The sequence below is a fragment of the Rhinoraja longicauda genome, unplaced genomic scaffold (assembly GCF_053455715.1).
Source record: "Rhinoraja longicauda isolate Sanriku21f unplaced genomic scaffold, sRhiLon1.1 Scf000079, whole genome shotgun sequence".
In the NCBI taxonomy this organism is placed as follows: Eukaryota; Metazoa; Chordata; class Chondrichthyes; order Rajiformes; family Arhynchobatidae; genus Rhinoraja; species Rhinoraja longicauda.
Genome location: NW_027601297.1, coordinates 239613 through 311701, shown reverse-complemented (window position 1 = coordinate 311701; position 72089 = coordinate 239613).

Below are 72089 nucleotides of genomic sequence, written 5' to 3'. Positions count from 1 at the left end.
ATCTACTGTAACACACAAAATAACACTAGAACACACAATAACACGCTATACACTGGTATAGTCCACTAAAGTAAACTATAATACACAAGAATAGACTATAAATGCGACAAGACGAACGGTAATACCGCAGAAAACGACAATACAAACTGTAATTACACTAAATTACACTAAAATACACTATAACGCACCACAAAACATTTTAGCGCATACTGATAGTGTTAAATACTAAATTACGCAATTACACACTATAACATACGATAGCATAATACACGCACTATGGCAACGTGCAACACAACGTAATACACTTTAACACGGATCCTATACACTATTACACACTATAACATACTTTAATCTACTGTAACACACAAAATAACACCAGAACATAATAAAATATAATACACGCTATTAATACACTGGAAGACAGTATAGTCCACTAAAGTAAACTATAATACACTAGAATAGACTATAAATGTGACAAGACGAACTGTAATACCCCAGAATACGATAATACAAACTGCAATACACTATTACACTAAAATACACTATAACGCACCACAAAACATTTTAGCGCATACTGATACAGAGTTAAATACTAAATTACGCAATTACACACTATAACATACGATAGCATAATACACACACTATGGCTACGTGAAACACAACGTAATACACGTTAACACGGATACTATACACTATTACACACTATAACATACTTTAATCTACTGTAACACACAAAATAACACTAGAACACATAATAAAATATAATACACGCTATAATACACTGGAGGACAGTATAGTCCACTAAAGTAAACTATAATACACTAGAATAGACTATCAATGCGACAAGACGAACTGTAATACCCCAGAATACGATAATAGAAATTGTAATACACTATTACACTAAAATACCACACAACGCACCACAAAACATTTTAGCGCATACTGATAGTGTTAAATACTAAATTACGCAATTACACACGATAGCATAGTACACACACTATGGCAACGTGAAACACAACGTAATACATTTAACACGGATACTATACACTATTACACACTGTAACACACTTTAATCTACTGTAGTGTTACTGTAGTATTAGTAAATAACACTAGAACACATAATAAAATATAATACACGCTGTAATACACTGGTATAGTCCACTAAAGTAAACTATAATACACTAGAATAGACTATAAATGCGACAAGGCGAACTGTAATACCCCAGAATACGATAATACAAACTGTAATACACTATTACACTAAAATACACTATAACGCACCACAAAACATTTTAGCGCATTTTAGCATCCGCGTTGTCACACCATAACACTATGTTACATTATAACGCATTAGATAATGCATTATACAACACGATAATACACTATAATACCCTAAAACCGACTAGAGCACTTTCACACACAAGATACACTAGTAAATACTACATTACGCAATTACACACTATAACATACGATAGCATAATACACACACTATGGCAACGTGAAACACAACGTAATACACTTCAACACGGATACTATACACTATAACATACTTTAATCTACTGTAACACACAAAATAACACTAGAACACATAATAACACGCTATACACTGGAAGACAGTATAGTCCACTAAAGTAAACTATAATACACTAGAATAGACTATAAATGCGACAAGATGAACTGTAATACCCCAGAATACGACAATACAAACTGTAATACACTAAAATACACTATAACGCACCACAAAACATTTTAGCGCATACTGATACAGTGTTAAATACTAAATTACGCAATTACACACACTATGGCAACGTGAAACACAACGTAATACACTTTCACACGGATAAAATACACTATTACACACTATAACATACTTTAATCTACTAACACACAAAATAACACTAGAACACATAATAATATATAATACACGCTATAATATACTGGAAGACAGTATATACCACTAAAGTAAACTACAATACACTAGAATAGACTATAAAGGCGATAAGACGAACTGTAATACATCAGAATACGATAATACATACTGTAATACACTATTACACTAAACTACATTATAACGCACCACAAAACATTTTAGCGCATTATAGCATCCGCGTTGTCACACCATAACACTATGTTACATTATAACGCATTAGATAATTCATTATACAACACGATAATACCCTAAAACGGACTCTAGAGCACTTTCACACACAAGATACACTAGTAAATACTAAATTACGCAATTATGCAACGTGAAACACAACGTAATACACGTTATCACGGATACTATACACTATTGCACACTATAACATACTTTAATCTACTGTAACACACAAAATAACACTAGAACACACAATAACACGCTATACACTGGTATAGTCCACTAAAGTAAACTATAATACACAAGAATAGACTATAAATGCGACAAGACGAACGGTAATACCGCAGAAAACGACAATACAAACTGTAATTACACTAAATTACACTAAAATACACTATAACGCACCACAAAACATTTTAGCGCATACTGATAGTGTTAAATACTAAATTACGCAATTACACACTATAACATACGATAGCATAATACACGCACTATGGCAACGTGCAACACAACGTAATACACTTTAACACGGATCCTATACACTATTACACACTATAACATACTTTAATCTACTGTAACACACAAAATAACACTAGAACATAATAAAATATAATACACGCTATTAATACACTGGAAGACAGTATAGTCCACTAAAGTAAACTATAATACACTAGAATAGACTATAAATGTGACAAGACGAACTGTAATACCCCAGAATACGATAATAGAAATTGTAATACACTATTACACTAAAATACCACACAACGCACCACAAAACATTTTAGCGCATACTGATAGTGTTAAATACTAAATTACGCAATTACACACGATAGCATAGTACACACACTATGGCAACGTGAAACACAACGTAATACATTTAACACGGATACTATACACTATTACACACTGTAACACACTTTAATCTACTGTAGTGTTACTGTAGTATTAGTAAATAACACTAGAACACATAATAAAATATAATACACGCTGTAATACACTGGTATAGTCCACTAAAGTAAACTATAATACACTAGAATAGACTATAAATGCGACAAGGCGAACTGTAATACCCCAGAATACGATAATACAAACTGTAATACACTATTACACTAAAATACACTATAACGCACCACAAAACATTTTAGCGCATTTTAGCATCCGCGTTGTCACACCATAACACTATGTTACATTATAACGCATTAGATAATGCATTATACAACACGATAATACACTATAATACCCTAAAACCGACTAGAGCACTTTCACACACAAGATACACTAGTAAATACTACATTACGCAATTACACACTATAACATACGATAGCATAATACACACACTATGGCAACGTGAAACACAACGTAATACACTTCAACACGGATACTATACACTATAACATACTTTAATCTACTGTAACACACAAAATAACACTAGAACACATAATAACACGCTATACACTGGAAGACAGTATAGTCCACTAAAGTAAACTATAATACACTAGAATAGACTATAAATGCGACAAGATGAACTGTAATACCCCAGAATACGACAATACAAACTGTAATACACTAAAATACACTATAACGCACCACAAAACATTTTAGCGCATACTGATACAGTGTTAAATACTAAATTACGCAATTACACACACTATGGCAACGTGAAACACAACGTAATACATTTTCACACGGATAAAATACACTATTACACACTATAACATACTTTAATCTACTAACACACAAAATAACACTAGAACACATAATAATATATAATACACGCTATAATATACTGGAAGACAGTATATTCCACTAAAGTAAACTACAATACACTAGAATAGACTATAAAGGCGATAAGACGAACTGTAATACATCAGAATACGATAATACATACTGTAATACACTATTACACTAAACTACATTATAACGCACCACAAAACATTTTAGCGCATTATAGCATCCGCGTTGTCACACCATAACACTATGTTACATTATAACGCATTAGATAATTCATTATACAACACGATAATACCCTAAAACGGACTCTAGAGCACTTTCACACACAAGATACACTAGTAAATACTAAATTACGCAATTATGCAACGTGAAACACAACGTAATACACGTTATCACGGATACTATACACTATTGCACACTATAACTTACTTTAATCTACTGTAACACACAAAATAACACTAGAACACACAATAACACGCTATACACTGGTATAGTCCACTAAAGTAAACTATAATACACAAGAATAGACTATAAATGCGACAAGACGAACGGTAATACCGCAGAAAACGACAATACAAACTGTAATTACACTAAATTACACTAAAATACACTATAACGCACCACAAAACATTTTAGCGCATACTGATAGTGTTAAATACTAAATTACGCAATTACACACTATAACATACGATAGCATAATACACGCACTATGGCAACGTGCAACACAACGTAATACACTTTAACACGGATCCTATACACTATTACACACTATAACATACTTTAATCTACTGTAACACACAAAATAACACTAGAACATAATAAAATATACTACACGCTATTAATACACTGGAAGACAGTATAGTCCACTAAAGTAAACTATAATACACTAGAATAGACTATAAATGTGACAAGACGAACTGTAATACCCCAGAATACGATAATACAAACTGCAATACACTATTACACTAAAATACACTATAACGCACCACAAAACATTTTAGCGCATACTGATACAGAGTTAAATACTAAATTACGCAATTACACACTATAACATACGATAGCATAATACACACACTATGGCTACATGAAACACAACGTAATACACGTTAACACGGATACTATACACTATTACACACTATAACATACTTTAATCTACTGTAACACACAAAATAACACTAGAACACATAATAAAATATAATACACGCTATAATACACTGGAGGACAGTATAGTCCACTAAAGTAAACTATAATACACTAGAATAGACTATCAATGCGACAAGACGAACTGTAATACCCCAGAATACGAGAATAGAAATTGTAATACACTATTACACTAAAATACCACACAACGCACCACAAAACATTTTAGCGCATACTGATAGTGTTAAATACTAAATTACGCAATTACACACGATAGCATAGTACACACACTATGGCAACGTGAAACACAACGTAATACATTTAACACGGATACTATACACTATTACACACTGTAACACACTTTAATCTACTGTAGTGTTACTGTAGTATTAGTAAATAACACTAGAACACATAATAAAATATAATACACGCTGTAATACACTGGTATAGTCCACTAAAGTAAACTATAATACACTAGAATAGACTATAAATGCGACAAGGCGAACTGTAATACCCCAGAATACGATAATACAAACTGTAATACACTATTACACTAAAATACACTATAACGCACCACAAAACATTTTAGCGCATTTTAGCATCCGCGTTGTCACACCATAACACTATGTTACATTATAACGCATTAGATAATGCATTATACAACACGATAATACACTATAATACCCTAAAACCGACTAGAGCACTTTCACACACAAGATACACTAGTAAATACTACATTACGCAATTACACACTATAACACTATAACAAACGATAATACACACACTATGGCAACGTGAAACACAACGTAATACACTTCAACACGGATACTATACACTATAACATACTTTAATCTACTGTAACACACAAAATAACACTAGAACACATAATAACACGCTATACACTGGAAGACAGTATAGTCCACTAAAGTAAACTATAATACACTAGAATAGACTATAAATGCGACAAGATGAACTGTAATACCCCAGAATACGACAATACAAACTGTAATACACTAAAATACACTATAACGCACCACAAAACATTTTAGCGCATACTGATACAGTGTTAAATACTAAATTACGCAATTACACACACTATGGCAACGTGAAACACAACGTAATACACTTTCACACGGATAAAATACACTATTACACACTATAACATAGTTTAATCTACTAACACACAAAATAACACTACAACACATAATAATATATAATACACGCTATAATATACTGGAAGACAGTATATTCCACTAAAGTAAACTACAATACACTAGAATAGACTATAAAGGCGATAAGACGAACTGTAATACATCAGAATACGATAATACATACTGTAATACACTATTACACTAAACTACATTATAACGCACCACAAAACATTTTAGCGCATTATAGCATCCGCGTTGTCACACCATAACACTATGTTACATTATAACGCATTAGATAATTCATTATACAACACGATAATACCCTAAAACGGACTCTAGAGCACTTTCACACACAAGATACACTAGTAAATACTAAATTACGCAATTATGCAACGTGAAACACAACGTAATACACGTTATCACGGATACTATACACTATTGCACACTATAACATACTTTAATCTACTGTAACACACAAAATAACACTAGAACACACAATAACACGCTATACACTGGTATAGTCCACTAAAGTAAACTATAATACACAAGAATAGACTATAAATGCGACAAGACGAACGGTAATACCGCAGAAAACGACAATACAAACTGTAATTACACTAAATTACACTAAAATACACTATAACGCACCACAAAACATTTTAGCGCATACTGATAGTGTTAAATACTAAATTACGCAATTACACACTATAACATACGATAGCATAATACACGCACTATGGCAACGTGCAACACAACGTAATACACTTTAACACGGATCCTATACACTATTACACACTATAACATACTTTAATCTACTGTAACACACAAAATAACACTAGAACATAATAAAATATAATACACGCTATTAATACACTGGAAGACAGTATAGTCCACTAAAGTAAACTATAATACACTAGAATAGACTATAAATGTGACAAGACGAACTGTAATACCCCAGAATACGATAATACAAACTGCAATACACTATTACACTAAAATACACTATAACGCACCACAAAACATTTTAGCGCATACTGATACAGAGTTAAATACTAAATTACGCAATTACACACTATAACATACGATAGCATAATACACACTATGGCTACGTGAAACACAACGTAATACACGTTAACACGGATACTATACACTATTACACACTATAACATACTTTAATCTACTGTAACACACAAAATAACACTAGAACACATAATAAAATATAATACACGCTATAATACACTGGAGGACAGTATAGTCCACTAAAGTAAACTATAATACACTAGAATAGACTATCAATGCGACAAGACGAACTGTAATACCCCAGAATACGATAATAGAAATTGTAATACACTATTACACTAAAATACCACACAACGCACCACAAAACATTTTAGCGCATACTGATAGTGTTAAATACTAAATTACGCAATTACACACGATAGCATAGTACACACACAATGGCAACGTGAAACACAACGTAATGCATTTAACACGGATACTATACACTATTACACACTGTAACACACTTTAATCTACTGTAGTGTTACTGTAGTATTAGTAAATAACACTAGAACACATAATAAAATATAATACACGCTGTAATACACTGGTATAGTCCACTAAAGTAAACTATAATACACTAGAATAGACTATAAATGCGACAAGGCGAACTGTAATACCCCAGAATACGATAATACAAACTGTAATACACTATTACACTAAAATACACTATAACGCACCACAAAACATTTTAGCGCATTTTAGCATCCGCGTTGTCACACCATAACACTATGTTACATTATAACGCATTAGATAATGCATTATACAACACGATAATACACTATAATACCCTAACACCGACTAGAGCACTTTCACACACAAGATACACTAGTAAATACTACATTACGCAATTACACACTATAACATACGATAGCATAATACACACACTATGGCAACGTGAAACACAACGTAATACACTTCAACACGGATACTATACACTATAACATACTTTAATCTACTGTAACACACAAAATAACACTAGAACACATAATAACACGCTATACACTGGAAGACAGTATAGTCCACTAAAGTAAACTATAATACACTAGAATAGACTATAAATGCGACAAGATGAACTGTAATACCCCAGAATACGACAATACAAACTGTAATACACTAAAATACACTATAACGCACCACAAAACATTTTAGCGCATACTGATACAGTGTTAAATACTAAATTACGCAATTACACACACTATGGCAACGTGAAACACAACGTAATACACTTTCACACGGATAAAATACACACTATAACATACTTTAATCTACTAACACACAAAATAACACTAGAACACATAATAATATATAATACACGCTATAATATACTGGAAGACAGTATATTCCACTAAAGTAAACTACAATACACTAGAATAGACTATAAAGGCGATAAGACGAACTGTAATACATCAGAATACGATAATACATACTGTAATACACTATTACACTAAACTACATTATAACGCACCACAAAACATTTTAGCGCATTATAGCATCCGCGTTGTCACACCATAACACTATGTTACATTATAACGCATTAGATAATTCATTATACAACACGATAATACCCTAAAACGGACTCTAGAGCACTTTCACACACAAGATACACTAGTAAATACTAAATTACGCAATTATGCAACGTGAAACACAACGTAATACACGTTATCACGGATACTATACACTATTGCACACTATAACATACATTAATCTACTGTAACACACAAAATAACACTAGAACACACAATAACACGCTATACACTGGTATAGTCCACTAAAGTAAACTATAATACACAAGAATAGACTATAAATGCGACAAGACGAACGGTAATACCGCAGAAAACGACAATACAAACTGTAATTACACTAAATTACACTAAAATACACTATAACGCACCACAAAACATTTTAGCGCATACTGATAGTGTTAAATACTAAATTACGCAATTACACACTATAACATACGATAGCATAATACACGCACTATGGCAACGTGCAACACAACGTAATACACTTTAACACGGATCCTATACACTATTACACACTATAACATATTTTAATCTACTGTAACACACAAAATAACACTAGAACATAATAAAATATAATACACGCTATTAATACACTGGAAGACAGTATAGTCCACTAAAGTAAACTATAATACACTAGAATAGACTATAAATGTGACAAGACGAACTGTAATACCCCAGAATACGATAATACAAACTGCAATACACTATTACACTAAAATACACTATAACGCACCACAAAACATTTTAGCGCATACTGATACAGAGTTAAATACTAAATTACGCAATTACACACTATAACATACGATAGCATAATACACACTATGGCTACGTGAAACACAACGTAATACACGTTAACACGGATACTATACACTATTACACACTATAACATACTTTAATCTACTGTAACACACAAAATAACACTAGAACACATAATAAAATATAATACACGCTATAATACACTGGAGGACAGTATAGTCCACTAAAGTAAACTATAATACACTAGAATAGACTATCAATGCGACAAGACGAACTGTAATACCCCAGAATACGATAATAGAAATTGTAATACACTATTACACTAAAATACCACACAACGCACCACAAAACATTTTAGCGCATACTGATAGTGTTAAATACTAAATTACGCAATTACACACGATAGCATAGTACACACACTATGGCAACGTGAAACACAACGTAATACATTTAACACGGATACTATACACTATTACACACTGTAACACACTTTAATCTACTGTAGTGTTACTGTAGTATTAGTAAATAACACTAGAACACATAATAAAATATAATACACGCTGTAATACACTGGTATAGTCCACTAAAGTAAACTATAATACACTAGAATAGACTATAAATGCGACAAGGCGAACTGTAATACCCCAGAATACGATAATACAAACTGTAATACACTATTACACTAAAATACACTATAACGCACCACAAAACATTTTAGCGCATTTTAGCATCCGCGTTGTCACACCATAACACTATGTTACATTATAACGCATTAGATAATGCATTATACAACACGATAATACACTATAATACCCTAAAACCGACTAGAGCACTTTCACACACAAGATACACTAGTAAATACTACATTACGCAATTACACACTATAACATACGATAGCATAATACACACACTATGGCAACGTGAAACACAACGTAATACACTTCAACACGGATACTATACACTATAACATACTTTAATCTACTGTAACACACAAAATAACACTAGAACACATAATAACACGCTATACACTGGAAGACAGTATAGTCCACTAAAGTAAACTATAATACACTAGAATAGACTATAAATGCGACAAGATGAACTGTAATACCCCAGAATACGACAATACAAACTGTAATACACTAAAATACACTATAACGCACCACAAAACATTTTAGCGCATACTGATACAGTGTTAAATACTAAATTACGCAATTACACACACTATGGCAACGTGAAACACAACGTAATACACTTTCACACGGATAAAATACACACTATAACATACTTTAATCTACTAACACACAAAATAACACTAGAACACATAATAATATATAATACACGCTATAATATACTGGAAGACAGTATATTCCACTAAAGTAAACTACAATACACTAGAATAGACTATAAAGGCGATAAGACGAACTGTAATACATCAGAATACGATAATACATACTGTAATACACTATTACACTAAACTACATTATAACGCACCACAAAACATTTTAGCGCATTATAGCATCCGCGTTGTCACACCATAACACTATGTTACATTATAACGCATTAGATAATTCATTATACAACACGATAATACCCTAAAACGGACTCTAGAGCACTTTCACACACAAGATACACTAGTAAATACTAAATTACGCAATTATGCAACGTGAAACACAACGTAATACACGTTATCACGGATACTATACACTATTGCACACTATAACATACTTTAATCTACTGTAACACACAAAATAACACTAGAACACACAATAACACGCTATACACTGGTATAGTCCACTAAAGTAAACTATAATACACAAGAATAGACTATAAATGCGACAAGACGAACGGTAATACCGCAGAAAACGACAATACAAACTGTAATTACACTAAATTACACTAAAATACACTATAACGCACCACAAAACATTTTAGCGCATACTGATAGTGTTAAATACTAAATTACGCAATTACACACTATAACATACGATAGCATAATACACGCACTATGGCAACGTGCAACACAACGTAATACACTTTAACACGGATCCTATACACTATTACACACTATAACATACTTTAATCTACTGTAACACACAAAATAACACTAGAACATAATAAAATATAATACACGCTATTAATACACTGGAAGACAGTATAGTCCACTAAAGTAAACTATAATACACTAGAATAGACTATAAATGTGACAAGACGAACTGTAATACCCCAGAATACGATAATACAAACTGCAATACACTATTACACTAAAATACACTATAACGCACCACAAAACATTTTAGCGCATACTGATACAGAGTTAAATACTAAATTACGCAATTACACACTATAACATACGATAGCATAATACACACACTATGGCTACGTGAAACACAACGTAATACACGTTAACACGGATACTATACACTATTACACACTATAACATACTTTAATCTACTGTAACACACAAAATAACACTAGAACACATAATAAAATATAATACACGCTATAATACACTGGAGGACAGTATAGTCCACTAAAGTAAACTATAATACACTAGAATAGACTATCAATGCGACAAGACGAACTGTAATACCCCAGAATACGATAATAGAAATTGTAATACACTATTACACTAAAATACCACACAACGCACCACAAAACATTTTAGCGCATACTGATACAGTGTTAAATACTAAATTACGCAATTACACACGATAGCATAGTACACACACTATGGCAACGTGAAACACAACGTAATACATTTAACACGGATACTATACACTATTACACACTGTAACACACTTTAATCTACTGTAGTGTTACTGTAGTATTAGTAAATAACACTAGAACACATAATAAAATATAATACACGCTGTAATACACTGGTATAGTCCACTAAAGTAAACTATAATACACTAGAATAGACTATAAATGCGACAAGGCGAACTGTAATACCCCAGAATACGATAATACAAACTGTAATACACTATTACACTAAAATACACTATAACGCACCACAAAACATTTTAGCGCATTTTAGCATCCGCGTTGTCACACCATAACACTATGTTACATTATAACGCATTAGATAATGCATTATACAACACGATAATACACTATAATACCCTAAAACCGACTAGAGCACTTTCACACACAAGATACACTAGTAAATACTACATTACGCAATTACACACTATAACACTATAACATACGATAATACACACACTATGGCAACGTGAAACACAACGTAATACACTTCAACACGGATACTATACACTATAACATACTTTAATCTACTGTAACACACAAAATAACACTAGAACACATAATAACACGCTATACACTGGAAGACAGTATAGTCCACTAAAGTAAACTATAATACACTAGAATAGACTATAAATGCGACAAGATGAACTGTAATACCCCAGAATACGACAATACAAACTGTAATACACTAAAATACACTATAACGCACCACAAAACATTTTAGCGCATACTGATACAGTGTTAAATACTAAATTACGCAATTACACACACTATGGCAACGTGAAACACAACGTAATACACTTTCACACGGATAAAATACACTATTACACACTATAACATACCTTAATCTACTAACACACAAAATAACACTAGAACACATAATAATATATAATACACGCTATAATATACTGGAAGACAGTATATTCCACTAAAGTAAACTACAATACACTAGAATAGACTATAAAGGCGATAAGACGAACTGTAATACATCAGAATACGATAATACATACTGTAATACACTATTACACTAAACTACATTATAACGCACCACAAAACATTTTAGCGCATTATAGCATCCGCGTTGTCACACCATAACACTATGTTACATTATAACGCATTAGATAATTCATTATACAACACGATAATACCCTAAAACGGACTCTAGAGCACTTTCACACACAAGATACACTAGTAAATACTAATTCACGCAATTACACACTATAACATACGATAGCATAATACACACACTATGGCAACGTGAAACACAACGTAATACACTTTAACACGGATACTATACACTATTACACACTATTACACAATTTAATCTACTGTAACACACAAAATAACACTAGCACACATAATAAAATATAATACACGCTATTATACACTGGAAGACAGTATAGTCCACTAAAGTAAACTATAATACACTAGAATAGAATACCAATGCGACAAGACGAACTGTAATACCCCAGAATACGATAATACAAAACTGTAATACACTATTACACTAAAATACACTATAACGCACCACCAAACATTTTAGCGCATACTGATAGTGCTAAATACTAAATTACGCAATTACACACTATAACATACGATAGCATAATACACACACTATGGCAACGTGAAACACAACGTAATACACTTTAACACAGATACTATACACTATTACACACTGTAACACACTTCACTCTATAACATACTTTAATCTACAGTAACACACAAAATAACACTAGAACACATAATAAAATATATTACACTGGAAGACAGTATAGTCCACTAAAGTCAACTAGAATAGACTATAAATGCGACAAGACGAACTGTAATACCCCAGAATACGATAATACAAATTGTAATACACTATTACACTACAATACACTATAACGCACCACAAAACATTTTAGCGCATACTGATACAGTGTTAAATATTAAATTACGCAATTACACACGATAGCATAATACACATACTATGGCAACGTGAAACACAACGTAATACAGTTAACACGGATACTATACACTATTACACACTGCAACACACTATAATCTACTGTAACACACAAAATACCACTAGAACACATAATAAAATATAATACACGCTGTAATACACTGGTATAGTCCAGTAAAGTAATCTATAATACACTAGAATTGACTATAAATGCGACAAGGCGAACTGTAATACCCCAGAATACGATAATACAAACTGTAATACACTATTACACTAAAATACACTATAACGCACCACAAAACATTTTAGCGCATTTTAGCATCCGCGTTGTCACACCATAACACTATGTTACATTATAACGCATTAGATAATTCATTATACAACACGATAATAACCTAAAACGGACTCTAGAGCACTTTCACACCCAAGATACACCAGTAAATACTAACTTATGCAATTACACACTATGACATACGATAGCATAATACACACACTGTGGCAACGTGAAACACAACGTAATACACTTTAACACGGATATTATACACTATTAGACACTATAACATACTTTAATCTACTGTAATACACAAAATAACACTAGAACACATAATAAAATATAATACACCCTATAATACACTGGAAGACAGTATAGTCCACTAAAGTAAACTATAATACACTAGAATAGACTATAAATGCGACAAGACGAACTGTAATACACTATTACACTAAAATACACTATAACGTACCACAAAACATTTTAGCGCATTATAGCATCCGCGTTGTCACACCATAACACTATGTTACATTATAACGCTTTAGATAATGCATGATACAACACGATAATACACTATAATACCCTAAAACGGACTCTAGAGCACTTTCACACACAAGATACACTAGTAAATACTAAATTACGCAATTACACACTATAACTTACGATAGCATAAGAAACACACTATGGCAACGTGAAACACAACGTAATACATGTTATCACGGATACTATACACTATTGCACACTATAACATACTTTAATCTACTGTGACACACAAAATAACACTAGAACACACAATAACATGCTATACACTGGTATAGTCCACTAAAGTAAACTATAATACACTAGAATAGACTATAAATGTGACAAGACGAACTGTAATACCCCAGAATACGATAATACAAACTGCAATACACTATTACACTAAAATACACTATAACGCACCACAAAACATTTTAGCGCATACTGATACAGAGCTAAATACTAAATTACGCAATTACACACTATAACATACGATAGCATAATACACACACTATGGCTACGTGAAACACAACGTAATACACGTTAACACGGATACTATACACTATTACACACTATAACATACTTTAATCTACTGTAACACACAAAATAACACTAGAACACATAATAAAATATAATACACGCTATAATACACTGGAGGACAGTATAGTCCACTAAAGTAAACTATAATACACCAGAATAGACTATCAATGCGACAAGACGAACTGTAATACCCCAGAATACGATAATACAAATTGTAATACACTATTACACTAAAATACCACACACCACAACGCACCACAAAACATTTTAGCGCATACTGATACAGTGTTAAATACTAAATTACGCAATTACACACGATAGCATAATACACACACTATGGCAACGTGAAACACAACGTAATACATTTAACACGGATACTATACACTATTACACACTGTAACACACTTTAATCTACTGTAGTGTTACTGTAGTATTAGTAAATAACACTAGAACACATAATAAAATATAATACACGCTGTAATACACTGGTATAGTCCACTAAAGTAAACTATAATACACTAGAATAGACTATAAATGCGACAAGGCGAACTGTAATACCCCAGAATACGATAATACAAACTGTAATACACTATTACACTAAAATACACTATAACGCACCACAAAACATTTTAGCGCATTTTAGCATCCGCGTTGTCACACCATAACACTATGTTACATTATAACGCATTAGATAATGCATTATACAACACGATAATACACTATAATACCCTAAAACGGACTAGAGCACTTTCACACACAAGATACACTAGTAAATACTACATTACGCAATTACACACTATAACATACGATAGCATAATACACACACTATGGCAACGTGAAACACAACGTAATACACTTCAACACGGATACTATACACTATAACATACTTTAATCTACTGTAACACACAAAATAACACTAGAACACATAATAACACGCTATACACTGGAAGACAGTATAGTCCACTAAAGTAAAGTATAATACACTAGAATAGACTATAAATGCGACAAGATGAACTGTAATACCCCAGAATACGACAATACAAACTGTAATACACTAAAATACACTATAACGCACCACAAAACATTTTAGCGCATACTGATACAGTGTTAAATACTAAATTACGCAATTACACACACTATGGCAACGTGAAACACAACGTAATACACTTTCACACGGATAAAATAGTAAGATTAAATGAGAACTTACCAGTTCGAAGTTTGATCTGTATTTTATGAGGAGTTACGATGAGGGACTACGTGAAGACCCCGTCCAGCACGCATGCGCGACATTCTTCAAAGCAGCGGTGTGGATTCACAGAAAAAACACAATGATTGAAATAAACATAGTAAAGAAAGGATAAGAACTTAATTACCAGTTGATCTGTATAAAAGAGGGTGGGAGCGGAGGGCACGTAGTCCCTCATCGTAACTCCTCATAAAATACAGATCAAACTTCGAACTGGTAAGTTCTCATTTAATCTTACTATTTTATTTCGGAGTCACGTGAGTGACTACGTGAAGACTTCAAAGCTCTGTGATTCCGAACCGTGTACCAGCTCATGCTTCACTCACTGTCTGAAGACCTTAGAGGGAGGAAGTATGTTATCGCAATCAAGAACCCTGTTTGTGAACAAAAAAGGTTTATTAATGACAACAAAGAACAGAGAGCTCCCCAGGGCTCAAATTAAATATTATCTGCAGACTCTAAAAATCTGTCTGCAAATGTAGCAGGTTGCGCCAGCGGTTTATTATAAAACCTTTGGAAAGTTCTTTCCGAGGACCATCCTGGTCTGGCCAGAATATGGTCGATAGGCACGTCCATTCGACTAGCCGCCGACGTAGATGCAGCCCTGGTGGAGTGAGATTTGTAAACATTAATATTCACTCCTGCGGACTTAAGCACCTGCTTGAGCCACCTTGAAATGGTTTGGCTCGTCACCTGACCATGAGGCTTCTTGTGGCTTATCCATAAGGCTTTTTCTCTCCCTCTTAAGTTGTATGTTGTGTCTATGTAATTGGCGAGATGGGTCTTGGCACACAGCCGTGGGTCAGATGAATATGCCCAGAACTCCATGACTGGAGGCGTGGTACCTGGTCTAATTTGTTTGACCAGTCCCTGAATATGGAATGTGAAACAGTCCAATGACTCTGTCATGCTGTCCAGCCTCAGAAGGTGGAGGGACTGTACCCTTTGAGCTGACACTGGTGCCATGAGCATGACTGATTTCAGTGTAAGTTGTTCCAGCGTGAGTGCCCTGGGCGGTGGCCATCCCCTAAGGTACGTCAGCACAATGCTGACATCCCAGATCTGAGTGTACCTTGGTCTGGGGGAATTGGTGTTAAAAAATGCACCTCATGATTTTTACCACTAATGGATGGGACCCCAAAGTCAGTTGTCCTGCTGCTGGAACCAAATAAGCTGACAACGCACTCCTGGCTGTATTTATGGCGCTGTAGCTGAGTCCTTCCCGATGTAATCCAACCAGGAACTCCACAACACTGGTGGCTGTCGCTGTAGTGTAGGTAGTTCCTGTTTTGGAGCAATACCGTTCCCATTTCCTTATGTTGGTCAGGTATTGTCTCCTGGTGGACTCCCGGTGGGATGCGGTCATCATGTTGATGGCGTCCTCAGACAGTCCCAGGCCCAGTAGAGGTCTTTTTAGAATCTGCAAGCCAGGAGATTGACTCTGTCATGGCACGGGTGACTAATGCCTGACACTGGGTGGATTAATAATTCCGGACTGCTGGGGAATTCCAACGGTGTTTCGACAGCCATGTCGAGGGCCACTGGGAACCATGGCTGTGTAGGCCAGTCGGGTGTTATCAAGATTCCTGAAGCGGAATCCAATTGAATCTTGCGTGACAGCCGACTGATGAGGCAGAAGGGAGGAAAAGCATAAAAGAACATTTTCCCCCAATGCAGCGTGAATGCATCAACTGCTGCTGCCTCAGGGTCTGGTTCCCAAGCGACATATGTTGGTACCTGGTGATTCAGCCTGGATGCAAATAGGTCGATATCTGGTGTGCCATATTGCTTTGTAATTTCGGCAAATACTTTGGGATTTAACATCCATTCGATGTTATCGTTAAATTTGCGTGACCTGGTGTCTGCCACTGTATTTTGCTTACCTGGTAGGTAAGTTGCTGATAACCAAGTATGTCTTTCGACACACCATTGCCAGATTAGGTTGACCAATTTGTCACACGATATCGACTTTACACCACCCATGTGTTTGATATAAGCCACCACCGTGGTATTATCTAATTGCAACCGGACATGTGCATGATGCGTATTAGATGAATATGCTTTTAAACCATAAAACGCACCCAACATTTCTAAATAGTTGATACCCCGTGTCTGTAGGCAAGATGATTTAGAATTAGTCCATCTGCCCCCTGTGCTGGATTGCATGTTAGTTGCTCCCCAGCCCAAAGCACTGGCATCCGTTTGCATGGCTAATACTGGGTTGGTTATTATTATGGGACTGGAACTGAGCCTAATGTTCCTTGTCCACCATTGTAACTCTGGAATGGATTCAGCAGTTAAATACATGGCTCGGTCAAAGTGACCTGAGTTTTGCTTTAGTGCGTGCACTTTTGCTCTTTGTAAATTTTTGGTAGTGCAAAGGTCCAAATTGTACAGCTGGAAAAGCTGCTACCATTTTACCAAACTCTAGCTACCTGCCGTATGGTTGGCTGACGTTTATTCATTAGTTCGTGGCATGATAGTGCCAATTCTGATGCTTTCCCCTTCGGCAGAGTTACAAACATGCAAACAGTATCAATCGTAAATCCAAGATAGTCCATGGTAGTGGACGGTGTAAAATTGGATTTATCTGGATGTATGACAAACCCCAAAGTTTCAAACAAACGTTTGGTAAGGCTTTAAATTGCCATAGCTGTTTCATCCAGATAAACTTTAAGTATTTACGATGCTCCTTGTGTATGGGTACTGAGTAGTAAGCATCTTTTAAATCAATGCCTGCTAGAAAGTACCCTCTAGAAATCAAAAGTCTGGCGGTTTCAAAAGTTTCCATCTTGAAATGTGTATAGTTAACTGACTCGTTAAACGTAGTTAAGTCAATGATGATGCGACATCCACCATCTTTTTTAGTTTTAGTGAAAATATTAGACACAAATTCCAAAGGTTCATGTTTTTCTTTCAATGACACCTTTTGCTAGTAGCCTCATAAGTTCAGCTTGACCCTCTTGTTTCTCTTTGAGTGAGAGGGTGAATACCCTTTGGGGTATAAGCTGAACTGGCGGAATATTTTTATGAACAAAGTCAATTTTATAGCCATGAATGCAGCTTAGTATGTACTTGTCATTAATGATGGTTTCCCATGCATCCAAAAACCAGTGCAATCTCCCCCCTGATAGTATAGAGCCCGTACTGGTCATATGCTGAGAGGGACCAGACCCACCTACCTCCATGGTTACTGGTGCTACTTCTGCCTCTTCGCTGGACGATGAGGTGTCTGCTGGGCTGTAGAGGCCTGCTGTTGGCGTTGATGTTGTTGGGGGTGGCACATTTTCCATGGGGTCCGCTCTGGGCCCTGGCCTAAAAAAGGCTTACGGGGAATGGTTGCGGGCCCCGAGCTTTCACCAGTCCCATATGGTGGTCGACGACTGGTGGACGCCGTGGGGTACTGCCGCCTGGGTTTGTTGGGTCTGCTCGGTCCTAAACCTGCCCTCACGAGACCAAAGGTCTTGGACTCTTCCTCTAGGTCTTTCACCTTTTTTGGAAGGTCCTTTACAAAAAGCAGAATTGGAGGTTCTGAACCCGGTGTTTTTCAAGCCTGCAAACTTAGGGTTGAGGGCAGGCTTGATGATCTCATATTGAGTGGTGCACAGCAGAGCTAATGTATCTTGCTGATTTGTGGAGATGTCCACACCATCAATGGACCGAGCATATGATTTTCTGGAGCTTCAACTCCAGGTTCCTGATGTTCTGCCCCAGATGTCCCCAAATTTGGCTGTTTACAGCTGGTACATTCAATGATGTACAATTTTCTGGGGCTGAATATAGTTTAAGAGCCTCATTGACCACCCGTTCTTGTAGGGGTTTTGAGGACAGGTGGTCAATGCTGGCTGCAAGTTTTTGGCTCTAAAAGCCGACCCCCTCGTGGAATGACCACGTAGCGGTTGACCACACCCAGCAGCTCTTCCTGATCCTGTACACCCTGCGTACTCCGGAGATCTTCAGCCAAGAACCCATCTTGTTGACCAGCCCAGACCTGGTCGCCAATGCTGCCTTCAAAAGAAGGTGAGGCAATGGCCAGTGCCACAAAGGGCACTGCGGGAGTGCCTGGGCGCTCTGGGCCCTCCCTTGGCGAGTCTGCTGCTGCTCTCTCAGCAGATCTCGCTGGAGCATTTGCTCCATAAGCCGTTTGGCTTTAGGCGGCTGCCAGTGCCGCTGTGTAGCGGTGTGGCATCTTCATCCGAAACGTCGGACACTACCGCCCGGTTCTGGCTGCAGGTACCTCCAGCTCGCTGCTCAGGCTGCGCTAGCGATGCTGGGCTCGGCTCGGTAGTTGCTGCCGCCTCTTGCCCCCCCTCCAAAGAACGTTCCTCAACGGAAGACGAACGGGGGCAAGCTGAAATTTCTTTCCTCTGGTCTTGCTCATCTTGTGTACCTAAAGCAGACCAGAGAAAATACTCACGGCCACGGTAGACTTACCTGTCGGCCCGACTTTTTAGTTTGTAGCGGGAGCACCTTGAACTCCCGTTCGTCGCGGGTGCACTGCGTGAACGCTAATGTCGCGCATGCGTGCTGGACGGGGTCTTCACGTAGTCACTCACGTGACTCCGAAATAAAATACACTATTACACACTATAACATACTTTAATCAACTAACACACAAAATAACACTAGAACACATAATAATATATAATACACGCTATAATATACTGGAAGACAGTATATTCCACTAAAGTAAACTACAATACACTAGAATTGTGTATTGGCGATAAGACGAACTGTAATACATCAGAATACGATAATACATACTGTAATACACTATTACACTAAACTACATTATAACGCACCACAAAACATTTTAGCGCATTATAGCATCCGCGTTGTCACACCATAACACTATGTTACATTATAACGCATTAGATAATTCATTATACAACACGATAATACCCTAAAACGAACTCTAGAGCACTTTCACACACAAGATACACTAGTAAATACTAATTCACGCAATTACACACTATAACATACGATAGCATAATACACACACTATGGCAACGTGAAACACAACGTAATACACTTTAACACGGATACTATACACTATTACACACTATTACACAATTTAATCTACTGTAACACACAAAATAACACTAGAACACATAATAAAATATAATACACGCTATTATACACTGGAAGACAGTATAGTCCACTAAAGTAAACTATAATACACTAGAATAGAATACCAATGCGACAAGACGAACTGTAATACCCCAGAATACGATAATACAAAACTGTAATACACTATTACACTAAAATACACTATAACGCACCACCAAACATTTTAGCGCATACTGATAGTGCTAAATACTAAATTACGCAATTACACACTATAACATACGATAGCATAATACACACACTATGGCAACGTGAAACACAACGTAATACACTTTAACACAGATACTATACACTATTACACACTGTAACACACTTCACTCTATAACATACTTTAATCTACAGTAACACACAAAATAACACTTGAACACATAATAAAATATATTACACTGGAAGACAGTATAGTCCACTAAAGTCAACTAGAATAGACTATAAATGCGACAAGACGAACTGTAATACCCCAGAATACGATAATACAAATTGTAATACACTATTACACTACAATACACTATAACGCACCACAAAACATTTTAGCGCATACTGATACAGTGTTAAATATTAAATTACGCAATTACACACGATAGCATAATACACATACTATGGCAACGTGAAACACAACGTAATACAGTTAACACGGATACTATACACTATTACACACTGCAACACACTATAATCTACTGTAACACACAAAATACCACTAGAACACATAATAAAATAAAATACACGCTGTAATACACTGGTATAGTCCAGTAAAGTAATCTATAATACACTAGAATAGACTATAAATGCGACAAGGCGAACTGTAATACCCCAGAATACGATAATACAAACTGTAATACACTATTACACTAAAATACACTATAACGCACCACAAAACATTTTAGCGCATTTTAGCATCCGCGTTGTCACACTATTACACTAAAATACACTATAACGTACCACAAAACATTTTAGCGCATTATAGCATCCGCGTTGTCACACCATAACACTATGTTACATTATAACGCAGATAATTCATTATACAACACGATAATAACCTAAAACGGACTCTAGAGCACTTTCACACCCAAGATACACCAGTAAATACTAACTTATGCAATTACACACTATAACATACGATAGCATAATACACACACTGTGGCAACGTGAAACACAACGTAATACACTTTAACACGGATATTATAAACTATTAGACACTATAACATACTTTTAATCTACTGCAATACACAAAATAACACTAGAACACATAATAAAATATAATACACCCTATAATACACTGGAAGACAGTATAGTCCACTACAGTAAACTATAATACACTAGAATAGACTATAAATGCGACAAGACGAACTGTAATACACTATTACACTAAAATACACTATAACGTACCACAAAACATTTTAGCGCATTATAGCATCCGCGTTGTCATCCCATAACACTATGTTACATTATAACGCTTTAGATAATGAATGATACAACACGATAATACACTATAATACCCTAAAACGGACTCTAGAGCACTTTCACACACAAGATACACTAGTAAATACTAAATTACGCAATTACACACTATAACATACGATAGCATAAGACACACACTATGGCAACGTGAAACACAACGTAATACACGTTATCACGGATACTGTACACTATTGCACACTATAACATACTTTAATCTACTGTAACACACAAAATAACACGCTATACACTGGTATAGTCCACTAAAGTAAACTATAATACACTAGAATAGACTATAAATGCGACAAGACGAACGGTAATACCGCAGAAAACGACAATACAAACTGTAATTACACTAAATTACACTAAAATACACTATAACGCACCACAAAACATTTTAGCGCATACTGATAGTGTTAAATACTAAATTACGCAATTACACACTATAACATACGATAGCATAATACACGCACTATGGCAACGTGCAACACAACGTAATACACTTTAACACGGATCCTATACACTATTACACACTATAACATACTTTAATCTACTGTAACACACAAAATAACACTAGAACATAATAAAATATAATACACGCTATTAATACACTGGAAGACAGTATAGTCCACTAAAGTAAACTATAATACACTAGAATAGACTATAAATGTGACAAGACGAACTGTAATACCCCAGAATACGATAATACAAACTGCAATACACTATTACACTAAAATACACTATAACGCACCACAAAACATTTTAGCGCATACTGATACAGAGTTAAATACTAAATTACGCAATTACACACTATAACATACGATAGCATAATACACACACTATGGCAACGTGAAACACAACGTAATACACTTTAACACGGATACTATACACTATTACACACTATTACACAATTTAATCTACTGTAACACACAAAATAACACTAGAACACATAATAAAATATAATACACGCTATTATACACTGGAAGACAGTATAGTCCACTAAAGTAAACTATAATACACTAGAATAGAATACCAATGCGACAAGACGAACTGTAATACCCCAGAATACGATAATACAAAACTGTAATACACTATTACACTAAAATACACTATAACGCACCACAAAACATTTTAGCGCATACTGATACAGTGTTAAATACTAAATTACGCAATTACACACGATAGCATAATACACACACTATGGCAACGTGAAACACAACGTAATACATTTAACACGGATACTATACACTATTACACACTGTAACACACTTTAATCTACTGTAGTGTTACTGTAGTATTAGTAAATAACACTAGAACACATAATAAAATATAATACACGCTGTAATACACTGGTATAGTCCACTAAAGTAAACTATTATACACTAGAATAGACTATAAATGCGACAAGGCGAACTGTAATACCCCAGAATACGATAATACAAACTGTAATACACTATTACACTAAAATACACTATAACGCACCACAAAACATTTTAGCGCATTTTAGCATCCGCGTTGTCACACCATAACACTATGTTACATTATAACGCATTAGATAATGCATTATACAACACGATAATACACTATAATACCCTAAAACCGACTAGAGCACTTTCACACACAAGATACACTAGTAAATACTACATTACGCAATTACACACTATAACATACGATAGCGTAATACACACACTATGGCAACGTGAAACACAACGTAATACACTTCAACACGGATAATATACACTATAACATACTTTAATCTACTGTAACACACAAAATAACACCAGAACACATAATAACACGCTATACACTGGAAGACAGAATAGTCCACTAAAGTAAAGTATAATACACTAGAATAGACTATAAATGCGACAAGATGAACTGTAATACCCCAGAATACGACAATACAAACTGTAATACACTAAAATACACTATAACGCACCACAAAACATTTTAGCGCATACTGATACAGTGTTAAATACTAAATTACGCAATTACACACACTATGGCAACGTGAAACACAACTTAATACACTTTCACACGGATAAAATACACTATTACACACTATAACATACTTTAATCTACTAACACACAAAAGAACACTAGAACACATAATAATATATAATACACGCTATAATATACTGGAAGACAGTATATTCCACTAAAGTAAACTACAATACACTAGAATAGACTATAAAGGCGATAAGACGAACTGTAATACATCAGAATACGATAATACATACTGTAATACACTATTACACTAAACTACATTATAACGCACCACAAAACATTTTAGCGCATTATAGCATCCGCGTTGTCACACCATAACACTATGTTACATTATAACGCATTAGATAATTCATTATACAACACGATAATACCCTAAAACGGACTCTAGAGCACTTTCACACACAAGATACACTAGTAAATACTAATTCACGCAATTACACACTATAACATACGATAGCATAATACACACACTATGGCAACGTGAAACACAACGTAATACACTTTAACACGGATACTATACACTATCACACACTATTACACAATTTAATCTACTGTAACACACAAAATAACACTAGAACACATAATAAAATATAATACACGCTATTATACACTGGAAGACAGTATAGTCCACTAAAGTAAACTATAATACACTAGAATAGAATACCAATGCGACAAGACGAACTGTAATACCCCAGAATACGATAATACAAAACTGTAATACACTATTACACTAAAATACACTATAACGCACCACAAAACATTTTAGCGCATACTGATACAGTGTTAAATACTAAATTACGCAATTACACACGATAGCATAATACACACACTAAGGCAACGTGAAACACAACGTAATACATTTAACACGGATACTATACACTATTACACACTGTAACACACTTTAATCTACTGTAGTGTTACTGTAGTATTAGTAAATAACACTAGAACACATAATAAAATATAATACACGCTGTAATACACTGGTATAGTCCACTAAAGTAAACTATAATACACTAGAATAGACTATAAATGCGACAAGGCGAACTGTAATACCCCAGAATACGATAATACAAACTGTAATACACTATTACACTAAAATACACTATAACGCACCACAAAACATTTTAGCGCATACTGATACAGTGTTAAATACTAAATTACGCAATTACACACACTATGGCAACGTGAAACACAACGTAATACACTTTCACACGGATAAAATACACTATTACACACTATAACATACTTTAATCTACTAACACACAAAATAACACTAGAACACATAATAATATATAATACACGCTATAATATACTGGAAGACAGTATATTCCACTAAAGTAAACTACAATACACTAGAATAGACTATAAAGGCGATAAGACGAACTGTAATACATCAGAATACGATAATACATACTGTAATACACTATTACACTAAACTACATTATAACGCACCACAAAACATTTTAGCGCATTATAGCATCCGCGTTGTCACACCATAACACTATGTTACATTATAACGCATTAGATAATTCATTATACAACACGATAATACCCTAAAACGGACTCTAGAGCACTTTCACACACAAGATACACTAGTAAATACTAATTCACGCAATTACACACTATAACATACGATAGCATAATACACACACTATGGCAACGTGAAACACAACGTAATACACTTTAACACGGATACTATACACTATTACACACTATTACACAATTTAATCTACTGTAACACACAAAATAACACTAGAACACATAATAAAATATAATACACGCTATTATACACTGGAAGACAGTATAGTCCACTAAAGTAAACTATAATACACTAGAATAGAATACCAATGCGACAAGACGAACTGTAATACCCCAGAATACGATAATACAAAACTGTAATACACTATTACACTAAAATACACTATAACGCACCACCAAACATTTTAGCGCATACTGATAGTGCTAAATACTAAATTACGCAATTACACACTATAACATACGATAGCATAATACACACACTATGGCAACGTGAAACACAACGTAATACACTTTAACACAGATACTATACACTATTACACACTGTAACACACTTCACTCTATAACATACTTTAATCTACAGTAACACACAAAATAACACTAGAACACATAATAAAATATATTACACTGGAAGACAGTATAGTCCACTAAAGTCAACTAGAATAGACTATAAATGCGACAAGACGAACTGTAATACCCCAGAATACGATAATACAAATTGTAATACACTATTACACTACAATACACTCTAACGCACCACAAAACATTTTAGCGCATACTGATACAGTGTTAAATATTAAATTACGCAATTACACACGATAGCATAATACACATACTATGGCAACGTGAAACACAACGTAATACAGTAAACACGGATACTGTACACTATTACACACTGCAACACACTATAATATACTGTAACACACAAAATACCACTAGAACACATAATAAAATATAATACACGCTGTAATACACTGGTATAGTCCAGTAAAGTAATCTATAATACACTAGAATAGACTATAAATGCGACAAGGCGAACTGTAATACCCCAGAATACGATAATACAAACTGTAATACACTATTACACTAAAATACACTATAACGCACCACAAAACATTTTAGCGCATTTTAGCATCCGCGTTGTCACACCATAACACTATGTTACATTATAACGCATTAGATAATTCATTATACAACACGATAATAACCTAAAACGGACTCTAGAGCACTTTCACACCCAAGATACACCAGTAAATACTAACTTACGCAATTACACACTATAACATACGATAGCATAAGACACACACTATGGCAACGTGAAACACAACGTAATACACGTTATCACGGATACTATACACTATTGCACACTATAACATACTTTAATCTACTGTAACACACAAAATAACACTAGAACACACAATAACACGCTATACACTGGTATAGTCCACTAAAGTAAACTATAATACACTAGAATAGACTATAAATGCGACAAGACGAACGGTAATACCGCAGAAAACGACAATACAAACTGCAATTACACTAAATTACACTAAAATACACTATAACGCACCACAAAACATTTTAGCGCATACTGATAGTGTTAAATACTAAATTACGCAATTACACACTATAACATACGATAGCATAATACACGCACTATGGCAACGTGAAACACAACGTAATACACTTTAACACGGATCCTATACACTATTACACACTATAACATACTTTAATCTACTGTAACACACAAAATAACACTAGAACATAATAAAATATAATACACGCTATTAATACACTGGAAGACAGTATAGTCCACTAAAGTAAACTATAATACACTAGAATAGACTATAAATGTGACAAGACGAACTGTAATACCCCAGAATACGATAATACAAACTGCAATACACTATTACACTAAAATACACTATAACGCACCACAAAACATTTTAGCGCATACTGATACAGAGTTAAATACTAAATTACGCAATTACACACTATAACATACGATAGCATAATACACACACTATGGCAACGTGAAACACAACGTAATACATTTAACACGGATACTATACACTATTACACACTGTAACACACTTTAATCTACTGTAGTGTTATGTAGTATTAGTAAATAACACTAGAACACATAATAAAATATAATACACGCTGTAATACACTGGTATAGTCCACTAAAGTAAACTATAATACACTAGAATAGACTATAAATGCGACAAGGCGAACTGTAATACCCCAGAATACGAGAATACAAACTGTAATACACTATTACACTAAAATACACTATAACGCACCACAAAACATTTTAGCGCATTTTAGCATCCGCGTTGTCACACCATGACGCATGTTACATTATAACGCATTAGATAATGCATTATACAACACGATAATACACTATAATACCCTAAAACGGACTAGAGCACTTTCACACACAAGATACACTAGTAAATACTACATTACGCAATTACACACTATAACATACGATAGCATAATACACACACTATGGCAACGTGAAACACAACGTAATACACTTCAACACGGATACTATACACTATAACATACTTTAATCTACTGTAACACACAAAATAACACTAGAACACATAATAAAATATAATACACCCTATAATACACTGGAAGACAGTATAGTCCACTAAAGTAAACTATAATACACTAGAATAGACTATAAATGCGACAAGACGAACTGTAATACACTATTACACTAAAATACACTATAACGTACCACAAAACATTTTAGCGCATTATAGCATCCGCGTTGTCACACCATAACACTATGTTACATTATAACGCTTTAGATAATGCATGATACAACACGATAATACACTATAATACCCTAAAACGGACTCTAGAGCACTTTCACACACAAGATACACTAGTAAATACAAAATTACGCAATTACACACTATAACATACGATAGCATAAGACACACACTATGGCAACGTGAAACACAACGTAATACACGTTATCACGGATACTATACACTATTGCACACTATAACATACTTTAATCTACTGTAACACACAAAATAACACTAGAACACACAATAACACGCTATACACTGGTATAGTCCACTAAAGTAAACTATAATACACTCGAATAGACTATAAATGCGACAAGATGAACTGTAATACCCCAGAATACGACAATACAAACTGTAATACACTAAAATACACTATAACGCACCACAAAACATTTTAGCGCATACTGATACAGTGTTAAATACTAAATTACGCAGTTACACACACTATGGCAACGTGAAACACAACGTAATACACTTTCACACGGATACTATACACTATTACACACTATAACATACTTTAATCTACTAACACACAAAATAACACTAGAACACATAATAATATATAATACACGCTATAATATACTGGAAGACAGTATATTCCACTAAAGTAAACTACAATACACTAGAATAGACTATAAAGGCGATAAGACGAACTGTAATACATCAGAATACGATAATACATACTGTAATACACTATTACACTAAACTACATTATAACGCACCACAAAACATTTTAGCGCATTATAGCATCCGCGTTGTCACACCATAACACTATGTTACATTATAACGCATTAGATAATTCATTATACAACACGATAATACCCTAAAACGGACTCTAGAGCACTTTCACACACAAGATACACTAGTAAATACTAATTTACGCAATTACACACTATAACATACGATAGCATAATACACACACTATGGCAACGTGAAACACAACGTAATACACTTTAACACAGATACTATACACTATTACACACTATTACACACTTTAATCTACTGTAACACACAAAATAACACTAGAACACATAATAAAATATAATACACGCTATTATACACTGGAAGACAGTATAGTCCACTAAAGTAAACTATAATACACTAGAATAGAATACCAATGCGACAAGACGAACTGTAATACCCCAGAATACGATAATACAAAACTGTAATACACTATTACACTAAAATACACTATGTCGCACCACCAAACATTTTAGCGCATACTGATAGTGCTAAATACTAAATTACGCAATTACACACTATAACATACGATAGCATAATACACACACTATGGCAACGTGAAACACAACGTAATACACGTTAACACGGATACTATACACTATTACACACTATCACATACTTTAATCTACTGTAACACACAAAATAACACTAGAACACATAATAAAATATAATACACGCTATAATACACTGGGACAGTATAGTCCACTAAAGTAAACTATAATACACTAGAATAGACTATAAATGCGACAAGACGAACTGTAATACCCCAGAATACGATAATACAAAACTGTAATACACTATTACAATAAAATACACTATAACGTACCACAAAACATTTTAGCGCATTATAGCATCCGCGTTGTCACTTTTTAATGGGAACAAACTTTTTTGGGGAACACACTACACTTTTGGGAACAAACTTTTTTGGGAACACACTTTTGGGAACACACTTTTGGGAAAATACTTTTTTTGGGAACACACTTTTGGGAACATACTTTGTTGGCAACACACTTTAGGGAACAAACTTTTTTTGGAACACACTTTTGCGAACACAATGTTTGGGAACATATTTTCGCGAACATAATGTTTGGGAACAAACATTTTTTTGGGAACACACTTTTTTTGGGAACACATTTTTTTGGGAACACATTTTTGGGAACAATCTTTTGTGAACACACTTTTTTTGGGAACACACTTTTGGGAACACACTTTTGGGAACACATTTTTGGGAACACACCTTTTTGGGAACACACATTTGGGAACACACTTGTTTTAGGAACACTTTTTTTGGGAACACACTTTTGGGAACACACCTTTGGGAAACAGTTTTTTTGGAAACACACTTTTGGGAACACACTTTTGGGAACACGCTTTTGGGAACACACTTTTTTGGAAACACGTTTGGGAACACACCTTTGCGAACACAATGTTTGGGAACATATTTTCGCGAACACAATGTTTGGGAACAAACATTTTTTTGGGAACACACTTTTTTTGGGAACACATTTTTTTGGGAACACATTTTTGGGAACAATCTTTTGTGAACACACTTTTTTTTGTGAACACACTTTTGGGAACACACTTTTGGGAACATACTTTTGGGAACACTCTTTTTTGGGGACAAACTTTTGGGAAGACACTTTTTTTGGGAACACACTTTTGGGAACACACTATTGGGAACACTTTTTTTGGGAACACACTTTTGGGAACACACTTTTGGGAACACTCTTTTTTGGGGAACACACTTTTGGGTACACACTTTTTTTGGGAACACACTTTTGGGAACACACTTTTGGGAACACACTTTTGGGAACACATTTTTGGGAACACACTTTTTTGGGAACACACATTTGGGAACACACTTTTTTTGGGAACACATTTTTTTGCGGAACACACTTTTGGGAACATACTTTTGGGAACATTCTTTTGGGAACACACCTTTGGGACATACTTTTTTTGGGAAACACTTTTTTGGGGAACATACTTTTGGGAACACACTTTTTTGGGAACACACGTTTGGGAACACACTTTTTTGGGGAACAGAGTTTTGGGAACACAGTTTTGAGAACACACTTTTTTGGGTAACAGACTTTTGGGAACACACTTTTGGTAACACACTTTTGGGAACACTCTTTTTTGGGGAACACACTTTTGGGAACACACTTTTTTTGGGAACACACTTTTGGGGAACACACTTTTTTTGGAACGCCCTTTTGGGAACACACTTTTGGGAACATACTGTTTTTGGGAACACACTTTTGGGAACACACCTTTGGGAACACGCTTTTGGGAACAAACTTTTTTGGGAACACGTTTGGGAACACACCTTTGCGAACACAATGTTTGGGAACATATTTTCGCGAACATAATGTTTGGGAACAAACATTTTTTTGGGAACACACTTTTTTTGGGAACACATTTTTTTGGGAACACATTTTTGGGAACAATCTTTTGTGAACACACTTTTTTTGGGAACACACTTTTGGGAACACACTTTTGGGAACACATTTTTGGGAACACACCTTTTTGGGAACACACATTTGGGAACACACTTGTTTTAGGAACACTTTTTTTGGGAACACACTTTTGGGAACACACCTTTGGGAAACAGTTTTTTTGGAAACACACTTTTGGGAACACACTTTTGGGAACACGCTTTTGGGAACACACTTTTTTGGAAACACGTTTGGGAACACACCTTTGCGAACACAATGTTTGGGAACATATTTTCGCGAACACAATGTTTGGGAACAAACATTTTTTTGGGAACACACTTTTTTTGGGAACACATTTTTTTGGGAACACATTTTTGGGAACAATCTTTTGTGAACACACTTTTTTTTGTGAACACACTTTTGGGAACACACTTTTGGGAACATACTTTTGGGAACACTCTTTTTTGGGGACAAACTTTTGGGAAGACACTTTTTTTGGGAACACACTTTTGGGAACACACTATTGGGAACACTTTTTTTGGGAACACACTTTTGGGAACACACTTTTGGGAACACTCTTTTTTGGGGAACACACTTTTGGGTACACACTTTTTTTGGGAACACACTTTTGGGAACACACTTTTGGGAACACACTTTTGGGAACACATTTTTGGGAACACACTTTTTTGGGAACACACATTTGGGAACACACTTTTTTTGGGAACACATTTTTTTGCGGAACACACTTTTGGGAACATACTTTTGGGAACATTCTTTTGGGAACACACCTTTGGGACATACTTTTTTTGGGAAACACTTTTTTGGGGAACATACTTTTGGGAACACACTTTTTTGGGAACACACGTTTGGGAACACACTTTTTTGGGGAACAGAGTTTTGGGAACACAGTTTTGAGAACACACTTTTTTGGGTAACAGACTTTTGGGAACACACTTTTGGTAACACACTTTTGGGAACACTCTTTTTTGGGGAACACACTTTTGGGAACACACTTTTTTTGGGAACACACTTTTGGGGAACACACTTTTTTTGGAACGCCCTTTTGGGAACACACTTTTGGGAACATACTTTTGGGAACACTCTTTTTTGGGGACAAACTTTTGGGAACACACTTTTTTTGGGAACACACTTTTGGGAACACACTATTGGGAACACTTTTTTTGGAACACACTTTTGGGAACACACTTTTGGGAACACTCTTTTTTGGGGAACACACTTTTGGGAACACACTTTTTTTGGGAACACACTTTTGGGAACACACTTTTGGGAACACATTTTTGGGAACACACTTTTTTGGAACACACTTTTTTTGGGAACACACTTTTTTTGGGAACACACTTTTGGGAACATACTTTTGGGAACACACTTTTGGGAACACACCTTTGGGAACATACTTATTTTGGGAACACACTTTTGGGAACACACCTTTGGGAAACACTTTTTTTGGAAACACACTTTTGGGAACACACTTTTGGGAACACGCTTTTGGGAACACACTTTTTTGGGAACACGTTTGGGAACACACCTTTGCGAACACAATGTTTGGGAACATATTTTCGCGAACACAATGTTTGGGAACAAATATTTTTTTGGGAACACACTTTTTTTGGGAACACATTTTTTTGGGAACACATTTTTGGGAACACGGATACTATACACTATTACACACTATAACATTAATCTACTGTAACACACAAAATAACACTAGAACACATAATAAAATATAATACACGCTATTATACACTGGAAGACAGTATAGTCCACTAAAGTAAACTATAATACACTAGAATAGAATACCAATGCGACAAGACGAACTGTAATACCCCAGAATACGATAATACAAAACTGTAATACACTATTACACTAAAATACACTATGTCGCACCACCAAACATTTTAGCGCATACTGATAGTGCTAAATACTAAATTACGCAATTACACACTATAACATACGATAGCATAATACACACACTATGGCAACGTGAAACACAACGTAATACACGTTAACACGGATACTATACACTATTACACACTATCACATACTTTAATCTACTGTAACACACAAAATAACACTAGAACACATAATAAAATATAATACACGCTATAATACACTGGGACAGTATAGTCCACTAAAGTAAACTATAATACACTAGAATAGACTAGAAATGCGACAAGACGAACTGTAATACCCCAGAATACGATAATACAAAACTGTAATACACTATTACACTAAAATACACTATAACGTACCACAAAACATTTTAGCGCATTATAGCATCCGCGTTGTCACTTTTTAATGGGAACAAACTTTTTTGGGGAACACACTTTTTTGGGGAACACACTTTTGGGAACAATCTTTTTTGGGAACACACTTTTGGGAACACACTTTTGGGAAAATACTTTTTTTGGGAACACACTTTTGGGAACATACTTTGTTGGCAACACACTTTAGGGAACAAACTTTTTTTGGAACACACTTTTGCGAACACACTTTTGCGAACACAATGTTTGGGAACACATTTTTGCGAACACAATGTTTGGGAACAAACATTTTTTTGGGAACACACTTTTTTTGGGAACACACTTTTGGGAACACACTTTTGGGAACACATTTTTGGGAACACACTTTTGGGAACACACTTTTTTTGGGAACACACTTTTTTGCGGAACACACTTTTGGGAACATACTTTTGGGAACATTCTTTTGGGAACACACCTTTGGGACATACTTTTTTTGGGAAACACTTTTTTGGGGAACATACTTTTGGGAACACACTTTTTTGGGAACACACGTTTGGGAACACACTTTTTTGGGGAACACAGTTTTGGGAACACAGTTTTGAGAACACACTTTTTTGGGTAACAGACTTTTGGGAACACACTTTTGGTAACACACTTTTGGGAACACTCTTTTTTGGGGAACACACTTTTGGGAACACACTTTTTTTGGGAACACACTTTTGGGAACACACTTTTGGGAACACATTTTTGGGAACACACTTTTTTGGAACACACATTTGGGAACACACTTTTTTTGGGAAGACACTTTTTTTGGGAACACACTTTTGGGAACATAGTTTTGGGAACACACTTTTGGGAACACACCTTTGGGAACATACTTTTTTTGGGAACACACTTTTGGGAACACACCTTTGGGAACACGCTTTTGGGAACAAACTTTTTTGGGAACACGTTTGGGAACACACCTTTGCGAACACAATGTTTGGGAACATATTTTCGCGAACATAATGTTTGGGAACAAACATTTTTTTGGGAACACACTTTTTTTGGGAACACATTTTTTTGGGAACACATTTTTGGGAACAATCTTTTGTGAACACACTTTTTTTTGTGAACACACTTTTGGGAACACACTTTTGGTAACACATTTTTTGGAAACACTTTTTTTGTGAACATACTTTTGGGAACATACTTTTGGGAACACACTTTTGGGAACACACCTTTGGGAACACTTTTTTTGTGAACATACTTTTGGGAACACACTTTTTTTGGGAACACACTTTTGGTAACACACTTTTGGGAACATACTTTTGGGAACACACTTTTGGGAACACACCTTTGGAAACATACTTTTTTTGGGAACACACTTTTGGGAACACACCTTTGGGAAACACTTTTTTTGGAAACACACTTTTGGGAACACACTTTTGGTAACACGCTTTTGGGAACAAACTTTTTTGGGAACACGTTTGGGAACACACCTTTGCGAACACAATGTTTGGGAACATATTTTCGCGAACATAATGTTTGGGAACAAACATTTTTTTGGGAACACACTTTTTTTGGGAACACATTTTTTTGGGAACACATTTTTGGGAACAATCTTTTGTGAACACACTTTTTTTTGTGAACACACTTTTGGGAACACACTTTTGGTAACACATTTTTTGGAAACACTTTTTTTGTGAACATACTTTTGGGAACATACTTTTGGGAACACACTTTTGGGAACACACCTTTGGGAACACTTTTTTTGTGAACATACTTTTGGGAACACACTTTTTTTGGGAACACACTTTTGGTAACACACTTTTGGGAACATACTTTTGGGAACACACTTTTGGGAACACACCTTTGGAAACATACTTTTTTTGGGAACACACTTTTGGGAACACACCTTTGGGAAACACTTTTTTTGGAAACACACTTTTGGGAACACACTTTTGGTAACACGCTTTTGGGAACAAACTTTTTTGGGAACACGTTTGGGAACACACCTTTGCGAACACAATGTTTGGGAACATATTTTCGCGAACATAATGTTTGGGAACAAACATTTTTTTGGGAACACACTTTTTTTGGGAACACATTTTTTTGGGAACACATTTTTGGGAACAATCTTTTGTGAACACACTTTTTTTTGTGAACACACTTTTGGGAACACACTTTTGGTAAAACATTTTTTGGAAACACTTTTTTTGTGAACATACTTTTGGGAACATACTTTTGGGAACACACTTTTGGGAACACACCTTTGGGAACACTTTTTTTGTGAACACACTTTTGGGAACACACTTTTTTTGGGAACACACTTTTGGTAACACACTTTTGGGAACACGCTTTTGGGAACACAATTTTTGGGTAACACACTTTTGGGAAGACACTTTTTTTGGGAACACACTTTTGGGAACACACTTTTGGGAACACATTTTTGGGAACACACCTTTTTGGTAACACACATTTGGGAACACACTTTTTTTGGGAACACTTTTTTTGGGAACACACTTTTGGGAACACACCTTTGGGAAACAGTTTTTTTGGAAACACACTTTTGGGAACACACTTTTGGGCACACGCTTTTGGGAAGACACTTTTTTGGGAACACGTTTGGGAACACACTTTTTTGGGGGAACACACGTTTGGGAACACACTTTTATTGGGAACAAACTTTTTTGGGGAACACACTTTTTTGGGGAACACACTTTTGGGAACAAACGTTTTTGGGAACACACTTTTGGAAAAGTACTTTTTTTGGGAACACACTTTTGGGAAAATACTTTTTTGGCACCTAGTTTTTTGGGAAAACTCTTTTTTTGGGAACACACCTTTGGGAACACACTTTTGTGAACATACTTTTGGGATCACATTATTTTGGGAGCAAACTTTTGGGAACACACTTTTTTTGGAACGCCCTTTTGGGAACACGCTTTTGGGAACACACTTTTTTGGGAACACGTTTGGGAACACACCTTTGCGAACACAATGTTTGGGAACATATTTTCGCGAACACAATGTTTGGGAAGAAACATTTTTTTGGGAACACACTTTTTTTGGGAACACATTTTTTTGGGAACACATTTTTGGGAACAATCTTTTGTGAACACACTTTTTTTTGTGAACACACTTTTGGGAACACACTTTTGGGAACACTTTTTTTGGGAACACACTTTTGGGAACACACTTTTGGGAAGACAATTTTTGGGGAACACACTTTTGGGAACACACTTTTGGGAACACTCTTTTTTGGGGACAAACTTTTGGGAACACACTTTTTTTGGGAACACACTTTTGGGAACACACTTTTGGGAACATACTTTTGGGATCACATTATTTTGGGAGCAAACTTTTGGGAACACACTTTTTTTGGAACGCCCTTTTGGGAACACGCTTTTGGGAACACACTTTTTTGGGAACACGTTTGGGAACACACCTTTGCGAACACAATGTTTGGGAACATATTTTCGCGAACACAATGTTTGGGAACAAACATTTTTTTGGGAACACACTTTTTTTGGGAACACATTTTTTTGGGAACACATTTTTGGGAACAATCTTTTGTGAACACACTTTTTTTTGTGAACACACTTTTGGGAACACACTTTTGGGAACACTTTTTTTGGGAACACACTTTTGGGAACACACTTTTGGGAAGACAATTTTTGGGGAACACACTTTTGGGAACACACTTTTGGGAACACTCTTTTTTGGGGACAAACTTTTGGGAACACACTTTTTTTGGGAACACACTTTTGGGAACACACTTTTGGGAACACTTTTTTTGGGAACACACTTTTGGGAACACACCTTTGGGAACACAATTTTTGGGGAACACACTTTTGGGAACACACTTTTTTTGGGAACACAATTTTTGTGGAACACTCTTTTGGGAACACACTTTTTTTAGGAACACACTTTTGGGAACATATTTTTTTTGGGAACACAGTTTTGGGAATACAGTTTTGGGAACACATTTTTTGGGTAACACACTTTTGGGAACACACTTTTGGGAACACACTTTTGGGAACACGCTTTTTTGGGGACAAACTTTTGGGAATACACTTTTTTTGGGAACACACTTTTGGGAACACACTTGGGAACACACTTTTTTTGGGAACACACTTTTGGGAACACACTTTTGGGAACACTCTTTTGGGAACAAACCTTTGGGAACATACTTTTTTTGGGAAACACAGTTTTGGGAACACAGTTTTGAGAACACACTTTTTTGGGTAACAGACTTTTGGGAACACACTTTTGGTAACACACTTTTGGGAAGACTCTTTTTTGGGGAACACACTTTTGGGAAGACACTTTTTTTGGGAACACACTTTTGGGAACACACTTTTGAGAACACACTTTTTTGGGTAACACACTTTTGGGAACACACTTTTGGTAAGACACTTTTGGGAACACTCTTTTTTGGGGAACACACTTTTGGGAAGACGCTTTTTTTGGGAACACACTTTTGGGAACACACTTTTGGGAACACATTTTTGGGAACACACTTTTTTGGAACACACATTTGGGAACATACTTTTTTTGGGAACACACTTTTGGGAACACACCTTTGGGAAACAGTTTTTTTGGAAACACACTTTTGGGAACACACTTTTGGGAACACGCTTTTGGGAACACACTTTTTTGGGAACACGTTTGGGAACACACTTTTTTGGGGGAACACACGTTTGGGAACACACTTTTATTGGGAACACACTTTTGGGAACACACTTTTGGGAACACATTTTTGGGAACACACTTTTTTGGAACACACATTTGGGAACACACTTTTTTTGGGAACACACTTTTTTTGGGAACACACTTTTGGGAACATACTTTTGGGAACACACTTTTGGGAACACACCTTTGGGAACATACTTTTTTTGGGAACACACTTTTGGGAACACGCTTTTGGGAACACACTTTTTTTGGAAGCACGTTTGGGAACACACCTTTGCGAACACAATGTTTGGGAACATATTTTCGCGAACACAATGTTTGGGAACAAACATTTGTTTGGGAACACACTTTTTTTGGGAACACATTTTTTTGGGAACACATTTTTGGGAACACGGATACTATACACTATTACACACTATAACATTAATCTACTGTAACACACAAAATAACACCAGAACACATAATAACATATAATACACGCTATAATGTATTACTGGAAGACAGTATAGTCCACTTAAGTAAACTATAATACACTAAAATAGACTATAAATGCGACAAGACGAACTGTAATACCCCAGAAAACGATAATACAAACTGTAATACACTATTACACTAAAATACACTACAACGCACCAGAAAACATTTTAGCGCATACTGATCCAGTGTTAAATACTAAATTACGCAATTACACACTATAACATACGATAAGCATAATAGACACAATATGGCAACGTGAAACACAACGTAATACATTTAACACGGATACTATACACTATTACACACTATAACATACTTTAATCTACTGTAACACTCAAAATAACACTAGAACACATAATAAAATATAATACACGCTATAATACACGGGAGGACAGTATAGTCCACTAAAGTAAACTATAATACACTAGAATAGACTATCAATGCGACAAGACGAACTGTAATACCCCAGAATAAGATAATACAAACTGTAATACACTATTACACTAAAATACACTATAACGCACCACCAAACATTTTAGCGCATACTGATAGTGTTAAATACTAAATTACGCAATTACACACGATAGCATAATACACACACTATGGCAACGTGAAACACAACGTAATACATTTAACACGGATACTATACACTGTTACACACTGTAACACACTTTAATCTACTGTAGTGTTACTGTAGTATTAGTAAATAACACTAGAACACATAATAAAATATAATACACGCTGTAATACACTGGTATAGTCCACTAAAGTAAACTATAATACACTAGAATAGACTATAAATGCGACAAGGCGAACTGTAATACCCCAGAATACGATAATACAAACTGTAATACACTATTACACTAAAATACACTATAACGCACCACAAAACATTTTAGCGCATTTTAGCATCCGCGTTGTCACACCATAACACTATGTTACATTATAACGCATTAGATAATGCATTATACAACAAGATAGTACACTATAATACCCTAAAACGGACTAGAGCACTTTCACACACAAGATACACCAGTAAATACTACATTACGCAATTACACACTATAACATACGATAGCATAATACACACACTATGGCAACGTGAAACACAACATAATACACTTCAACACGGATACTATACACTATAACATACTTTAATCTACTGTAACACACAAAATAACACTAGAACACATAATAACACGCTATACACTGGAAGACAGTATAGTCCACTAAAGTAAACTATAATACACTAGAATAGACTATAAATGCGACAAGATGAACTGTAATACCCCAGAATACGACAATACAAACTGTAATACACTAAAATACACTATAACGCACCACAAAACATTTTAGCGCATACTGATACAGTGTTAAATACTAAATTACGCAATTACACACACTATGGCAACGTGAAACACAACGTAATACACTTTCACACGGATACTATACACTATTACACACTATAACATACTTTAATCTACTAACACACAAAATAACACTAGAACACATAATAATATATAATACACGCTATAATATACTGGAAGACAGTATATTCCACTAAAGTAAACTACAATACACTAGAATAGACTATAAAGGCGATAAGACGAACTGTAATACATCAGAATACGATAATACATACTGTAATACACTATTACACTAAACTACATTATAACGCACCACAAAACATTTTAGCGCATTATAGCATCCGCGTTGTCACACCATAACACTATGTTACATTATAACGCATTAGATAATTCATTATACAACACGATAATACCCTAAAACGGACTCTAGAGCACTTTCACACACAAGATACACTAGTATATACTAATTTACGCAATTACACACTATAACATACGATAGCATAATACACACACTATGGCAACGTGAAACACAACGTAATACACTTTAACACGGATACTATACACTATTACACACTATTACACACTTTAATCTACTGTAACACACAAAATAACACTAGAACACATAATAAAATATAATACACGCTATTATACACTGGAAGACAGTATAGTCCACTAAAGTAAACTATAATACACTAGAATAGAATACCAATGCGACAAGACGAACTGTAATACCCCAGAATACGATAATACAAAACTGTAATACACTATTACACTAAAATACACTATGTCGCACCACCAAACATTTTAGCGCATACTGATAGTGCTAAATACTAAATTACGCTATTACACACTATAACATACGATAGCATAATACACACACTATGGCAACGTGAAACACAACGTAATACACGTTAACACGGATACTATACACTATTACACACTATCACATACTTTAATCTACTGTAACACACAAAATAACACTAGAACACATAATAAAATATAATACACGCTATAATACACTGGGACAGTATAGTCCACTAAAGTAAACTATAATACACTAGAATAGACTATAAATGCGACAAGACGAACTGTAATACCCCAGAATACGATAATACAAAACTGTAATACACTATTACACTAAAATACACTATAACGTACCACAAAACATTTTAGCGCATTATAGCATCCGCGTTGTCACTTTTTAATGGGAACAAACTTTTTTGGGGAACACACTTTTTTGGGGAACACACTTTTGGGAACAAACTTTTTTGGGAACACACTTTTGGGAACACACTTTTCGGAAAATACTTTTTTTGGGAACACACTTTTGGGAACATACTTTGTTGGCAACACACTTTAGGGAACAAACTTTTTTTGGAACACACTTTTGCGAACACACTTTTGCGAACACAATGTTTGGGAACACATTTTTGCGAACACAATGTTTGGGAACAAACATTTTTTTGGGAACACACTTTTTTTGGGAACACACTTTTGGGAACACACTTTTGGGAACACATTTTTGGGAACACAGTTTTTTGGGAACACACATTTGGGAACACACTTTTTTTGGGAACACACTTTTTTGCGGAACACACTTTTGGGAACATACTTTTGGGAACATTCTTTTGGGAACACACCTTTGGGACATACTTTTTTTGGGAAACACTTTTTTGGGGAACATACTTTTGGGAACACACTTTTTTGGGAACACACGTTTGGGAACACACTTTTTTGGGGAACACAGTTTTGGGAACACAGTTTTGAGAACACACTTTTTTGGGTAACAGACTTTTGGGAACACACTTTTGGTAACACACTTTTGGGAACACTCTTTTTTGGGGAACACACTTTTGGGAACACACTTTTTTTGGGAACACACTTTTGGGAACACACTTTTGGGAACACATTTTTGGGAACACACTTTTTTGGAACACACATTTGGGAACACACTTTTTTTGGGAAGACACTTTTTTTGGGAACACACTTTTGGGAACATAGTTTTGGGAACACACTTTTGGGAACACACCTTTGGGAACATACTTTTTTTGGGAACACACTTTTGGGAACACACCTTTGGGAACACGCTTTTGGGAACAAACTTTTTTGGGAACACGTTTGGGAACACACCTTTGCGAACACAATGTTTGGGAACATATTTTCGCGAACATAATGTTTGGGAACAAACATTTTTTTGGGAACACACTTTTTTTGGGAACACATTTTTTTGGGAACACATTTTTGGGAACAATCTTTTGTGAACACACTTTTTTTTGTGAACACACTTTTGGGAACACACTTTTGGTAACACATTTTTTGGAAACACTTTTTTTGTGAACATACTTTTGGGAACATACTTTTGGGAACACACTTTTGGGAACACACCTTTGGGAACACTTTTTTTGTGAACACACTTTTGGGAACACACTTTTTTTGGGAACACACTTTTGGTAACACACTTTTGGGAACACGCTTTTGGGAACACAATTTTTGGGGAACACACTTTTGGGAACACACTTTTTTTGGGAACACTTTTTTTGGGAACACACTTTTGGGAACACACCTTTGGGAAACAGTTTTTTTGGAAACACACTTTTGGGAACACACTTTTGGGAACACGCTTTTGGGAACACACTTTTTTGGGAACACGTTTGGGAACACACCTTTGCGAACACAATGTTTGGGAACATATTTTCGCGAACACAATGTTTGGGAACAAACATTTTTTTGGGAACACACTTTTTTTGGGAACACATTTTTTTGGGAACACATTTTTGGGAACAATCTTTTGTGAACACACTTTTTTTTGTGAACACACTTTTGGGAACACACTTTTGGGAACACTTTTTTTGGGAACACACTTTTGGGAACACACTGTTGGGAACACAATTTTTGGGGAACACACTTTTGGGAAGACACTTTTTTTGGGAACACAATTTTGGGGAACACACTTTTTTTGGAACGCCCTTTTGGGAACACACTTTTGGGAACATACTTTTGGGAACACTCTTTTTTGGGGACAAACTTTTGGGAACACACTATTTTTGGGAACACACTTTTGGGAACACACTATTGGGAACACTTTTTTTGGGAACACACTTTTGGGAACACACTTTTGGGAACACTCTTTTTTGGGGAACACACTTTTGGGAACACACTTTTTTTGGGAACACACTTTTGGGAACACACTTTTGGGAACACATCCTTTGGGAACATACTTTTTTTGGGAACACACTTTTGGGAACACACCTTTGGGAACACGCTTTTGGGAACAAACTTTTTTGGGAACACGTTTGGGAACACACCTTTGCGAACACAATGTTTGGGAACATATTTTCGCGAACATAATGTTTTGGAACAAACATTTTTTTGGGAACACACTTTTTTTGGGAACACATTTTTTTGGGAACACATTTTTGGGAACAATCTTTTGTGAACACACTTTTTTTTGTGAACACACTTTTGGGAACACACTTTTGGTAACACATTTTTTGGAAACACTTTTTTTGTGAACATACTTTTGGGAACATACTTTTGGGAACACACTTTTGGGAACACACCTTTGGGAACACTTTTTTTGTGAACACACTTTTGGGAACACACTTTTTTTGGGAACACACTTTTGGTAACACACTTTTGGGAACACGCTTTTGGGAACACAATTTTTGGGGAACACACTTTTGGGAACACACTTTTTTTGGGAACACTTTTTTTGGGAACACACTTTTGGGAACACACCTTTGGGAAACAGTTTTTTTGGAAACACACTTTTGGGAACACACTTTTGGGAACACGCTTTTGGGAACACACTTTTTTGGGAACACGTTTGGGAACACACCTTTGCGAACACAATGTTTGGGAACATATTTTCGCGAACACAATGTTTGGGAACAAACATTTTTTTGGGAACACACTTTTTTTGGGAACACATTTTTTTGGGAACACATTTTTGGGAACAATCTTTTGTGAACACACTTTTTTTTGTGAACACACTTTTGGGAACACACTTTTGGGAACACTTTTTTTGGGAACACACTTTTGGGAACACACTGTTGGGAACACAATTTTTGGGGAACACACTTTTGGGAAGACACTTTTTTTGGGAACACAATTTTGGGGAACACACTTTTTTTGGAACGCCCTTTTGGGAACACACTTTTGGGAACATACTTTTGGGAACACTCTTTTTTGGGGACAAACTTTTGGGAACACACTATTTTTGGGAACACACTTTTGGGAACACACTATTGGGAACACTTTTTTTGGGAACACACTTTTGGGAACACACTTTTGGGAACACTCTTTTTTGGGGAACACACTTTTGGGAACACACTTTTTTTGGGAACACACTTTTGGGAACACACTTTTGGGAACACATTTTTGGGAAGACACTTTTTTTGAACACACATTTGGGAACACACCTTTTTTGGGAACACGTTTGGGAACACACCTTTGCGAACACAATGTTTGGGAACATATTTTCGCTAACACAATGTTTGGGAACAAACATTTTTTTGGGAACACACTTTTTTTGGGAACACATTTTTTTGGGAACACATTTTTGGGAACACGGATACTATACACTATTACACACTATAACATTAATCTACTGTAACACACAAAATAACACTAGAACACATAATAACATATAATACACGCTATAATACACTGGAAGACAGTATAGTCCACTAAAGTAAACTATAATACACTAAAATAGACTATAAATGCGACAAGACGAACTGTAATACCCCAGAAAACGATAATACAAACTGTAATACACTATTACACTAAAATACACTACAACGCACCAGAAAACATTTTAGCGCATACTGATACAGTGTTAAATACTAAATTACGCAATTACACATTATAACATACGATAAGCATAATAGACACAATATGGCAACGTGAAACACAACGTAATACATTTAACACGGATACTATACACTATAACATACTTTAATCTACTGTAACACACAAAATAACACTAGAACACATAATAAAATATAATACACGCTATAATACACTGGAGGACAGTATAGTCCACTAAAGTAAACTATAATACACTAGAATAGACTATCAATGCGACAAGACGAACTGTAATACCCCAGAATAAGATAATACAAACTGTAATACACTATTACACTAAAATACACTATAACGCACCACCAAACATTTTAGCGCACACTGATAGTGCTAAATACCAAGTTTCGCAATTGCACACTATAACATACGATAGCATAATACACACACTACGGCAACGTGAAACACAACGTAATACATTTAACACGGATACTATACACTATTACACACTATAACATACTTTAATTTACTATAACACACAAATTACACCAGAACACATAATAAAATATAATACACGCTATAATACACTGGAAGACAGTATAGTCCACTAAAGTAAACTATAATACACTAGAATAGACTATCAATGCGACAAGACGAACTGTAATACCCCAGAATACGATAATACAAATTGTAATACACTATTACACTAAAATACACTATAACGCACCACAAAACATTTTAGCGCATACTGATACAGTGTTAAATACTAAATTACGCAATTACACACGATAGCATAATACACACACTATGGCAACGTGAAACACAACGTAATACATTTAACACGGATACTATACAATATTACACACTATAACATACTTTAATTTACTATAACACACAAAATAACACTAGAACACATAATAAAATATAATACACGCTATAATACACTGGAAGACAGTATAGTCCACTAAAGTAAACTATAATACACTAGAATAGACTATCAATGCGACAAGACGAACTGTAATACCCCAGAATACGAAAATACAAATTGTAATACACTATTACACTAAAATACACTATAACGCACCACAAAACATTTTAGCGCATACTGATACAGTGTTAAATACTAAATTACGCAATTACACACGATAGCATAATACACACACTATGGCAACGTGAAACACAACGTAATACATTGAACACGGATACTATACACTATTACACACTGTAACACACTTTAATCTACTGTAGTGTTACTGTAGTATTAGTAAATAACACTAGAACACATAATAAAATATAATACACGCTGTAATACACTGGTATAGTCCACTAAAGTAAACTATAATACACTAGAATAGACTATAAATGCGACAAGGCGAACTGTAATACCCCAGAATACGATAATACAAACTGTAATACACTATTACACTAAAATACACTATAACGCACCACAAAACATTTTAGCGCATTTTAGCATCCGCGTTGTCACACCATAACACTATGTTACATTATAACGCATTAGATAATGCATTATACAACACGATAATACACTATAATACCCTAAAACGGACTAGAGCACTTTCACACACAAGATACACTAGTAAATACTACATTACGCAATTACACACTATAACATACGATAGCATAATACACACACTATGGCAACGTGAAACACAACGTAATACACTTCAACACGGATACTATACACTATAACATACTTTAATCTACTGTAACACACAAAATAACACTAGAACACATAATCACACGCTATACACTGGAAGACAGTATAGTCCACTAAAGTAAACTATAATACACTAGAATAGACTATAAATGCGACAAGATGAACTGTAATACCCCAGAATACGACAATACAAACTGTAATACACTAAAATACACCATAACGCACCACAAAACATTTTAGCGCATACTGATACAGTGTTAAATACTAAATTACGCAATTACACACACTATGGCAACGTGAAACACAACGTAATACACTTTCACACGGATACTATACACTATTACACACTATAACATACTTTAATCTACTAACACACAAAATAACACTAGAACACATAATAATATATAATACACGCTATAATATACTGGAAGACAGTATATTCCACTAAAGTAAACTACAATACACTAGAATAGACTATAAAGGCGATAAGACGAACTGTAATACATCAGAATACGATAATACATACTGTAATACACTATTACACTAAACTACATTATAACGCACCACAAAACATTTTAGCGCATTATAGCATCCGCGTTGTCACACCATAACACTATGTTACATTATAACGCATTAGATAATTCATTATACAACACGATAATACCCTAAAACGGACTCTAGAGCACTTTCACACACAAGATACACTAGTAAATACTAATTTACGCAATTACACACTATAACATACGATAGCATAATACACACACTATCGCAACGTGAAACACAACGTAATACACTTTAACACGGATACTATACACTATTATACACTATTACACACTTTAATCTACTGTAACACACAAAATAACACTAGAACACATAATAAAATATAATACACGCTATTATACACTGGAAGACAGTATAGTCCACTAAAGTAAACTATAATACACTAGAATAGAATACCAATGCGACAAGACGAACTGTAATACCCCAGAATACGATAATACAAAACTGTAATACACTATTACACTAAAATACACTATAACGTACCACAAAACATTTTAGCGCATTATAGCATCCGCGTTGTCACTTTTTAATGGGAACAAACTTTTTTGGGGAACACACTTTTTTGGGGAACACACTTTTGGGAACAAACTTTTTTGGGAACACACTTTTGGGAACACACTTTTCGGAAAATACTTTTTTTGGGAACACACTTTTGGGAACATACTTTGTTGGCAACACACTTTAGGGAACAAACTTTTTTTGGAACACACTTTTGCGAACACACTTTTGCGAACACAATGTTTGGGAACACATTTTTGCGAACACAATGTTTGGGAACAAACATTTTTTTGGGAACACACTTTTTTTGGGAACACACTTTTGGGAACACACTTTTGGGAACACATTTTTGGGAACACACTTTTTTGGGAACACACATTTGGGAACACACTTTTTTTGGGAACACACTTTTTTGCGGAACACACTTTTGGGAACATACTTTTGGGAACATTCTTTTGGGAACGCACGTTTGGGAACACACTTTTTTGGGGAACACAGTTTTGGGAACACAGTTTTGAGAACACACTTTTTTGGGTAACAGACTTTTGGGAACACACTTTTGGTAACACACTTTTGGGAACACTCTTTTTTGGGGAACACACTTTTGGGAAGACACTTTTTTTGGGAACACACTTTTGGGAACACACTTTTGGGAACACATTTTTGGGAACACACTTTTTTGGAACACACATTTGGGAACACACTTTTTTTGGGAACACACTTTTTTTGGGAACACACTTTTGGGAACATACTTTTGGGAACACACTTTTGGGAACACACCTTTGGGAACATACTTTTTTTGGGAACACACTTTTGGGAACACACCTTTGGGAAACACTTTTTTTGGAAACACACTTTTGGGAACACACTTTTGGGAACACGCTTTTGGGAACAAACTTTTTTGGGAACACGTTTGGGAACACACCTTTGCGAACACAATGTTTGGGAACATATTTTCGCGAACATAATGTTTGGGAACAAACATTTGTTTGGGAACACACTTTTTTTGGGAACACATTTTTTTGGGAACACATTTTTGGGAACAATCTTTTGTGAACACACTTTTTTTTGTGAACACACTTTTGGGAACACACTTTTGGTAACACATTTTTTGGAAACACTTTTTTTGTGAACATACTTTTGGGAACATACTTTTGGGAAGACACTTTTGGGAACACACCTTTGGGAACACTTTTTTTGTGAACACACTTTTGGGAAGACAATTTTTGGGGAACACACTTTTTTTGGGAACACACTTTTGGGAACACGCTTTTGGGAAGACAATTTTTGGGGAACACACTTTTTTTGGGAACACACTTTTGGGAACACATTTTTGGGAACACACCTTTTTGGGAACACACATTTGGGAACACACTTTTTTTGGGAACACTTTTTTTGGGAACACACTTTTGGGAACACACCTTTGGGAAACAGTTTTTTTGGAAACACACTTTTGGGAACACACTTTTGGGAACACGTTTGGGAACACACTTTTTTGGGGGAACACACGTTTGGGAACACACTTTTATTCGGAACAAACTATTTTGGGGAACACACTTTTTTGGGGAACACACTTTTGGGAACAAACGTTTTCGGGAACACACTTTTGGAAACGTACTTTTTTTGGGAACACACTTTTGGGAAAATACTTTTTTGGCACCTAGTTTTTTGGGAAAACTCTTTTTTTGGGAACACACCTTTGGGAACACACTTTTGTGAACATACTTTTGGGAACACATTATTTTGGGAGCAAACTTGGGAACACACTTTTTTTGGAACGCCCTTTTGGGAACACGCTTTTGGGAACACACTTTTTTGGGAACACGTTTGGGAACACACCTTTGCGAACACAATGTTTGGGAACTTATTTTCGCGAACACAATGTTTGGGAACAAACATTTTTTTGGGAACACACTTTTTTTGGGAACACATTTTTTTGGGAACACATTTTTGGGAACAATCTTTTGTGAACACACTTTTTTTTGTGAACACACTTTTGGGAACACACTTTTGGGAACACTTTTTTTGGGAACACACTTTTGGGAACACACTTTTGGGAACACAATTTTTGGGGAACACACTTTTGGGAACACACTTTTTTTGGGAACACAATTTTTGGGAACACACTTTTTTTGGAACGCCCTTTTGGGAACACACTTTTGGGAACATACTTTTGGGAACACTCTTTTTTGGGGACAAACTTTAGGGAAAACACTTTTTTTGGGAACACACTTTTGGGAACACACTATTTGGAACACTTTTTTTGGGAACACACTTTTGGGAACACACATTTGGGAACACACTTTTTTTGGGAAGACACTTTTTTTGGGAACACACTTTTGGGAACATACTTTTGGGAACACACTTTTGGGAACACACCTTTGGGAACATACTTTTTTTGGGAACACACTTTTGGGAACACACCTTTGGGAAACACTTTTTTTGGAAACACACTTTTGGGAACACACTTTTGGGAACACGCTTTTGGGAACACACTTTTTTGGGAACACTTTTGGGAACACACCTTTGCGAACACAATGTTTGGGAACATATTTTCGCGAACACAATGTTTGGGAATAAACATTTTTTTGGGAACACACTTTTTTTGGGAACACATTTTTTTGGGAACACATTTTTGGGAACACGGATACTATACACTATTACACACTATAACATTAATCTACTGTAACACACAAAATAACACTAGAACACATAATAACATATAATACACGCTATAATACACTGGAAGACAGTATAGTCCACTAAAGTAAACTATAATACACTAGAATAGACTATCAATGCGACAAGACGAACTGTAATACCCCAGAATACGATAATACAAATTGTAATACACTATTACACTAAAATACACTATAACGCACCACAAAACATTTTAGCGCATACTGATACAGTGTTAAATACTAAATTACGCAATTACACACGATAGCATAATACACACACTATGGCAACGTGAAACACAACGTAATACATTTAACACGGATACTATACACTATTACACACTGTAACACACTTTAATCTACTGTAGTGTTACTGTAGTATTAGTAAATAACACTAGAACACATAATAAAATATAATACACGCTGTAATACACTGGTATAGTCCACTAAAGTAAACTATAATACACTAGAATAGACTATAAATGCGACAAGGCGAACTGTAATACCCCAGCATACGATAATACAAACTGTAATACACTATTACACTAAAATACACTATAACGCACCACAAAACATTTTAGCGCATTTTAGCATCCGCGTTGTCACACCATAACACTATGTTACATTATAACGCATTAGATAATGCATTATACAACACGATAATACACTATAATACCCTAAAACGGACTAGAGCACTTTCACACACAAGATACACTAGTAAATACTACATTACGCAATTACACACTATAACATACGATAGCATAATACACACACTATGGCAACGTGAAACACAACGTAATACACTTCAACACGGATACTATACACTATAACATACTTTAATCTACTGTAACACACAAAATAACACTAGAACACATAATCACACGCTATACACTGGAAGACAGTATAGTCCACTAAAGTAAACTATAATACACTAGAATAGACTATAAATGCGACAAGATGAACTGTAATACCCCAGAATACGACAATACAAACTGTAATACACTAAAATACAATATAACGCACCACAAAACATTTTAGCGCATACTGATACAGTGTTAAATACTAAATTACGCAATTACACACACTATGGCAACGTGAAACACAACGTAATACACTTTCACACGGATACTATACACTATTACACACTATAACATACTTTAATCTACTAACACACAAAATAACACTAGAACACATAATAATATATAATACACGCTATAATATACTGGAAGACAGTATATTCCACTAAAGTAAACTACAATACACTAGAATAGACTATAAAGGCGATAAGACGAACTGTAATACATCAGAATACGATAATACATACTGTAATACACTATTACACTAAACTACATTATAACGCACCACAAAACATTTTAGCGCATTATAGCATCCGCGTTGTCACACCATAATACTATGTTACATTATAACGCATTAGATAATTCATTATACAACACGATAATACCCTAAAACGGACTCTAGAGCACTTTCACACACAAGATACACTAGTAAATACTAATTTACGCAATTACACACTATAACATACGATAGCATAATACACACACTATGGCAACGTGAAACACAACGTAATACACTTTAACACGGATACTATACACTATTACACACTATTACACACTTTAATCTACTGTAACACACAAAATAACACTAGAACACATAATAAAATATAATACACGCTATTATACACTGGAAGACAGTATAGTCCACTAAAGTAAACTATAATACACTAGAATAGAATACCAATGCGACAAGACGAACTGTAATACCCCAGAATACGATAATACAAAACTGTAATACACTATTACACTAAAATACACTATAACGTACCACAAAACATTTTAGCGCATTATAGCATCCGCGTTGTCACTTTTTAATGGGAACAAACGTTTTTGGGGAACACACTTTTTTGGGGAACACACTTTTGGGAACAAACTTTTTTGGGAACACACTTTTGGGAACACACTTTTGGGAAAATACTTTTTTTGGGAACACACTTTTGGGAATATACTTTGTTGGCAACACACTTTAGGGAACAAATTTTTTTTGGAACACACTTTTGCGAACACACTTTTGCGAACACAATGTTTGGGAACACATTTTTGCGAACACAATGTTTGGGAACAAACATTTTTTTGGGAACACACTTTTTTTGGGAACACACTTTTGGGAACACACTTTTGGGAACACATTTTTGGGAACACACTTTTTTGGGAACACACATTTGGGAACACACTTTTTTTGGGAACACACTTTTTTGCGGAACACACTTTTGGGAACATACTTTTGGGAACATTCTTTTGGGAACACACCTTTGGGACATACTTTTTTTGGGAAACACTTTTTTGGGGAACATACTTTTGGGAACACACTTTTTTGGGAACACACGTTTGGGAACACACTTTTTTGGGGAACACAGTTTTGGGAACACAGTTTTGAGAACACACTTTTTTGGGTAACAGACTTTTGGGAACACACTTTTGGTAACACACTTTTGGGAACACTCTTTTTTGGGGAACACACTTTTGGGAACACACTTTTTTTGGGAACACACTTTTGGGAAGACACTTTTGGGAACACATTTTTGGGAACACACTTTTTTGGGAACACACATTTGGGAACACACTTTTTTTGGGAACACACTTTTTTGCGGAACACACTTTTGGGAACATACTTTTGGGAACATTCTTTTGGGAACACACCTTTGGGACATAATTTTTTTTGGGAAACACTTTTTTGGGGAACACACGTTTGGGAACACACTTTTTTGGGGAACACAGTTTTGGGAACACAGTTTTGAGAACACACTTTTTTGGGTAACAGACTTTTGGGAACACACTTTTGGTAACACACTTTTGGGAACACTCTTTTTTGGGGAACACAGTTTTGGGAACACACTTTTTTTGGGAACACACTTTTGGGAACACACTTTTGGGAACACATTTTTGGGAACACACTTTTTTGGAACACACATTTGGGAACACACTTTTTTTGGGAACACAATTTTTTTGGGAACACACTTTTGGGAACATACTTTTGGGAACACACTTTTGGGAACACACCTTTGGGAACATACTTTTTTTGGGAATACACTTTTGGGAACACACCTTTGGGAAACACTTTTTTTGGAAACACACTTTTGGGAACACACTTTTGGGAACACGCTTTTGGGAACAAACTTTTTTGGGAACACGTTTGGGAACACACCTTTGCGAACACAATGTTTGGGAACATATTTTCGCCAACATAATGTTTGGGAACAAACATTTGTTCGGGAACACACTTTTTTTGGGAACACATTTTTTTGGGAACACATTTTTGGGAACAATCTTTTGTGAACACACTTTTTTTTGTGAACACACTTTTGGGAACACACTTTTGGTAACACATTTTTTGGAAACACTTTTTTTGTGAACATACTTTTGGGAACATACTTTTGGGAACACACTTTTGGGAACACACCTTTGGGAACACTTTTTTTGGGAACACACTTTTGGGAACACACTTTTTTTGGGAACACACTTTTGGTAACACACTTTTGGGAACACGCTTTTGGGAAGACAATTTTTGGGGAACACACTTTTGGGAACACATTTTTTTTGGGAACACACTTTTGGGAACACACATTTGGGAACACATTTTTGGGAACACACCTTTTTGGGAACACACATTTGGGAACACACTTTTTTTGGGAACACTTTTTTTGGGAACACACTTTTGGGAACATACCTTTGGGAAACAGTTTTTTTGGAAACACACTTTTGGGAACACACTTTTGGGAACACGTTTGGGAACACACTTTTTTGGGGGAACACACGTTTGGGAACACACTTTTATTGGGAACAAACTTTTTTGGGGAACAAACTTTTTTGGGGAACACACTTTTGGGAACAAACGTTTTTGGGGACACACTTTTGGGAACACACTATTTGGAACACTTTTTTTGGGAACACACTTTTGGGAACACACTTTTGGGAACACTCTTTTTTGGGGAACACACTTTTGGGAACACACTTTTTTTGGGAACACACTTTTGGGAACACACTTTTGGGAACACATTTTTGGGAACACACTTTTTTGGAACACACATTTGGGAACACACTTTTTTTGGGAAGACACTTTTTTTGGGAACACACTTTTGGGAACATACTTTTGGGAACACACTTTTGGGAACACACCTTTGGGAACATACTTTTTTTGGGAACACACTTTTGGGAACACACCTTTGGGAAACACTTTTTTTGGAAACACACTTTTGGGAACACACTTTTGGGAACACGCTTTTGGGAACACACTTTCTTGGGAACACTTTTGGGAACACACCTTTGCGAACACAATGTTTGGGAACATATTTTCGCGAACACAATGTTTGGGAATAAACATTTTTTTGGGAACACACTTTTTTTGGGAACACATTTTTTTGGGAACACATTTTTGGGAACACGGATACTATACACTATTACACACTATAACATTAATCTACTGTAACACACAAAATAACACTAGAACACATAATAACATATAATACACGCTATAATACACTGGAAGACAGTATAGTCCACTAAAGTAAACTATAATACACTAGAATAGACTATCAATGCGACAAGACGAACTGTAATACCCCAGAATACGATAATACAAATTGTAATACACTATTACACTAAAATACACTATAACGCACCACAAAACATTTTAGCGCATACTGATACAGTGTTAAATACTAAATTACGCAATTACACACGATAGCATAATACACACACTATGGCAACGTGAAACACAACGTAATACATTTAACACGGATACTATACACTATTACACACTGTAACACACTTTAATCTACTGTAGTGTTACTGTAGTATTAGTAAATAACACTAGAACACATAATAAAATATAATACACGCTGTAATACACTGGTATAGTCCACTAAAGTAAACTATAATACACTAGAATAGACTATAAATGCGACAAGGCGAACTGTAATACCCCAGCATACGATAATACAAACTGTAATACACTATTACACTAAAATACACTATAACGCACCACAAAACATTTTAGCGCATTTTAGCATCCGCGTTGTCACACCATAACACTATGTTACATTATAACGCATTAGATAATGCATTATACAACACGATAATACACTATAATACCCTAAAACGGACTAGAGCACTTTCACACACAAGATACACTAGTAAATACTACATTACGCAATTACACACTATAACATACGATAGCATAATACACACACTATGGCAACGTGAAACACAACGTAATACACTTCAACACGGATACTATACACTATAACATACTTTAATCTACTGTAACACACAAAATAACACTAGAACACATAATCACACGCTATACACTGGAAGACAGTATAGTCCACTAAAGTAAACTATAATACACTAGAATAGACTATAAATGCGACAAGATGAACTGTAATACCCCAGAATACGACAATACAAACTGTAATACACTAAAATACAATATAACGCACCACAAAACATTTTAGCGCATACTGATACAGTGTTAAATACTAAATTACGCAATTACACACACTATGGCAACGTGAAACACAACGTAATACACTTTCACACGGATACTATACACTATTACACACTATAACATACTTTAATCTACTAACACACAAAATAACACTAGAACACATAATAATATATAATACACGCTATAATATACTGGAAGGCAGTATATTCCACTAAAGTAAACTACAATACACTAGAATAGACTATAAAGGCGATAAGACGAACTGTAATACATCAGAATACGATAATACATACTGTAATACACTATTACACTAAACTACATTATAACGCACCACAAAACATTTTAGCGCATTATAGCATCCGCGTTGTCACACCATAATACTATGTTACATTATAACGCATTAGATAATTCATTATACAACACGATAATACCCTAAAACGGACTCTAGAGCACTTTCACACACAAGATACACTAGTAAATACTAATTTACGCAATTACACACTATAACATACGATAGCATAATACACACACTATGGCAACGTGAAACACAACGTAATACACTTTAACACGGATACTATACACTATTACACACTATTACACACTTTAATCTACTGTAACACACAAAATAACACTAGAACACATAATAAAATATAATACACGCTATTATACACTGGAAGACAGTATAGTCCACTAAAGTAAACTATAATACACTAGAATAGAATACCAATGCGACAAGACGAACTGTAATACCCCAGAATACGATAATACAAAACTGTAATACACTATTACACTAAAATACACTATAACGTACCACAAAACATTTTAGCGCATTATAGCATCCGCGTTGTCACTTTTTAATGGGAACAAACTTTTTTGGGGAACACACTTTTTTGTGGAACACACTTTTGGGAACAAACTTTTTTGGGAACACACTTTTGGGAACACACTTTTGGGAAAATACTTTTTTTGGGAACACACTTTTGGGAATATACTTTGTTGGCAACACACTTTAGGGAACAAATTTTTTTTGGAACACACTTTTGCGAACACACTTTTGCGAACACAATGTTTGGGAACACATTTTTGCGAACACAATGTTTGGGAACAAACATTTTTTTGGGAACACACTTTTTTTGGGAACACACTTTTGGGAACACACTTTTGGGAACACATTTTTGGGAACACACTTTTTTGGGAACACACATTTGGGAACACACTTTTTTTGGGAACACACTTTTTTGCGGAACACACTTTTGGGAACATACTTTTGGGAACATTCTTTTGGGAACACACCTTTGGGACATACTTTTTTTGGGAAACACTTTTTTGGGGAACATACTTTTGGGAACACACTTTTTTGGGAACACACGTTTGGGAACACACTTTTTTGGGGAACACAGTTTTGGGAACACAGTTTTGAGAACACACTTTTTTGGGTAACAGACTTTTGGGAACACACTTTTGGTAACACACTTTTGGGAACACTCTTTTTTGGGGAACACACTTTTGGGAATACACTTTTTTTGGGAACACACTTTTGGGAAGACACTTTTGGGAACACATTTTTGGGAACACACTTTTTTGGGAACACACATTTGGGAACACACTTTTTTTGGGAACACACTTTTTTGCGGAACACACTTTTGGGAACATACTTTTGGGAACATTCTTTTGGGAACACACCTTTGGGACATACTTTTTTTGGGAAACACTTTTTTGGGGAACACACGTTTGGGAACACACTTTTTTGGGGAACACAGTTTTGGGAACACAGTTTTGAGAACACACTTTTTTGGGTAACAGACTTTTGGGAACACACTTTTGGTAACACACTTTTGGGAACACTCTTTTTTGGGGAACACAGTTTTGGGAACACACTTTTTTTGGGAACACACTTTTGGGAACACACTTTTGGGAACACATTTTTGGGAACACACTTTTTTGGAACACACATTTGGGAACACACTTTTTTTGGAACACAATTTTTTTGGGAACACACTTTTGGGAACATACTTTTGGGAACACACTTTTGGGAACACACCTTTGGGAACATACTTTTTTTGGGAATACACTTTTGGGAACACACCTTTGGGAAACACTTTTTTTGGAAACACACTTTTGGGAACACACTTTTGGGAACACGCTTTTGGGAACAAACTTTTTTGGGAACACGTTTGGGAACACACCTTTGCGAACACAATGTTTGGGAACATATTTTCGCGAACATAATGTTTGGGAACAAACATTTGTTCGGGAACACACTTTTTTTGGGAACACTTTTTTTTGTGAACACACTTTTGGGAACACGCTTTTGGTAACACATTTTTTGGAAACACTTTTTTTGTGAACATACTTTTGGGAACATACTTTTGGGAACACACTTTTGGGAACACACCTTTGGGAACACTTTTTTTGGGAACACACTTTTGGGAACACACTTTTTTTGGGAACACACTTTTGGTAACACACTTTTGGGAACACGCTTTTGGGAAGACAATTTTTGGGGAACACACTTTTGGGAACACATTTTTTTTGGGAACACACTTTTGGGAACACACATTTGGGAACACATTTTTGGGAACACACCTTTTTGGGAACACACATTTGGGAACACACTTTTTTTGGGAACACTTTTTTTGGGAACACACTTTTGGGAACATACCTTTGGGAAACAGTTTTTTTGGAAACACACTTTTGGGAACACACTTTTGGGAACACGTTTGGGAACACACTTTTTTGGGGGAACACACGTTTGGGAACACACTTTTATTGGGAACAAACTTTTTTGGGGAACAAACTTTTTTGGGGAACACACTTTTGGGAACAAACGTTTTTGGGGACACACTTTTGGAAACGTACTTTTTTTGGGAACACACCTTTGGGAAAATACTTTTTTGGCACCTAGTTTTTTTGGGAACACACCTTTGGGAACACACTTTTGTGAACATACTTTTGGGAACACATTATTTTGGGAGCAAACTTTTGGGAACACACTTTTTTTGGAACGCCCTTTTGGGAACACGCTTTTGGGAACACACTTTTTTGGGAACACGTTTGGGAACACACCTTTGCGAACACAATGTTTGGGAACTTATTTTCGCGAACACAATGTTTGGGAACAAACATTTTTTTGGGAACACACTTTTTTTGGGAACACATTTTTTTGGGAACACATTTTTGGGAACAATCTTTTGTGAACACACTTTTTTTTGTGAACTCACTTTTGGGAACACACTTTTGGGAACACTTTTTTTGGGAACACACTTTTGGGAACACACTTTTGGGAACACAATTTTTGGGGAACACACTTTTGGGAACACACTTTTTTTGGGAACACAATTTTTGGGAACACACTTTTTTTGGAACGCCCTTTTGGGAACACACTTTTGGGAACATACTTTTGGGAACACTCTTTTTTGGGGACAAACTTTTGGGAACACACTTTTTTTGGGAACACACTTTTGGGAACACACTATTGGGAACACTTTTTTTGGGAACACACTTTTGGGAACACACTTTTGGGAACACTCTTTTTTGGGGAACACACTTTTGGGAACACACTTTTTTTGGGAACACACTTTTGGGAACACATTTTTGGGAACACACTTTTTTGGAACACACATTTGGGAAGACACTTTTTTTGGGAACACACTTTTTTTGGGAACACACTTTTGGGAACATACTTTTGGGAACACACTTTTGGGAACACACCTTTGGGAACATACTTTTTTTGGGAACACACTTTTGGGAACACACCTTTGGGAAACACTTTTTTTGGAAACACACTTTTGGGAACACACTTTTGGGAACACGCTTTTGGGAACACACTTTTTTGGGAACACGTTTGGGAACACACCTTTGCGAACACAATGTTTGGGAACATATTTTCGCGAACACAATGTTTGGGAACAAACATTTTTTTGGGAACACACTTTTTTTGGGAACACATTTTTTTGGGAACACATTTTTGGGAACACGGATACTATACACTATTACACACTATAACATTAATCTACTGTAACACACAAAATAACACTAGAACACATAATAACATATAATACACGCTATAATACACTGGAAGACAGTATAGTCCACTAAAGTAAACTATAATACACTAAAATAGACTATAAATGCGACAAGACGAACTGTAATACCCCAGAAAACGATAATACAAACTGTAATACACTATTACACTAAAATACACTACAACGCACCAGAAAACATTTTAGCGCATACTGATACAGTGTTAAATACTAAATTACGCAATTACACATTATAACATACGATAAGCATAATAGACACAATATGGCAACGTGAAACACAACGTAATACATTTAACACGGATACTATACACTATAACATACTTTAATCTTCTGTAACACACAAAATAACACTAGAACACATAATAATATATAATACACGCTATAATATACTGGAAGACAGTATATTCCACTAAAGTAAACTACAATACACTAGAATAGACTATAAAGGCGATAAGACGAACTGTAATACATCAGAATACGATAATACATACTGTAATACACTATTACACTAAACTACATTATAACGCACCGCAAAACATTTTAGCGCATTATAGCATCCGCGTTGTCACACCATAACACTATGTTACATTATAACGCATTAGATAATTCATTATACAACACGATAATACCCTAAAACGGACTCTAGAGCACTTTCACACACAAGATACACTAGTAAATACTAATTTACGCAATTACACACTATAACATACGATAGCATAATACACACACTATGGCAACGTGAAACACAACGTAATACACTTTAACACGGATACTATACACTATTACACACTATTACACACTTTAATCTACTGTAACACACAAAATAACACTAGAACACATAATAAAATATAATACACGCTATTATACACTGGAAGACAGTATTGTCCACTAAAGTAAACTATAATACACCAGAATAGAATACCAATGCGACAAGACGAACTGTAATACCCCAGAATACGATAATACAAAACTGTAATACACTATTACACTAAAATACACTATGTCGCACCACCAAACATTTTAGCGCATACTGATAGTGCTAAATACTAAATTACGCAATTACACACTATAACATACGATAGCATAATACACACACTATGGCAACGTGAAACACAACGTAATACACGTTAACACGGATACTATACACTATTACACACTATCACATACTTTAATCTACTGTAACACACAAAATAACACTAGAACACATAATAAAATATAATACACGCTATAATACACTGGGACAGTATAGTCCACTAAAGTAAACTATAGTACACTAGAATAGACTATAAATGCGACAAGACGAACTGCAATACCCCAGAATACGATAATACAAAACTGTAATACACTATTACACTAAAATACACTATAACGTACCACAAAACATTTTAGCGCATTATAGCATCCGCGTTGTCACTTTTTAATGGGAACAAACTTTTTTGGGGAACACACTTTTTTGGGGAACACACTTTTGGGAACAAACTTTTTTGGGAACACACTTTTGGGAACACACTTTTGGGAAAATACTTTTTTTGGGAACACACTTTTGGGAACATACTTTGTTGGCAACACACTTTAGGGAACAAACTTTTTTTGGAACACACTTTTGCGAACACACTTTTGCGAACACAATGTTTGGGAACACATTTTTGCGAACACAATGTTTGGGAACAAACATTTTTTTGGGAACACACTTTTTTTGGGAACACACTTTTGGGAACACACTTTTGGGAACACATTTTTGGGAACATACTTTTTTGGGAACACACTTTTTTTGGGAACACACTTTTGGGAACACACTTTTGGGAACACATTTTTGGGAACACACTTTTTTGGGAACACACATTTGGGAACACACTTTTTTTGGGAACACACTTTTTTGCGGAACACACTTTTGGGAACATACTTTTGGGAACATTCTTTTGGGAACACACCTTTGGGACATACTTTTTTTGGGAAACACTTTTTTGGGGAACATACTTTTGGGAACACACTTTTTTGGGAACACACGTTTGGGAACACACTTTTTTGGGGAACACAGTTTTGGGAACACAATTTTGAGAACACACTTTTTTGGGTAACAGACTTTTGGGAACACACTTTTGGTAACACACTTTTGGGAACACTCTTTTTTGGGGAACACACTTTTGGGAACACACTTTTTTTGGGAACACACTTTTGGGAACACACTTTTGGGAACACATTTTTGGGAACACACTTTTTTGGAACACACATTTGGGAACACACTTTTTTTGGGAACACACTTTTTTGGGAACACACTTTTGGGAACATACTTTTGGGAACACACTTTTGGGAACACACCTTTGGGAACATACTTTTTTTGGGAACACACTTTTGGGAACACACCTTTGGGAAACACTTTTTTTGGAAACACACTTTTGGGAACACACTTTTGGGAACACGCTTTTGGGAACAAACGTTTTTGGGAACACGTTTGGGAACACACCTTTGAGAACACAATGTTTGGGAACATATTTTCGCGAACATAATGTTTGGGAACAAACATTTGTTTGGGAACACACTTTTTTTGGGAACACATTTTTTTGGGAACACATTTTTGGGAACAATCTTTTGTGAACACACTTTTTTTTGTGAACACACTTTTGGGAACACACTTTTGGTAACACATTTTTTGGAAACACTTTTTTTGTGAACATACTTTTGGGAACATACTTTTGGGAACACACTTTTGGGAACACACCTTTGGGAACACTTTTTTTGGGAACACACTTTTGGGAACACACTTTTTTTGGGAACACACTTTTGGTAACACACTTTTGGGAACACGCTTTTGGGAACACAATTTTTGGGGAACACACTTTTGGGAACACACTTTTTTTGGGAACACACTTTTGGGAACACACTTTTGGGAACACATTTTTGGGAACACACCTTTTTGGGAACACACATTTGGGAACACACTTTTTTTGGGAACACTTTTTTTGGGAACACACTTTTGGGAACACACCTTTGGGAAACAGTTTTTTTGGAAACACACTTTTGGGAACACACTTTTGGGAACACGCTTTTGGGAACACACTTTTTTGGGAACACGTTTGGGAACACACTTTTTTGGGGGAACACACGTTTGGGAACACACTCTTATTGGGAACAAACTTTTTTGGGGAACACACTTTTTTGGGGAACACACTTTTGGGAACAAACGTTTTTGGGAACACACTTTTGGAAACGTACTTTTTTTGGGAACACACTTTTGGGAAAATACTTTTTTGGCACCTAGATTTTTGGGAAAACTCTTTTTTTGGGAACACACCTTTGGGAACACACTTTTGTGAACATACTTTTGGGAACACATTATTTTGGGAGCAAACTTTTGGGAACACACTTTTTTTGGAACGCCCTTTTGGGAACACGCTTTTGGGAACACACTTTTTTGGGAACACGTTTGGGAACACACCTTTGCGAACACAATGTTTGGGAACTTATTTTCGCGAACACAATGTTTGGGAACAAACATTTTTTTGGGAACACACTTTTTTTGGGAACACATTTTTTTGGGAACACATTTTTGGGAACAATCTTTTGTGAACACACTTTTTTTTGTGAACACACTTTTGGGAACACACTTTTGGGAACACTTTTTTTGGGAACACACTTTTGGGAACACAATTTTTGGGGAACACACTTTTGGGAACACACTTTTTTTGGGAACACAATTTTTGGGAACACACTTTTTTTGGAACGCCCTTTTGGGAACACACTTTTGGGAACATACTTTTGGGAACACTCTTTTTTGGGGACAAACTTTTGGGAACACACTTTTTTTGGGAACACACTTTTGGGAACACACTATTGGGAACACTTTTTTTGGGAACACACTTTTGGGAACACACTTTTGGGAACACTCTTTTTTGGGGAACACACTTTTGGGAACACACTTTTTTTGGGAACACACTTTTGGGAACACACTTTTGGGAACACATTTTTGGGAACACACTTTTTTGGAACACACATTTGGGAACACACTTTTTTTGGGAACACACTTTTTTTGGGAACACACTTTTGGGAACATACTTTTGGGAACACACTTTTGGGAACACACCTTTGGGAACATACTTTTTTTGGGAACACACTTTTGGGAACACACCTTTGGGAAACACTTTTTTTGGAAACACACTTTTGGGAACACACTTTTGGGAACACGCTTTTGGGAACACACTTTTTTGGGAACACGTTTGGGAACACACCTTTGCGAACACAATGTTTGGGAACATATTTTCGCGAACACAATGTTTGGGAACAAACATTTTTTTGGGAACACACTTTTTTTGGGAACACATTTTTTTGGGAACACATTTTTGGGAACACGGATACTATACACTATTACACACTATAACATTAATCTACTGTAACACACAAAATAACACTAGAACACATAATAACATATAATACACGCTATAATACACTGGAAGACAGTATAGTCCACTAAAGTAAACTATAATACACTAAAATAGACTATAAATGCGACAAGACGAACTGTAATACCCCAGAAAACGATAATACAAACTGTAATACACTATTACACTAAAATACACTACAACGCACCAGAAAACATTTTAGCGCATACTGATACAGTGTTAAATACTAAATTACGCAATTACACACTATAGCATACGATAAGCATAATAGACACAATATGGCAACGTGAAACACAACGTAATACATTTAACACGGATACTATACACTATAACATACTTTAATCTACTGTAACACACAAAATAACACTAGAACACATAATAAAATATAATACACGCTATAATACACTGGAGGACAGTATAGCCCACTAAAGTAAACTATAATACACTAGAATAGACTATCAATGCGACAAGACGAACTGTAATACCCCAGAATAAGATAATACAAACTGTAATACACTATTACACTAAAATACACTATAACGCACCACCAAACATTTTAGCGCATACTGATAGTGCTAAATACTAAATTTCGCAATTACACACTATAACATACGATAGCATAATACACACACTACGGCAACGTGAAACACAACGTAATACATTTAACACGGATACTATCCACTATTACACACTATAACATACTTTAATTTACTATAACACACAAAATAACACTAGAACACATAATAAAATATAATACACGCTATAATACACTGGAAGACAGTATAGTCCACTAAAGTAAACTATAATACACTAGAATAGACTATCAATGCGACAAGACGAACTGTAATACCCCAGAATACGATAATACAAATTGTAATACACTATTACACTAAAATACACTATAACGCACCACAAAACATTTTTAGCGCATACTGATACAGTGTTAAAAACTAAATTACGCAATTACACACGATAGCATAATACACACACTATGGCAACGTGAAACACAACGTAATACATTTAACACGGATACTATACACTATTACACACTGTAACACACTTTAATCTACTGTAGTGTTACTGTAGTATTAGTAAATAACACTAGAACACATAATAAAATATAATACACGCTGTAATACACTGATATAGTCCACTAAAGTAAACTATAATACACTAGAATAGACTATAAATGCGACAAGGCGAACTGTAATACCCCAGAATACGATAATACAAACTGTAATACACTATTACACTAAAATACACTATAACGCACCACAAAACATTTTAGCGCATTTTAGCATCCGCGTTGTCACACCATAACACTATGTTACATTATAACGCATTAGATAATGCATTATACAACACGATAATACACTATAATACCCTAAAACGGACTAGAGCACTTTCACACACAAGATACACTAGTAAATACTACGTTACGCAATTACGCACTATAACATACGATAGCATAATACACACACTATGGCAACGTGAAACACAACGTAATACACTTCAACACGGATAATATACACTATAACATACTTTAATCTACTGTAACACACAAAATAACACTAGAACACATAATCACACGCTATACACTGGAAGACAGTATAGTCCACTAAAGTAAACTATAATACACTAGAATAGACTATAAATGCGACAAGATGAACTGTAATACCCCAGAATACGACAATACAAACTGTAATACACTAAAATACACGATAACGCACCACAAAACATTTTAGCGCATACTGATACAGTGTTAAATACTAAATTACGCAATTACACACACTATGGCAACGTGAAACACAACGTAATACACTTTCACACGGATACTATACACTATTACACACTATAACATACTTTAATCTACTAACACACAAAATAACACTAGAACACATAATAATATATAATACACGCTATAATATACTGGAAGACAGTATATTCCACTAAAGTAAACTACAATACACTAGAATAGACTATAAAGGCGATATGACGAACTGTAATACATCAGAATACGATAATACATACTGTAATACACTATTACACTAAACTACATTATAACGCACCACAAAACATTTTAGCGCATTATAGCATCCGCGTTGTCACACCATAACACTATGTTACATTATAACGCATTAGATAATTCATTATACAACACGATAATACCCTAAAACGGACTCTAGAGCACTTTCACACACAAGATACACTAGTAAATACTAATTTACGCAATTACACACTATAACATACGATAGCATAATACACACACTATGGCAACGTGAAACACAACGTAATACACTTTAACACGGATACTATACACTATTACACACTATTACACACTTTAATCTACTGTAACACACAAAATAACACTAGAACACATAATAAAATATAATACACGCTATTATACACTGGAAGACAGTATAGTCCACTAAAGTAAACTATAATACACTAGAATAGAATATCAATGCGACAAGACGAACTGTAATACCCCAGAATACGATAATACAAAACTGTAATACACTATTACACTAAAATACACTATAACGCACCACCAAACATTTTAGCGCATACTGATAGTGCTAAATACTAAATTACGCAATTACACACTATAACATACGATAGCATAATACACACACTATGGCAACGTGAAACACAACGTAATACACTTTAACACAGATACTATACACTATTACACACTGTAACACACTTCACTCTATAACATACTTTAATCTACAGTAACACACAAAATAACACTAGAACACATAATAAAATATATTACACTGGAAGACAGTATAGTCCACTAAAGTCAACTAGAATAGACTATAAATGCGACAAGACGAACTGTAATACCCCAGAATACGATAATACAAATTGTAATACACTATTACACTACAATACACTATAACGCACCACAAAACATTTTAGCGCATACTGATACAGTGTTAAATATTAAATTACGCAATTACACACGATAGCATAATACACATACTATGGCAACGTGAAACACAACGTAATACAGTTAACACGGATACTATACACTATTACACACTGTAACACACTTTAATCTACTGTAACACACAAAATACCACTAGAACACATAATAAAATATAATACACGCTGTAATACACTGGTATAGTCCAGTAAAGTAATCTATAATACACTAGAATAGACTATAAATGCGACAAGGCGAACTGTAATACCCCAGAATACGATAATACAAACTGTAATACACTATTACACTAAAATACACTATAACGCACCACAAAACATTTTAGCGCATTTTAGCATCCGCGTTGTCACACCATAACACTATGTTACATTATAACGCATTAGATAATTCATTATACAACACGATAATAACCTAAAACGGACTCTAGAGCACTTTCACACCCAAGATACACTAGTAAATACTAATTTACGCAATTACACACTATAACATACGATAGCATAATACACACACTATGGCAACGTGAAACACAACGTAATACACTTTAACACGGATATTATACACTATTAGACACTATAACATACTTTAATCTACTGTAATACACAAAATAACACTAGAACACATAATAAAATATAATACACCCTATAATACACTGGAAGACAGTATAGTCCACTAAAGTAAACTATAATACACTAGAATAGACTATAAATGCGACAAGACGAACTGTAATACACTATTACACTAAAATACACTATAACGTACCACAAAACATTTTAGTGCATTATAGCATCCGCGTTGTCACACCATAACACTATGTTACATTATAACGCTTTAGATAATGCATGATACAACACGATAATACACTATAATACCCTAAAACGGACTCTAGAGCACTTTCACACACAAGATACACTAGTAAATACTAAATTACGCAATTACACACTATAACATACGATAGCATAATACACACACTATGGCAACGTGAAACACAACGTAATACACTTTAACACAGATACTATACACTATTACACAATGTAACACACTTCACTCTATAACATACTTTAATCTACAGTAACACACAAAATAACACTAGAACACATAATAAAATATATTACACTGGAAGACAGTATAGTCCACTAAAGTCAACTAGAATAGACTATAAATGCGACAAGACGAACTGTAATACCCCATAATACGATAATACAAACTGCAATACACTATTACACTAAAATACACTATAACGCACCACAAAACATTTTAGCGCATACTGATACAGAGTTAAATACTAAATGACGCAATTACACACTATAACATACGATAGCATAATACACACACTATGGCAACGTGAAACACAACGTAATACACGTTAACACGGATACTATACACTATTACACACTATCACATACTTTTGGGAACACACTTTTGGGAAAATACTTTTTTTGGGAACACACTTTTGGGAACATACTTTGTTGGCAACACACTTTAGGGAACAAACTTTTTTTGGAACACACTTTTGCGAACACACTTTTGCGAACACAATGTTTGGGAACACATTTTTGCGAACACAATGTTTGGGAACAAACATTTTTTTGGGAACACACTTTTTTTGGGAACACACTTTTGGGAACACACTTTTGGGAACACATTTTTGGGAACACACTTTTTTGGGAACACACATTTGGGAACACACTTTTTTTGGGAACACACTTTTTTGCGGAACACACTTTTGGGAACATACTTTTGGGAACATTCTTTTGGGAACACACCTTTGGGACATACTTTTTTTGGGAAACACTTTTTTGGGGAACATACTTTTGGGAACACACTTTTTTGGGAACACACGTTTGGGAACACACTTTTTTGGGGAACACAGTTTTGGGAACACAGTTTTGAGACCACACTTTTTTGGGTAACAGACTTTTGGGAACACACTTTTGGGAACACACTTTTGGGAACACATTTTTGGGAACACACTTTTTTGGAACACACATTTGGGAACACACTTTTTTTGGGAACACACTTTTTTTGGGAACACACTTTTGGGAACATACTTTTGGGAACACACTTTTGGGAACACACCTTTGGGAACATACTTTTTTTGGGAACACACTTTTGGGAACACACCTTTGGGAAACACTTTTTTTGGAAACACACTTTTGGGAACACACTTTTGGGAACACGCTTTTGGGAACAAACTTTTTTGGGAACACGTTTGGGAACACACCTTTGCGAACACAATGTTTGGGAACATATTTTCGCGAACATAATGTTTGGGACAAACATTTTTTTGGGAACACACTTTTTTTGGGAACACATTTTTTTGGGAACACATTTTTGGGAACAATCTTTTGTGAACACACTTTTTTTTGTGAACACACTTTTGGGAACACACTTTTGGTAACACATTTTTTGGAAACACTTTTTTTGTGAACATACTTTTGGGAACATACTTTTGGGAACACACTTTTGGGAACACACCTTTGGGAACACTTTTTTTGTGAACACACTTTTGGGAACACACTTTTTTTGGGAACACACTTTTGGTAACACACTTTTGGGAACACGCTTTTGGGAACACAATTTTTGGGGAACACACTTTTGGGAACACACTTTTTTTGGGAACACACTTTTGGGAACACACTTTTGGGAACACATTTTTGGGAACACACCTTTTTGGGAACACACATTTGGGAACACACTTTTTTTGGGAACACTTTTTTTGGGAACACACTTTTGGGAACACACCTTTGGGAAACAGTTTTTTTGGAAACACACTTTTGGGAACACACTTTTGGGAACACGCTTTTGGGAACACACTTTTTTGGGAACACGTTTGGAACACACTTTTTTGGGGGAACACACGTTTGGGAACACACTTTTATTGGGAACAAACTTTTTTGGGGAACACACTTTTTTGGGGAACACACTTTTGGGAACAAACGTTTTTGGGAACACACTTTTGGAAACGTACTTGTTTTGGGAACACACCTTTGGGAACACACTTTTGTGAACATACTTTTGGGAACACATTATTTTGGGAGCAAACTTTTGGGAACACACTTTTTTTGGAACGCCCTTTTGGGAACACGCTTTTGGGAACACACTTTTTTGGGAACACGTTTGGGAACACACCTTTGCGAACACAATGTTTGGGAACATATTTTCGCGAACACAATGTTTGGGAACAAACATTTTTTTGGGAACACACTTTTTTTGGGAACACACTTTTGGGAACATACTTTTGGGAACACACTTTTGGGAACACACCTTTGGGAACATACTTTTTTTGGGAACACACTTTTGGGAAC